The 63954-nt window shown below is 38.5% G+C and overlaps 2 protein-coding genes and 1 pseudogene across 2 annotated transcripts; 1 reads left to right on the top strand and 2 right to left on the bottom strand.

Annotated features, from left to right (window-relative positions):
- Positions 1 to 5254: 5254 nt before the first annotated feature.
- On the bottom strand, positions 5255 to 8724 carry LOC115796654 (butyrophilin subfamily 1 member A1-like). The gene is made up of 5 exons (XM_030753014.1): positions 8706 to 8724; positions 6412 to 6750; positions 5889 to 6170; positions 5456 to 5580; positions 5255 to 5314 (listed from the first exon to the last, which is right to left on the bottom strand). Exons 1-5 carry the CDS (start codon positions 8722 to 8724, stop codon positions 5255 to 5257), a joined length of 825 nt encoding a protein of 274 aa, XP_030608874.1.
- Positions 8725 to 17442: 8718 nt separating this feature from the next.
- On the top strand, positions 17443 to 23180 carry LOC115796653 (Fc receptor-like protein 5; annotated as a pseudogene).
- Positions 23181 to 24534: 1354 nt separating this feature from the next.
- Positions 24535 to 47345, bottom strand: LOC115796652 (butyrophilin-like protein 2). The gene is made up of 7 exons (XM_030753013.1): positions 47292 to 47345; positions 45756 to 45864; positions 45137 to 45478; positions 43553 to 43834; positions 29122 to 29463; positions 28106 to 28387; positions 24535 to 24572 (listed from the first exon to the last, which is right to left on the bottom strand). Exons 1-7 carry the CDS (start codon positions 47322 to 47324, stop codon positions 24535 to 24537), a joined length of 1428 nt encoding a protein of 475 aa, XP_030608873.1. The 5' UTR covers positions 47325 to 47345.
- Positions 47346 to 63954: the final 16609 nt, after the last annotated feature.

The following is a 63954-nucleotide window of genomic DNA, read 5'->3' as shown; positions in this document are numbered from 1 at the left end:
AATCGCACGTGCTTTGCCCGATCTGCCCCAAAATGGAATCATTTATGAACACACCTACACTGAATCCATAAGTGGAGAAACAATGGCGATTGCTGCAATAGCGCCCCCTACAGAAGAAACTGCAATTTTGTATGGAGGTCCACCGCATTACTTTCTTTGACTTTTCTGATCAGGAGTATCTGAAGAACATGTAAAAAAATTTTAATGCATTTCAATCAGACCTATGCCCTATTTTGCACGCTGCAGCCGTGACCACCACCCCAATGGCAAGATGACGTCACTATGGAGAAACCACAACCTTGTCACACGTATTGCGCAATCACTCACGCACTCTTTCTGCACTTTCCTTGCTATTTCCTTTCCCTTCTGTACTGGACAAGACTTAATTTAGATTTGTGGATTCAGAGCAACAAGTGCACTAGTGCCCCCTACAGATGGAACAAAAGCATTAGATGGTGGGAATCACATTTAGGTTTTCTGAAATGCATGAAAAAAGGTAGAAAACTTCGCAACAGTCAAATAGATAGATTCAACAGTGTTATCATGTCCATCCTTGCCAAGATTTTCATCTTTTGCCAGTGGGGATTACATTTGGCAGAACAGGTGGCTCTCTGACAGCTTGAAGGGGGATCTCAGGTGGCTCGCAGGTGGGTTGCAGGCTGTTTGCAGGGCAGGTTGTTCGCAGGGAAGGCAGGTCGCAGGTTGCAGGAGCAGCGGCTCTCAGGCGGCATGCAGTGGGGTTTGCGGGGCTCGCAGGTGGCTGGCTGGAGATTTGCGGAGCTCGTAGGTGGCTCGCTGGGGGTTCGCGGGGGCTCACTTGCGGCTCGCGCTGGGTTTGGCGGTCGCGCAGGCAGCGAGGGCCGTAAAACGCCGCTTGCGGCTTTAATTATTATTATTATTTTTCTTTTCCGCAAATGATCGCAAATTTGACCCCCTGAACATTTACGAAAACGCACCAATTTTTGCACAAAATTCAGGACCGGTGAAAAATTTTGTTTTTTAATATCGCCATTAAAAAACTCAAAAAACCAGTCCAACTGCGCCCCCTGTCAAAATCAAAATACATTGCGCCTATGGGAGGCCTTGCCATGTAAAGTTAGCCCAAGAGTCATGAAATTCGGATCAAACGGAGATCTTGTGAAACCCAACAAAAAAATATATTACACCAACTCCGGACAACAAACAGGAAGTCGGCCATCTTGAATTGAAGTTTGTGAAGCGCAGAGTCAGCATTTTTGCACACCTCGTACTTGAATTAACTTGTCCTAGGGCATTAAACCGACTGGCACCAAAATCGCTCAGGAACATCTTCACAAGTTGGGCATCAAAAGATGTGCGAGGTTTTATAGAATATTCAACGGTGTTGGCATGGCAACCGCGTGAATTTGGTCTTCGTTTTTGTCTCTCGCCGCAATTTTGTTTGTGCATTCGTTCGCACAATCTTTGGCCGATCAGCCTCAAAATTTAATAACTTGTTTACTGACCCGGCCTGAACCCACAATTAGGGAATCAAGTTTCTAGGTGCAATAGCGCCCCCTACAGAAGCAAACAAAAGTTTGTATGGAGGTCCACAATTTTAGTTTCACTGAAATGCATGAAAATTTGTGTCAACATTCTTGACGTCATCCTCATCAAAAAAGCCAATCACACCCATGCTCTATTTTGTAACACGTTGCCATGGCGGAGCCCGAAATGCCCCATTTTATTCTAATGGGAAAAAGCGAAAAATCCCCCATATTAAAGTTTCTGCTTACTTTGCCCGAAATGCATGAAATTTGGTATACAGATTGCTGATGTCAGCCTGATCAAAAAAGTCAATCACACCTATGTCATATTTTGGACGCTGTTCCCATGACAATGCCAAAACTGCCCCATTTTATCCCTATGGGAAAAAATGTGAAATTTCTGCGATGGAAAAATGACCCTTGCTTTCTCAAAAATGCATACACATGCCTGAAATTTGGTACACGCATTGTCCACATCTCCCTGAACATAAAACCTACAGGTGAAAATACTGTAATGTGTAAGGTGTTGCCATGGCGATGCCCAGAATATGGCATCTTTTTCTTTGAGAAAGTCAATACATCCATTGCAGTTTTTCATATGTGGCAGCAAAAAAAACCCCGCTAAAATAGGCACGGCTGGAAAAGCTGGGTTCAAATCGGCACCAGCACCTGGGCGGCGGCCGGCGAGGGCCTATTATCGCCGCTTGCGGCTTTAATTATTATTATTATTATTTTTCTTTTCCGCAAATGATCGCAAATTTGACCCCCTGAACATTTACGAAAACGCACCAATTTTTGCACAAAATTCAGGACCGGTGAAAAATTTTGTTTTTTAATATCGCCATTAAAAAACTCAAAAAACCCGTGCAACTGCGCCCCCTGTCAAAATCAAAATACATTGCGCCTATGGGAGGCCTTGCCATGTAAAGTTAGCCCAAGAGTCATGAAATTCGGATCAAACGGAGATCTTGTGAAACCCAACAAAAAAATATATTACACCAACTCTGGACAACAAACAGGAAGTCGGCCATCTTGAATTGAAGTTTGTGAAGCGCAGAGTCAGCATTTTTGCACACCTCGTACTTGAATTAACTTGTCCTAGGGCATTAAACCGACTGGCACCAAAATCGCTCAGGAACATCTTCACAAGTTGGGCATCAAAAGATGTGCGAGGTTTTATAGAATATTCAACGGTGTTGGCATGGCAACCGCGTGAATTTGGTCTTCGTTTTTGTCTCTCGCCGCAATTTTGTTTGTGCATTCGTTCGCACAATCTTTGGCCGATCAGACTCAAAATTTAATAACTTGTTTACTGACCCGGCCTGAACCCACAATTAGGGAATCAAGTTTCTAGGTGCAATAGCGCCCCCTACAGAAGCAAACAAATGTTTGTATAGAGGTCCACAATTTTAGTTTCACTGAAATGCATGAAAATTTGTGTCAACATTCTTGACGTCATCCTCATCAAAAAAGCCAATCACACCCATGCTCTATTTTGTAACACGTTGCCATGGCGGAGCCCGAAATGCCCCATTTTATTCTAATGGGAAAAAGCGAAAAATCCCCCATATTAAAGTTTCTGCTTACTTTGCCCGAAATACATGAAATTTGGTACACAGATTGCTGATGTCAGCCTGATCAAAAAAGTCAATCACACCTATGTCATATTTTGGACGCTGTTCCCATGACGATGCCAAAACTGCCCCATTTTATCCCTATGGGAAAAAATGTGAAATTTCTGCGATGGAAAAATGACCCTTGCTTTCTCAAAAATGCATACACATGCCTGAAATTTGGTACACGCATTGTCCACATCTCCCTGAACATAAAACCTACAGGTGAAAATACTGTAATGTGTAAGGCGTTGCCATGGCGATGCCCAGAATATGGCATCTTTTTCTTTGAGAAAGTCAATACATCCATTGCAGTTTTTCATATGTGACAGCAAAAAAAAAACCCCGCTAAAATAGGCACGGCTGGAAAAGCTGGGTTCAAATCGGCACCAGCACCTGGGCGGCGGCCGGCGAGGGCCTATTATCGCCGCTTGCGGCTTTAATTATTATTATTATTTTTCTTTTCCGCAAATGATCGCAAATTTGACCCCCTGAACATTTACGAAAACGCACCAATTTTTGCACAAAATTCAGGACCGGTGAAAAATTTTGTTTTTTAATATCGCCATTAAAAAACTCAAAAAACCAGTGCAACTGCGCCCCCTGTCAAAATCAAAATACATTGCGCCTATGGGAGGCCTTGCCATGTAAAGTTAGCCCAAGAGTCATGAAATTCGGATCAAACGGAGATCTTGTGAAACCCAACAAAAAAATATATTACACCAACTCCGGACAACAAACAGGAAGTCGGCCATCTTGAATTGAAGTTTGTGAAGCGCGGAGTCAGCATTTTTGCACACTTCGTACTTGAATTAACTTGTCCTAGGGCATTAAACCGACTGGCACCAAAATCGCTCAGGAACATCTTCACAAGTTGGGCATCAAAAGATGTGCGAGGTTTTATAGAATATTCAACGGTGTTGGCATGGCAACCGTGTGAATTTGGTCTTCGTTTTTGTCTCTTGCCGCAATTTTGTTTGTGCATTCGTTCGCACAATCTTTGGCCGATCAGTCTCAAAATTTAATAACTTGTTTACTGAACCGGCCTGAACCCACAATTAGGGAATCAAGTTTCTACATGCAATAGCGCCCCCTACAGAAGCAAACAAAAGTTTGTATGGAGGTCCACAATTTTAGTTTCACTGAAATGCATGAAAATTTGTGTCAACATTCTTGACGTCATCCTGATCAAAAAAGCCAATCACAACCATGCTCTATTTTCTAACACGTTGCCATGGCGGAGCCCGAAATGCCCCATTTTATTCTAATGGGAAAAAGCCAAAAATCCCCCATACTAAAGTTTCTGCTTACTTTGCCCGAAATACATGAAATTTGGTACACAGATTGCTGATGTCAGCCTGATCAAAAAAGTCAATCACACCTATGTCATATTTTGGACGCTGTTCCCATGACGATGCCAAAACTGCCCCATTTTATCCCTATGGGAAAAAATGTGAAATTTCTGCGATGGAAAAATGACCCTTGCTTTCTCAAAAATGCATACAAATGCCTGAAATTTGGTACACGCATTGTCCACATCTCCCTGAACATAAAACCTACAGGTGAAAATACTGTAATGTGTAAGGCGTTGCCATGGCGATGCCCAGAATATGGCATCTTTTTCGTTGAGTTAGATAATTCATGCATTTCAAAATTTCACACGTAGCAGCCAAAAAAACGGCTAAAACTGGCACGGCCGGAAAAGCACGGTTCAAATCGGCACCGGCGCTTGGGCGGCGGCCGGCGAGGGCCTATTATCGCCGCTTGCGGCTTTAATTCATTTTATTTTTGTAACATATTTGGTCACTCAGTAATTTTGTGTTGTCAATTCTCTTTGAATGTATATATTTTTATTTTACTACCCATGTTTTGTTTTTTTATGTACACTGTTGGCTGCTGCGTTTCTCGCTCAGAGGAGACAAGCAGCTCGTGATGAGAGTGTAGCCTGGCTGTGTACACCAAACTAATGCCCCTCGTTCCCCATTTTAAAGGGGGATTCAAATAAAAGCTGTGGTGACCAGAGCAAGTGTCCTCGTCTCATTAGCGACCGATTCAGAGCTGCTACACTCCATCCAGTGTGCAATGTGATGATTATGCTGAAATATGTTGTTATCTAGATTAATCAAATTACACAGATTAAACAGTTGACAGATACAGCAAAACACGCTGTGCTCTGGAACAGGAAGTGAGCTGATACTGCAGTGAGAGCCAACACCAAGTGACAGCGGCACCCATATGAAACAAATATATCTGAGCACTTTTATGCTGCACATTATTTCACTGTAAATCATCAACAACAACAAAAATAATTATTAAATCGCTGAGTTTTTGACTTACTGATGCTTTTCTTTTCTGCATCCAGCAAATAAAGATCACTGCAAGAATGCAAAGAACGGAAAGCACCAAGATAATGAGGAAGCTGACATAAACTGCTGATCCTGGCGGGGCCGTGAAGAAGTCATCTGAAATGATAAAGCAGAAAACATTTGGACATTTGTTGTTTGTAAAGTGACACCCCAATAACTTTACCATCAACACAAACAACAGGTGTACATGTTTTTTGTTTGTTTGTTTTTACCACTTTTTGCCAAGATGTTCTAGAAAAAATGAAAAAATAAGAGTATAAAAGATCACAGAAAGCAGCAGCACCAAATATTGTGTTGCCTTTCTAGCTGCACCTTCAGGATAAAAATTCTGAATAGATATGAGGACATGTATGGACATGCATCCCCACTATGTGACCTGAGTTTCATCATGTTTTTATTTTTACCAGAAATGTAGATGTGTGTCTCTCTGCTCTGGTTGATGATCTTCTGTTGGACTCTGCAGGTGATGTTGTTGCTGTGTCTCTTCTCCACAGTCACTCTGCTGCTGACAGTAGAGAGGTCATCAGGACCTCTGAGGGTCTCTGTAGGTCCAGCAGAGAGGAGGTTTCCCTCAGCGTCCAACCACAGCAGCTCAGGCTCTGGATACCAGCCTGCAGACTCACACTGTAATGTCACTCCAGCCTCGGCTTTCTGAATGCTCACGATGACGGGTGAGGACACAACACCTGCAGACGAAACAGAAGAAATATAACATTCCCCTTGGCAGAGTATAACGTGAATTAGTAATTAGAGTTAAGCTCCTAATAACAGATTTAGGTGCACATTCATAGATGTGCTAAACTGGTAGGGAACTACATTACTCTTATCTAATGTATCCAAATGTGTGGCAACACATTATAGACCAGTTTCTGTTTATTTAATACAGTAACCGACTTCTTTGATTGATAAATATCAGCTGTTTCTTACCAACAACAAGCTCAATTAAAGTTTCGCTTATATCTGGAACGAAGCATCTGAATCTTCCCCTATCAGAAAGTTTCACTCTCAACAGATTCAGTGAAACGTCTCCATGCTTCAGTTTGTGGATGGATAATGAAGTTCTTCCTTTGTACGATGGATTCTTTTTGCTTTCCAGTTCACCACCATCACGCCACACATAAACAAATCTGGGCTCCAACCCATGTTTTGTCCACTCCACTGTCCTGTCAGAGGCATTCATGGAGGGGTCCAAGTAACATGGCAGCATGATGTCATCGCCAACCAGCGCCACGGTAGGCTGAGATGAACCAACTAACTGAATGGAACCTGAGAAAGAAAGAAAGAAAGAAAGAAAGAAAGAAAGAAAGAAAGAAAGAAAGAAAGAAAGAAAGAAAGAAAGAAAGAAAGAATCCCTTTTAACATGCATAAAAAACGGTGTCAGATTCGTTTTAATTTTTTGGCTCAGTGACTGCAGCATCAAAGAAATAACTCAATGCTAATTGGTTAAGTTTTAAGTGGTGGAGAGCATCAGATCATGAACATTTGGTAAAATTTGTTTGTTGGGATATCAGATGTCTGCTAGCTTCTGCTTTGTAAATGAAAACAGTGAATTCAGTTTCAGTATCAACCCCTGACATTTTACATTTGCATTTACAAACACACCTGTTGCTGGTATACCTGTGTTTGCATTACCTTTAGTCGAGGAAGATGGTAGATTAGCAAACACCATCATTAAAAGTGCTAAGAAGGTGTTTAAGGCATTATCCATACTTCAGGTAACACTTTCTGGACTCTGAAAACCAAAAAAATTCAATTATATATATATATATATAAACCAAGTGGTAAAGCATTACTGAGAAGGATATTTCAGACAAACAGTTATTTAAATACTAAAAATACACAATTTAAACAAACTTGCATTATAATTATAATTTACTTCACTAACATACCAGAAACAGAAGAATTCATTCTTGTTTATACAATAAAGTTACAAGCTTGAAATAATGCTTTTAAGTTGGTCTGCATTTACCTCAGTACACCATTTGACAGTCAATAAGTACATTATAAATAACTTTTAAACATATTTAAACATTAAAAATACAGTGTGCTTTATAAATGCATGTAGAGTCACTTGTAATAAACTTCATTTGTTTCACTGTTCAAACACGAATGCTGAGTTGATCAAAAATTGGTAAAGTTTGGTTACTGCAAGCTATAACGTTTGAGTTTGAAATGCAGCACCGGCTCACTTACCTGCTGCAGTCCTAACAGAGTCCTTCTTTCACATGGACTGAGGCAGTTTTTACAGTTGGTTTACTTTTAGATAATCATGCTGTATTTGCATAACTGTTAGCACAGGAAAATGATGTCAAAGCATGGACTTAAAAAGTCAAAACATAAGCATTAAAGGAGAGACTGACTTTAGTTTTTATTACATTCAGTCAGACTAACAAATAATACAAATAATTTACAAATGCAGAATACACAATATCCAAATTTGGTGTTGAAATGACATATTGTCGTGCTTGCGCTCCTCTGGAAATGAGCTCAGACACTTGTGTGGATGAAGTGGGTGGAAAAACTTCGCAGGACAAGGAATCCTCAGTTTACAAACTTCACTGAGACTTCGGCAGGTCAGCACAGAACATTCAGCTGTTTGCATCAGTGAAGGCAGCGGGCTCTAGATCGGGCACAGAACAGCAAGTTTGCACTGTCCATGCGATGAGCCGTGAGCGCCATCTGTAGCCTCAATAACACAGGGAAAAAGTCTCGGTTGTCTATATTCAGGACCGTAGAACATTCTTAACCAATCAGCATCCTACATGCATTACACATGACACACTACACAAGGGAAAGAGGAGGGAACAAACTCCTCAACTGTGGACTGCCTTACAATATTATATATCTGAATGGATCTGTGGAGTCACACGATACTAAATGAGCTCAAAGAGTAGAATTCTTTTTTTAAGGTTTGACACCATTTAAAATCATATTTAGCAACCAAACTGTGAACTGTCCCTTTAGCAGGCGTCACAGACACACTGCACACCTTGTCCTGCAGAGGTCACTGGTTCATGTTGTATGTTAATGGCATGAATCCACTGTCAGCTATAAGGCTGCTGTCACTAATGTTCCCCATTTGTGTTGATATTAACAAAGCTTGCTTAAATTAAAATAACCTTTTCTTTTCTGTTTTTTTAATTTGCCATTCTATATAATATTTATTGTTCTTGACCAACAACCAAGCAATATGAAATTAAACATCAGGTGTAATTCTGTACCGTGGTACTCCAGAGTCATCGGGCTTTAGTTGGTTTGTAATTCTTTGCTTCATTAAAGCCCTCTGAGGGTGTTTAGGGGCAGATCAGGTATCAGTGCAGGGTCCCACTGCAGGACATGAGCAGAATGACGACACTTCTGTTGTTCAGCAGTGAGTCGAACAGGAAGACGTGGTTGTCACTCACATTAACTCTGTGTTGGTCACACAATCAGTCAGCAAGAAAACATGGAGGTTACAACTTTCTGCATTAGACTGGGTGAGTACTGCGTTTGTTTCACATCACAGTTTTCCTTTAGCTGAGGGGGAAAAGTCAGTGAGTTAAGTTTACAGAAGGAAGCATCACTAATGCTAAAAACGGTTTTATTATAACATTTAGATTATTATACAGTGGTGAAAATATTTCAGTAGATTCACTAAACTGTTGTCAAAGTAGATGATCTCTGCTGAATTTTAACATTTCCTTCATGAAATCTGCAATCTGTAGATTTAAATATCACAATGATACCCAAAAATATGGAGCAGTGTAACTTTGCCTGATTTTGCATTAAATACTGTTAAGTGTGTTTCATTTCATGTGTGTCATTCTTCCAAAAACTATTTGGTATTTTGATGATTTTGGTGCAGCGTCCTGCCTAATGCTGCATGCAAACCAAACACGAAGCATAGCATGAGCATATGCAATGTTTGATACGAATAGATGCAAGTTTGTGCAGTGACCACATTATGATTATGAGGTGAAGTTTTGCATGTGTAGATGCTGCTCAAGAGATCTGCAGTTTCCAAACCACACATTTCTATATTCATATTTTTATTGCTCGTTTATTCTTTTTTTAATCTTCGCTTTCAAGCCTGACAAACTGTGCACCGTATAACCACAACATCTACAGAGCTGTGTGAAGAGAGGCTGTGAATTTGATTTAGTAACAGTTATTTAATGACTGAGGTCATGACCTTCTTATCCACTAGAGCTGAAAATTAGAATATGTACTAATTTACATTAAAGAACAGAAGTAAAAAAAAAAAAAAGATTAAATAATATGACCATACTAATGATAGTTTTATTATTTAGTGAATTCATCCATCCTTTGGATGGTTGTTCTGGAACGGCAATTTTCGTTGTATACTTGTGTACAATGACAATAAAGTTCAATCTAATCATTAAAAAATGCTCTGGATTTGTGTAACATGAGGTGAAATGTTGGTCTGGAACACACTAACACGGGTTAAAAGCCGCCTGTAGGTGTTCAGCTGGGTTGAAATCTGGTGACTGTCAAGGCCGTAGAGTTTGGGTCACATCATTTTCTCATACCCATCAAACTATTCACCAAAATGCCCAACAAAGGGCCAGGGGTCAAGCTGAGTTTGCTTTTATTTGTCACTTATCTGTAGTCTAATGGAAACCTTTTGTTTGTTTGTTTGTTTGGTTGGTTGGTTGGTTGGTTGGTTGTTTGGTTGCTTGCTTGCTTGCTTGGTTCTTCAGTGATAAATATGTGGCTGCTGCTGGTGACACAAGTTTGGGATTGTTGTGACAGTCAAAAAGTTTGTAAGTGGAAATTTAATTCTTTTGCATCATTCAGTACCTTTGTGAATAATATTATCGGGGTTTATATATGTTTTAATGTGTTGATAGTTGACACGTTTAATGTTTCTACCTCCCTCTTTGTTCGTAGATGCAGCTTTTCCTCGTGTTCTTCCAAACACTCCTCAGCACTTTGAATACAGCGCCGTGTCTTTTGACTGTACGGAGTTTGATGTGTCTCTTGGATGGAGACTAATGAGGAAGGTGCCAACTGAAAATACAGCATGTGGGAGTAGCTGGGGAGTTTTTAATGGGTCCCTTTGCATCTTCAGAAATGTTTACATAGAAGACAGTGGAGAGTACTGGTGTGAGAACAGAGATGGAAAGAAAGGCAGCACTGTCAACATCACCATTACAGGTAGATTTACTGTACCTGTGTTCACTAACATGCATATTTATATTGTTGAACAGATTACTGCTGAATTGCTTATTTCAACTATATATTATAAGCTGAAGTAAAAGACCACACAGAGGGTGTGGTGTTCTGATGATTCTATGTAGAAGCAAGACAGCACGCTGTGTTAATGTGTTGGTAAATACTGGTTGCAGTTTGCGATTGTGTGACAAACAAATATACAGTTTTTTTTTTTTGTTTATATGTCAGCCAGAGTTATAATTATACCATATATTATCCAGCTGGTCCTGTGATCCTGGAAAGTCCTGTCCTTCCTGCAGTGGAGGGAGATGCTGTAACTCTGCGCTGCAAAAACAGGACACCTACCAAAACCTCCGCTTCCATAACCTTCTATAGAAATAGCCTCCTTATCAAGCACATCTCTACCAGCACTTTGATCATCTACAACATTTCCAAGCATCATGAAGGACTCTACAAGTGCAACATCTCAGGAGCCGGAGAATCACCTGAGAGCTGGCTGGCTGTCAGGAGCCGAGACAATACAGGTTAAAGCACATTGATGTGTCTTTTTGATCTATTTTTAGATGTGTTTCCAGTCACATAATTTTCAGGCGGTCAGAGGCCTAAACTGTAATAAAATAAGGATTAATATTCTGCCCTTACGGAATTTTGATAGATAGTTTTGTAGACCGGTATTCTTCAAAATTGAGAGGCAAAGGCTTCCAGCCATCATTGCAAAAACACACAGCAAGGTATACTGCAACATAAATATTGGTCTCTTATACTACATGACATAGTTTAAAGCCTTACTAACTCAAACCGTAGCTAACATAACCACCAGAAAAGAGTGGAAACATGCTACCTTAAACGCTAATGTACAACAGATATTCCCATAGATGTGCTATTGTGATTAGTATTGATAGTGTGGCCGTATTACAGCATCATAACAAGAGTCCAAAGATTTACTTCACATTACATATTTCCCATAAATTCAGAATATACACAGACTTACAGGCACACATTTCTCATGCTTTACAGAAAACAACTTTAGAACGATTAATATGTGCACGTCTCCCATTCTACCTCATTAACTTTCTTTTAATGTTTGACTTCAGAAACTTCGGTTAACAACCTCCCCTCCTCAGTGGGAGCTACTGCTTCTGGCTGAAGGAGAACTTTATTTGTCACATACGTATACATGCAGTGAAATTCAGTCTCTTAACCCGTCACACAACATGGAGCAGGGGGCAGCTAGAAAGCGTCCGGGGAGCAACGTGGGGGGGCCCTTGCCAAGGGACCCACAGTGATGAGATGATTCAAATCAGCATCTTCTCTGTGATGAACGGGCTTCTTCTCCTCTAGGCCACCACTCCCTGTCCCTGTTCTTATAACCTATAGGAGTGTGGCTCGTTTGGCTGTAAAAACTTCAGTTTGTAAAGAGGCCCATAAAAGCATAATGCTACAGTGCACTTGATTTCCTGATAGGTTTACAGTACCAGTCATTAGATTTAAGTCTTCTATGACAGAATTTGTTCTTTTTGTCCAAAGAAGTTCTTTTTGTTCATGGTTCTGGCTTTGTAACAGTCAATGTGCTCAGTTCACGGCTTCAAGACGTGATGTCACTGCGGCCACATTCATTTTTTATAAATAGCCTGCGTTTAGAGGTCCGATGTATAAAACAATTAGGTTGCAGAGATCATCTGACTACACAACATAATTTACTTGTAGTGCTGTAGACAGCAGGTCTGATCTGCTGTCCCCAGTGACTTCGGTCATTTTCTGTTGGCTACACCAATGTTAGGGCATCTTTGAAAAAACAAGCAAACAGACAAATTAAAAAAACAACAAAAAAAGGGACAAACATTTGACATTTTGCATGTATTAAAAAGAATGTTGTTGTCTTTACAGATAATCACATGGTGACTCCCCTTTGTTCGGATCAACTTCCGGTCCTCCTCTACCTCCTGATAAGGACCGTTGCCACAGTTCTGTGGGTGGCTCTGCTGCTTTTGGTGTTAAGAAAGCGTCAGTCTTGGAATAAATGAGAGACACAGAAAATATCCACAAGGGAATAGCAACTGTTGCCGCAATCTACAGAATTTTCAAAAGTTATATAGAAACGCTTTTTCTCCCCAGTATGTTGAATGATTCTGCACAAGGGTATTTTTTACTAAGAGTATATTAAGATGCTTGGTGATAGAGGCTTAATCTGGGTATCATCAAAGTAACATGAAAAACTGTATTTATTCATTTGTTCCAGAATATGATATAATACCATGGAGGTCTTTGGAGATTCTTTCTAAAGATAACAAATAAAATAAAATAAAATAAAAGCATGAATCTAGATTAAATAAATGAGGCATTTCCTTGCTATTTTGTAAGTTCTATTCACCTTTAAAATATATTTCTAGATAAGTATTTTATTCAAAAGCTGACCTGTTTAAAATTTTTGTCATGCACCTGTTAAAAAAAAGCATTAGCTGTCTGTTATATCTTTGTATCTTTTCATGTCATGTGTGTTAACCACTGTATGTGCCATTCTGTCACACAGTAAAATTTCTCAGGGTTAATTTCAAGCAAGATGTGCAGTGTTTCTAAACCACACCATCTCTCTCTATTCACACTTCTATTGTTGGGTTAGTCTGTGTATACTTCGGACAAACTATCTGCAGTATAACCACAATGTGTCTGAAGCTCTGTGAAAAGAGGTTCCAAGTTGATAGCTCAGTGAAAGGCTTCTGAGGCCACTTTGGTAAAAAGGTAAAAAAGGAAAGGAAAGATAAACATGTGATACACTTACTTCTCTGTGTCCATGTGTGATGCTATTTGGAGATGAACCATGCAGAAATTATTTTGGTAACACTTTAAAATAACTACACACTATTGAACATTAATGAGATATTGCGTCATAGTTAACATTTTTTATTTATTTATTAGTCCTGCTTAGGATGTCATCTATAAAAATGGATATAAATGGTTAGTCTTGCTTAATAAGGTCATATATAACATGTTTGATTATGAAATGATTATACTTTAAAAATAAGTCCAGTTGTCAAATGTCCTCACTATTAAATATTCAGCAATCAAATGTTAGTGGGATTATATCAAAGTCGAATTACTTGGGAATGACGGCAACTCAGCCATGAAGTGAAAGGCCATGTACAGAGCGGGGTCAGCAGATGCTGTGGTGCATAGTCCACAGAGGTCATCACCTTTCCAACTAGTCAAATGCTACAGACCTCCAAACTTCATGTGGCCTTCACACTAGCTCAACAACAGTGTGTAGAGAGCTTCATGGAATGGCTGAGCAGCTGCATCCAAGCCTTACATGAGCAAGTTCAAAGCAAACTGTCCAGCATGTTCTTTGAAGTGCCAAATTTCGATTCTCCATCTGGCAAACCTGATGAGTCTCGGTAAAAAAGGTAACGTTTGGTAGAGGGTGTGGGGTTTTTTTTGGGCTTCGCCCCTTAGTTCCAGGGAAATAAGCTCTTAATGCTCCAGCATACTGTGACACTTTAGACAGTTGTATGCTCTCAACTTTATGGTAACAGTTTGGGGATGGCCTGTTGTTGTTCAAGCATGACTGCACACCTGCGCATGACCCAAAGTCCATAGAAACATGGATAAGTAAGAGAAGAAGAAGAACTTGACTCCAAGCTCAGGTCCTCTAATAGAGGCCTGGGAGCTTGAGGGTCCTGCGCAGTATCTTAGCTGTTCCCAGGACTGCACTCATCAAGATCTCAGATGTTGTTCCAGGAATCTGTTGGAGCCATTCTCCCAGTTTGGTGGTCATTGGCCCAAGTGTTCAGATTACCATTTAGACCACTGTTACCTTCCACTTCCACATGCTTTCCAGCTCCTCTCTGAGCCATTGGTATTTATCAAGCTCAGCTAAGCAGAAGAAAGAGGCCGAGGACTAGTGAGTGTCAGAACCATTGGCCTAGATGAAACAATAAAGATCCATGAATACATCAGGAAGATGGCCACAAAGGATCATGTCCTTAGTGAGTACCTCAGGCAGCAGAAACCCGAGAAAGATGAGGACGACGAACAGGAACCATCATGCAAGGACAGGCCTCTGCACGACATGTACCACCGGCAGATAGAAGAAGTGGCTGACATAGAGAAATCCTACCAATGGCTGGACAAGGCTGGACTAAGATCAATAGAGGCTGGGGTCTACCACACCAGGCAAGACCCCAGGTGCAGGCTGTGCAGAGACGCCCCTGAGACAATCCAACACATAACAGGAGGGTGCAAAATGCTAGCAGGCAGGGTATACCTGGAATGCCATAACCAAGTGGCTGGCATAGTATACAGGAACATTTAAAAAAAAATATATATATATACACACCTCACCATGTTTTTGTGGCTTTTTTCAAGGTGCAATGGTTCACCAAGTCCAAAGACATGCAGTTAGCGAGGTTGGTTAATTGGTGATTCTGATTTGCCCATAGGCGTGATAAGTGGAAGAGGATGAATGGATGGGGATGTCCGATTCTAAGTGAACCAAATCCCATTTTTTCTGGTATCAGATTTAGTATTTATTTCATTTTTATTTTTGCACTATTTTCAAATGAAAAGAGATTTAAATGCTTTGCATTTTGCATTTATGCATAAAATAATATAAGCTATAAAAGACACCTCAGCTATCTAAAAATTACAAGAAACAGGGAGAACATTACCTGAAACATGTATATCAGTCTCCCTGCTCTGGTTGATATTCTTCTGTTGGACTCTTTGTATTTTTTCCATAGTCACTGAGACCATCAGGACCTCTGAGTGTTTCTGTAGCTTCAGCAGAGAGGAGGTCTCTGTCACTGTCCAAACACAACAGCTCAGGTTGTGGATGCCAGCCTGTAGACTCGCACTATAAACACCACTGCACTATGGTTATTTAAATTCCTGCTAAGGCGGGATGAGACAGAACCTGAACCTGGAAAGTGGAAGAATGACAAAAATATTAATACAATACACAGTGGACATTTTCATCTGGAGTAATAGAGATAAACAATGAATAAAAATAGTGTTAGACACCCTTCTGGTTTGGAAATATCATTTACATGAATTTTAAAAAATGTGAACAACAAGCTCCACAGTAGATTCCTTAGCTTTAGAGGGAACTTCCAGGTCAAGTCACCCCCACTCCAGACTCTCAGAGGCTGCATCTGATGGAGGCTCCAGGTGGCATGGTAAGATTACATCATCACCAACTAATGTGTTTTTTGAGATGGTTTAACACTCTGAGACTGATGTTGGTGCAAGTTACCTCTATGAGGGTTTATCAGTGCAAGTATCATAAAAGTGTGGTATAAAGCCAATTCACACAGCTTATACTTGAAGCTCAGTGAATCAGTGAGGAAACACATCTTCCATATGGACACATGAGCATGAACTCATGATGCTCTAGTCTAACAGATTGTCAGTTAGCAAATACAAATAGCATTATGTATATGCTGCCAAACAGGGATAGTTCAGAGGAACATGGAACATATTAAAAATGCTGATTCAAATACGATGATGTGTTTTTATTATTATTATTGCTAGATTTTGTTTTAGCATTAACTTGCATCCATTTAATTGTGTCAATATTTTTGTTCAAATGTAGTCACAAGCTTTCAAATAAGAACTTCATGTATCTCACAGCACCTATTTTTAAGATGAGGGTATGATAGTTAAACAACTATGTTCAATGTCTGTTTATACACATGAATGTTATTTATACAAGAACAGACATGCTGTCATTTTTAAAAACTCTTGCTGTGGTGAACTAATATATTACATTTTTAGTAGAGATGAGTTTGGGCTGAGCAACACGCACTGTGTGGCAAGTACTTCGCTTGATATTCATAGGACATTTAAACAATATCACATGAGCCACAGACACCAAATACAGCAAATGTTTTGTGTGTCAGTGACAGAAAAAAAGACCTCTGACTGCAGAAATTCCTCTGACTGTAATGTATAAGAATGTATATAGGACAGTAAGTTGTGAGAAACATAAGAGTATATAACAATCTGAAGATCTTTGGCACTTCTTCAGTTTTTTTTTTTTTTTTTTTTCAGCTTGCAATTGACTTTAACTCTGTGTCTTAATTGTCAGCTCAACGTTAACCCTGTGATCCAGTTATGGATTTAGATGGCAAAAGAATCAGAATCAGAATCAGAATCAGAAGCTTTTATTGTCATCAAACACAGGTGCTTGATGAGATTATGACAGCTGCTGCTGGTCAGTGAGTTACAAAAAGTGTTAATGGTAATAAACATATATATGTCCACCTATATACACATATATCTACACACACACACACACACACACACACACATATATATATGGTGATTATATATATATATAAATATATATATATATATATATGTGTGTGTGTGTGTGTGATCCTACTCTCTCATCCGCACATATGCATTCATATATTAACGCACTCAAAACATTTAAAAGAAAAAGCATGAGCAGGGAGCTCTATATTTATTAATTTAAATAAGTAACAGAAAAACATTTTCAAATATTCAACTTAATAAATTAGATAAAATGTATGAAAGCAAGTTGTGAACCTGAGTTTTGGAATAGTTTATATCACAACAGTAATTTTTTCACAACTGGCTTCCTAAAGATTAACACAATCAGCAGCTTTTTTAAAGGCAGTGGGTGTTTATGGTCTACAGGTTATGCTACTTGTTTTATATCTATTGTGCTACAACTGTTTGATACAGAAAGGGGAAGGTCTGTGAGATCTCCTCCTCTGTATATGACCTCTATTCAGTCTGATGTTCAGTCAGCAGGAAGTTAACATGGAAGTAACACCACTGTGCATCAGACCTCCAAGACCAACAGTGAAATAAACATATTTAAAAACATTACATAGAAAAATATATTTGGGGTCTATACTGTAGGTTTCTCATTGTTCAGTGAACCTGTTTAATTTATTTCATTTTTTACTGGTAATATTTTTACATTTTCTAGTGGATTTTACTTGTTTGAAATCCAAGGTGGGAATGTCATTAATTAAGGGTAAAGTAAAAGCCATGCAAAAACAAACTCAAATAACTTTAGACAGAAGTTAATGGTGACAAAACAATATGTCCTTTTAAGATAAATGTATCACTTTTAATTGGTTGAATTCATTTAACAAAGAAACAGTGATGCAAATGGTTTTAGAAATGTAGTTAATTTTTCCATTTGTTATAAATGAAAATGAAATTGTTGATTTTGCATAGCCATATATTTCTTTTTTTTCCAAATATTCATATGACGTATGGGTGTTTGTTCATGTAAAGTCATCTGCATCTGACACATGACTCTCTTTCATCTCAGCAGTTTGGTCTACTTTGCTGATGATCACAGCTCACATTCAGAACAGTTATTCTGCTCAAAAACCCGGTACGATGAGGTTTGATATGTTACTCTTTCATTCACTCTGTCATATGTTAGTCTTTCATTTTTACCTCTGTGCAGTCATCTGAAAAAGAAAGTGCACCCAACAGTTCAGTAGCATGTAGAACGACCTTTACCAGCAATAACTTAAAGTAGTTATTTTCTCGTGCATGCTTGTATGACTATCAGTCTCTTGGATCATTTTGGAGAAATTTTGGCCCAATCTACTGTATGATGTTTCATTTTACTGAGGTTTCTGGCATTCATGCACAATTCTCTTAAGGTCCCACCACAGCAATTCCAATTCAATTAGACTGATGACTGGACCTTGAGTAGGCCAGTGAAAAACCTTGATTCTTTTCATTTTCAGCCATTCTGCTATAGGCTTGGGATCACTGAGCTGCTATGTGACCTAATTTGTGCCACACTTTAGCTGTCAATCAGATGGCCGAACATTTGACTCTAGATTATGTTTGTATACAGAGGAGTTCATGGTCAACTCCAAGGTGCACAGGTCCTGTGGCTGCAAAACAAGCTCAGATCATCAGCCCTCCACCACTGAGTTTGACAGTTGGAATGAGGTATTTGTGCTGATATGCTGTGCTGAGTTTTCACCAGCACAGCATTGTGACCAGATATCTCCACTTTGGTCTCATCTTCCCAAAGGTCAAGGCTTCAGAAGTCCTGGAGTTTGTTCAGATGGAACATTCCAGAGTTCACATTTGTTGAAATACTCAAGACTAGCAAACTGTAAATATGTCTACTTTTACAGAGGTTGTTACAGATGCTGATGATCAGTTAATCAAGTACATCTGATGAGCAGCACCTGACTTCTACTTACCCTCTTACTGGAAACAGTAACGGTGTACTTTCATAGAGCTGCATACAGTCCTGTAAAAGACTGCTGTCTTACATGAATGTGCTTTGGTTTGAACTTGACAAATATGTGCATTTCAGTGCTACAATTCTGTATTAGAACACAATTACTAAAAGGCATTTTACAGCAAAGTATAGAAGACATTTTCTAAGAAATATATTTTTTCTGTGTATTTTCTTTTTTTTCTCTGTGACAGATGGAACTTACCTTTCTGTAAATCCAAACAGATTACAGTTCTTTGAATATGAATCCATCACATTCAACTGTGAGGGATTTACCAGAGCAGCTGAATGGAGAGTGCTAAAAAAGACTCCTTCAAAGACTACAAAATGGCAAACATCAAGAGGAACCTTGAATATTACAACCGCCTATCTGCTAGACAGAGGAGAGTATTGGTGTGAAAATGAAGAGGGAGAAAAGAGCAACACTGTCAATATCATTGTGACTGGTATGTGACGAAACAAAAGTGGGCCGTTAGTTAATCACGTTACTGAAGTTGTTTTTTTTTCTTTCACATTGTGACTAAGCACAAAGAAGACTGATATGCATTCACAAATGATGCAGAATGTTTTACATCTTTTTTTAGCACCAACTAGGGATGACTGATAGCACTTTTTTATGTCCGATACGATACAGATAGTTTACGTTTGGATATCTGCCGATACTGATACAAATCCATTCTTGTTTTAAAAACAATTGTTTTTAAATGCCTGGATGCATTTACATAAGTCAGTCTCTCACATAACAATCACTCTATCACCTGAAGCCTGCTGCTCCTATGTAAGAAGGTGGATTATGGTATGCTGCAAATTTCATTAGGGCAGCAACTATCGATTAATTTAGTAATCGAGTATTCTATCGATTATTCCATCGATTACTCGAGTAATCAGATAAGAAATACTTTTTCATATTAACAGTTCATCTGCATATTTTAACTTCTGTACTGCAGTTTTTCCCTGTGTGAAACAAACAGGTGGATGGAGCAACTACAAAGTTCTCTTTTCTTCACTTACTGGTCAGTTGGTTGATGAAGGACCTCCAGCTGTTTCCCAGTAAAGGTTTAATGGAGGTTACAGGGGGAAAAGCTTCTTTTGGACACTAGAAAAACATTTCCTTTCACTCCACCTGAGCTCACCGCCTCTATAACAGCTCCGCCTCTTTGAGCTTGTGCAGACAGACTGCACGTAAAACAGCTGACTGCTGCTGTTGTGTTATTAGTGTTTATGTTGAAAAAACTGGGGGCTGCATGAGCATAATCTTGCAATGCTTTATATTCACAAGCATTATCCTAAATACGTTTCTACTGCAAGTCTATATTTAGTCACTAATCAGGGATTAAAACATAAATAATATTTTGATAGAGATCGCTAGTGCTAATGCTTTTACAATTTTTAGAATCGGAGGGATTTTTTTTCTAATTCGTGATCCACAGTTGTTGGTGGTAATGCAGCTCTAAGCTGGTTTGGTCAACCACATTAAACCCACAAGAATAAGAAGACAACAGAGAACTGGAATGCAGCTATTGTGGGTGAAACGCTATTTAATTGATTACATTTTTAATTCCTTTCTAATATCCGATCGAGTAATTTAGGTCAGGATCAGACCGATACCAATTCTGAATTTCATATCGGTGCATCCCTAGCACCAGCTCTTTTCTGCTGTTTGGTAGCTGTTCTTCCCAACAAAGAAAGGGGTTTCTTAGCTGCAAAGCAGACAAGCACCATATTTCAGTAATGGGAAAATGATGCTTCTATTAATTTGATCTTATTAGGTTTATTGCTTCATTGTGGATAACTTTTTTTTTTTTTGTCAGATGCTGATGTGATATTGGAGAGTCCTGCTCCCCCTGTGACAGAAGAGACAAACGTCACCCTGCGCTGTAAGGAAAAGACAGCTTCCCTCAAACAAGCAGCACATTTCTTCAAAGATGACCAGCTTATCAATACTGCATATAATGGTGAGATGACCATTTATAGTGTATCCCAGTATGATGAAGGACTCTACAAGTGCAGAATCTCTGAAACTGGAGAATCACCAGAAAGCTGGCTGACTGTAAGAGGTAATCCCATTATGATTGTCCTATACATGCAGTAAAATATTAGCAAACAAATTAGAGGCACTTCTGTAGGTGATATAGCTGTTTTTACAGCCTGTCAGTTGTAGGGTTACATGTGTAATGAGCAAATGATTAATGTAATTAAAATCAAAATAATTAATTCTCTACGGAGCAAGAAATCTTATTACAGTCTTTCTGAAGGCAAAGATCACCTTAGACATATAATAAATAAAAAAAAATAAATAAAAAATAAAATAACTTTTGCAAAAATATATATTTAAACAATTTAAAAAACTGCGACGGAAATACAGGAAACCAAAAACAAAGCACATGAGTCCAAACAAAGCAAAAAGCAGCATTGCCAGGCTGGGTAACAGTCCACAGGTCAAGTAGTTCAGGAGCCAGCTGTGAGAACAACACTTCAGTGGGCTGAGATGAAGCAACTTATGACGCCAGCCACGTGGCCGGCTGCAAAGATGAAGACTCTCTGGTGGATGGCCGCATGGCCAGGGGTGGAGATGGAGGCACTCTAGTGGATGGCTGTGTGGCCAATGGAGCAGACAAAGATGCTGTCACTGGTGACATGGGACCCACTGACTCTGGCTCTGGACTTTCTGGTGCAGCTGCTCCCAGAGGCTGTATCTTAAGCCAGGCCTTACCTGCCTCAACCTGAGGGACAAATACGGGTGCAGGAGCCGCACCCACCTGAGAAACACAATTGGGTGCAGGGAGCTTAGGCACTGAGAAAGCCTCAGCGATAGTCTCTGAGGAAGCAAACATAGGTGCAAAATACACAGTTTCTAGGAAGATCTTGCTCTCCAGCTCTGCCACACAACTAGCAGTTTTAGAAAGAGCTGACTGGGAGGTGACACCTTTTTGAACACAATGTCCAGCAACACAAACAGTCTTCAGGTTTGCTGACAAAGATTCACAAATAGTTCCTTGAAAAACAAACTCAGGGTGCAGTTAACTCTCAGGCTGAGCTGGCAGGCGAGTACAGGCAGACCGTGAATCAATCGGGGTAGCAATGCCACCAGTAGTCTTTACAGATGCACGATGTCACATGCTACTATTTTTGAGTGCAGTAACACCAAACCTCACCTCTTTATTAGTATAATTCTCTGAATTAGGAACAAATCATGAAATGTAAATTGAATAGGCTGGCTCAGGGATGTGACACATAACTTCAGTATTACAAACAGGCACAGTTTTAGGAGGAACAGGTTTGATTGCATTCAAAAGAGGCAAATAACGAGCTAGCACGGAAGCACAACAGACAGCTTTGCAGGTGCAGACTTGTCACAAATATCTCTCTCTGGAGGGGCTGACTCGTTACTGGTTCTGGCAGATTTCACTGAGGCAGCAAAGAAAATAAAACACAAAATGCTGGGCAAACAGCCAAGGATCATGACAGTTGCCCCGTTCATCCTGTGATGGAAGGAGACCCTGTCACCATGCACTGTGAAAGAAAAATAACTTTCTCCAAATTTCTAGTGAATTTCCTTAAAGACACTTCAGTGAGACTGGATATAGAGGTGATCATTCCCCAAGTTTTGAAGTCTCATGGAGGACTCTAAAAGTGCAGAATCCCTGGATCCCGAGGAGAACCAGAGGAGGGTTGGGTGGCTGTTAAAGAAGTGATCCAACATAGTACATAAAACAATTAATGGAAGGGATTGATTTTTTTTTTTAATTCTTTAGCTGTTTTTCAGTATACAGCAAAATGCATTGTGTGGGTTTATCACAATAATGCTTCTTTACTGAAAATTTTATAAAATCCATCCATCCATTCACTTCTGCTTATCCTGTTCAGGGTCGCGGGGGGGCTGGAGCCTATCCCAGCTGTCATAGGGCGAGAGGCAGGGTACACCCTGTACAGGTCGCCAGCCTGTCGCAGGGCCAACACAGAGAGACAAACAACCGTTCACACTCACATTCATGCTCTCATTCACACCTATGGGCAATTTAGAGTAGCCAATTAACCTAACCCCATTTTATAAAATCATTATAACAAATAATATCATCACCTATTGCAATTCTTTAAGTTACAGCAGATTTTCTCTGCTATTGTTGCAGGAGTTCAGGCAGAGACCGGCCCCTCATCGGGTCACTCCTGTCACATTTACCTGATCTTGAGGACCATCTTCACTATTTTAATGGTGGCTCTGCTTCTGCTACTGGTGGGACTGTTTCACTGGAAGAAAATACACAATAATTTGTAATGATTCCTAACATGATTGTACAGGTCAATCACAGAGAGCTCGTGTGCACAGCAGCAGTGTTGCTAGAGGAAGAAACAAAGAGAGTGTTAGCACTGTTAGACTTTGATTTTTTTTTAATATATGCTTCTTGTTTTTCTTTCCTTCGCCCTGAATCATGTGCTGCAATGATCGAACAGGCATAAATTTATAGCAGTTTATGCAAATTCAAATGTTGAAAAACAGTTGATTGCTGTACTTGTTTGAGTTATTTGTCTGTTAGCTTAATTAACAGATCAGAACAAGGTGATTGATTAATTTATGACCTATGGAGCAGGAGACAGCTTTTATTTCCTAATTCGGAGCAGTTGTAAACAATGATGTCTTCATTTGAATGTGCAAGTAACTTCTGTAGCAACATAAAATTTTATGCTTTTTTAAATAAATAAATGTGTCATTTAGTGTAAACAAGGCAAAATGAAGCAGAGACCTTTAACCAGATAAAAATTACTTTCTATATAAAATGTATTTAAAGTTGTTTGACTGTCAGCAACTGTATATGAACGAGCTTCTGGAAATCATTTTTGGTACACTGACTGCTTTCATGTGTGGTAGCTACCAAGACATCAAATGAAGATGTGCGTACACTTTCAAACCACACCAGCACATTTCACACTGCAGTTTTTAGCTACTGTATCTATAATGATTCTGGCTTAGTTTACAGATTTCTTATATAGTATATAAACAAAACCATGTACTGAGATGGTATTTAGCTTGTGATGTGACCCTTTTAATAAATAAAACAGACAATAATAATTTTACAGTGCATTTCTTATGTCAATATTATTCTTTGATTTTGAGCATTTGCAGATCTGAGGTTATAATGAAGTGTCATGGATGGACCATCTGCATGTTAACTGATTATATGCAGAGTACATTGTTAGTATTAGTTTAACTGATGTTTTGTCTAGTATTTATAGCTTTTTTTTTTCATAGTTATAGTTGTGTTTATTGTCCAAGTTAATGAGAGCAAAATGCAGCTGACCGGAGTTTGGAAGTTATATAATTATTTAGAAAGAGGGAAAACTCAACTGAAATGTCCTTAATGGTGTTTTAATAAAGCTTACCTTAATAATATTAACTAACTGACATTGATTACTGAGAGTAATTTAGTCTGAGGGACACAAAAGTGATGTCCACATCTGTTAGTCTGGTAGGTGAAAGATTTTTAAACATTTCTTTCCTTTTGGAAACATGAGAAAAGTGATATTGAATTAAAATCATGAAATAATTAAAAAAAGAAATGTTAAAAATGATAAATTTATGTTTTTCAATTCAATTTCATTTATATAGCACCAACTCACAAAGGACAGTTGCCTCAAGGTGCATCAGGTGATGCAGCAAGATTTAAGTATTCTGGAAAAACAACAAGACCAGAGAGATGAGCACAGAAAGTGGTGGAAGCATAGAAATGGGCTTACAATTTGGATCATTTAAAAAATTGGAAACACATAGTCTGGTTTATTCCCTGGTGGGGAATATTTCTTGCCACACTTTGGGCCCCTTAGTATGAATTTAGCATCATTTAAGCCTACCTGATTACTGCTGTTGACCACCTCAAGTATTTGCCCTTTATCACCACAGTGTACCCATCTTATGATGGCTGCTTCCAGCAGGATGACTTGTCATGACACAAAACTCAAATCATCTCAAACTGGTTTCTTGAACATCATAATGAGTTCCCTGCACTCAAATGGCCTCGACAGTCACCTGATCTTAATCCAACAGAGAACCTTTGTGATGTGGTGGAACAGAAGATTCAGATGATGGATCTGCAGCGACTGTGATGCTTTGATGTCACTGCAGACCAAAATCTCAGGAATGTTTCCAGCTGCTTGTTGAATCTGTGCCGCATTAAGGCAGTTCAGAAGGGAAAAGTATTAGCGAAGCATAACTGCTAGAAATGAAGTGGTAGGTGAGTATGCAATTAATATACAAATATACCTGCAGTATAAGCGCAGTGCTGTGAAAAGTAGCTGTCTTTGCTTCTGCAGTGTCAGCTCAGTTTTGAGCTCTTAAACATGTTGTGTAGTTAAACTCCACCATCTTAGAACAACACAATAAAGCATTGCAGCAGCATTGATTATGCAGGTGAACTTTGTACCAAGAAAGAAAAAAAGAGACTGAGAGAAACGAATTATTTGCTCCTGGCTCAATGTTGCTTCAAAATGTATTAAAAGATCTTCTGCCCTCTGATATCACTGACATTTAGCTGAATTCCAGATGGACTCCAGCTAAAGTATTTTAATTCATGATTTTCTCCTTTTTTCCTCTTCCCATTTCTAAACTCCATACACTGAACTCCATAGCCCTGAAAACAATATATGTTTTTGTGTAATTCATAAGAAAACTGTAAAAAGTTCATAAAAATAACAACAAATTTTATTGAGTTAAGCTTTGTCACCACAACAACATGGCTGTGATTTGAGATTTAAGCAAACAATATGAACAACAATAAACAAGCTCAGATACATGGGCTTACAGAACTAACTAGAACATATTTTATTAAAACACACAAAAAAAACCTGTTTGTGTGTGTGTATGTACAACAGTTGTGCATTGCTGTGTATTATTGTGATATTTCCTTTTCTCAATGTGTTAATTTTTTCCAACATTCTTTGTATGTTCTTTATGTATTTTATCTGTTGTATAAAAACTGCATGAATTGAAGTATTTAAATGTTTAAAGTTTCCTGATTCAGCTCTAAATGAGTTTTCTTCTTGATCTGATTTTTCTGTTTCTGCGTCTCTGCCAGCTGCAAACTGATTTTTTCCTTCTGTTTCTCTATTTCTGTTTTCTTGTCCTTCATTTTATTAAATGCTTTCTGTGTTCTGACTCTAAGTTTTTCAGTGTTTGTTTGCAGATCTATATGTGTGTTTTTCTTCTCCATTAATTTGTTTTTGCTTCTGAAGATCATTTCTTTCAGAGCCAAGTATCCCTTTGCTCTGTCACTTTCTGTGTTCTTATCCACTGAATGAAACTCTTTGTCAACATCATCCAGATCATCATCCAACATCTCACATTGATGTCTAAATTCCTCTTTCATTTTTATCAGTTCCCTCTGCTGTTCCATCAGCATATTAATCAGCTCCTCCACGTCTTTCAGCTCTTCATCTTTCTGCTGTAGTTCTTCAGATTTCTCACGTTCTGTAATGAGCAGCTCTTTCTCTTTCTCTTCAGCTTCATGCTCAGTGCGCCACTTTGTCTCTGTTTAAATACATAAATGGTTGTATTGAAATTAGCAGAAAAAAGTGTGACACTGCTTAATTAAAAATGGCATATTCTAATATTTTCTCAAAAAGGACTATAGACAGATTATTTTAAAAACAAATAATAAAAAAAAAACACTAGAACAAATCTGATTGTTTTCTTCACTACAGAGTCCAGTCCATGAGTCCAGGATCAGAGGATTTTTTGAATGAGTCCCACTGTGTCAGGATAGGCAGACTGGAAAAGGCACCAACGCTCATTCAAACTGGAATATCTTTGATTTAACATCTTCATTGAAACATCTTTGAAATCAGATTTCCTCAAGTGGCACATTCAAACTTTGCACCTCTTTCTCTTTTCTTTTTTGTTTTCTTTTTCAGTTGTTAGCAGAGTGAGTATAGATGTAGCGACACAAAGATCACTGTGGTTACCTTTGGAGTTGTTTTGTCTCCATTTCCACACAGCGATGGCTGATGTACAAGTAAAAATGAGACACATTGCCAAAATGATGCTGACACGGACAGCAGAAGAAGGTGGAACTGCAACACAATCACCTAAAATTAAAAGGACAAGAGATTGAAATTTATACACAAACATGTTTACAAAACTGCTCAGACACCATTTAAAATGTAAACAAAACAGAAAATCATTTATAACCTATAAAAAAACCCCAGCAAAAAATATGTCAAAAGTTGAATCTGACAATTTTGATTAATCAATCTATTTAATTATATTTTCACACAGTCGTTATAAATTTGATGCCAGCAACAATTCTGTAACTGAAAGTGAAAAAATCATTTGCTGCTGTTTTGAAATGAAATTTTTTCCCATTCTTTGCTAATAAAGGATTTCAGCTGCTCAAAATTTTAGGATCTCCTTTGTTTTAGGTTCATGAAGCTCTAAATGTTTTCAGTGGGACGGCTGATAACTCAGTGTGTTAACCAGACTTTTAAACTGCTGGCACACTGTTTGAATACATGCAGAATGTACTTTGGTATTGTCTAGCTGAAATAAGAAGGACATTCCCTGACAAAGACATCATCTGCACTGCAGCATATGTTGCTCCAAACTCAGCATACATCAGTTAGCATCGATGGGGCTTTCAAGCTACCCAAAAAATTTGCAGTAATCTGCCCTCATACCATGATGGATGCTAGGCAATGGGATTTTGGGATCTTGCGCTGCACGTTAAAGTTTTATTTTATATTTTTGGAGTAATGAACTGTGTTCATTAACAATTTCACAAATGTTCCTGGGCTCAAAAATTATTTCCACTGACTATTTTTAATGTGCTGCTGCCTGAGGGTTTTAAGATCACAATTAGTCACTATTTCACAGACTGGAACCCCCCCCCCCCCCCCCCCCCCCCCCCTCAGTTCAGAGGGACTCACTGGGTGCTTTTCGTTAATACCAAACATGGTTACTAATTAACTTTATTAGCTCTTAAATTTTCCAGTCATTTGTTTTTATCATTACACAGGTTTTCCAGTGCTGTTGCCCCTGTCCACTTCAATATCTTTTTTTTAGCACAATTTTAAATTAATTTACCGTATCAAATTCTAAAGTTCTAAATTCTCCAGTTTTAACATTTCATAATTGCCTGTTCTCTGTATTTAAACAATTTTTAAAAATTCATATTTTATTTACAATTGCACTGTAATTTTAGAGACAAAAGTTACCTGAAACATGTATGTGTGTCTCTCTGCTCTGGTTGATGTTCTTCTGTTGGACTCTGCAGGTCAAGTTGTTGTTATGTCTCTTCTCCACAGTCACTCTGCTGCTGACAGTATAGAGGTCATCAGGACCTCTGAGGGTCTCTGTATGTCCAGCAGAGAGGAGGTTTCCCTCAGTGTCCAACCACAGCAGCTCAGGCTCTGGATACCAGCCTGCAGACTCACACTGTAACACCACTGCACTGCTGTTTATGTTGATCCCTGCTACTGTTGGTGAGGAGAGAGAACCTCCAGATGGCAAAAAAAAAGGAAGTGTTAATGCATTCTTAGTCAGCATTGTGTTTTAGGTCATTTTGTTAACGTGATCGTTTTTGTGATGGAAGACACCTAAACACTTTAATTAAAAAATGATAACATTTCATCTATTAAAAAATCAGAAGTTATCACACATGCATGTGGGGACTCAGATTATCAGGAAGAGACAGGCCTGTGAGTGAGCTCTGCCTGTGTTCATCTCTAACCATAACATTTTTGTACTGCCACTATCTACATGCAAACTGAGTCTGTGTGCTCTGAGTTTGGCCTTCATCATTGGTCTTGTTCAAGCTGGTTTTTCATGACTCAGATTCCTCTCATCAGTGATAGAGCCATAAAGCACATCTTCTCCCCTGATGTATTAATTAATCATACAGAGCAAGTCCAGATTAAGAACAGAACATGGTCACGCTGGTGATGTTTTAATTGTACGTACTCTGGCTGAATATGTTCGGTACAACAATGCATCCGGAAAAAACTGCCAGACATAACAGGCATAAAAGATCATTTAAATGAATTTCATATTGACAGTGATCCTTCCCTCTAAGTGTACAACTGGATCTAATCCATGACAGCAATATGCAAAAAGCATAAGAGAGGCATTGTATCACCCTATTGTGGGGATCAGGGGTTAAAGTTTTCCTTTGATTTGTCATCCAACCGTATCTTACAGTGAATTCAAAATATGCATAAATATGCCCACTTACCAACAATAAGCTCAACAACAGATTCTTGGGGTTCTGAGGGAAAGTAGCATCTGTATCTGCCGTTATCAGAGTGTTTTACTCTCGAGAGTTTCAGTGAAAGGTCTCCCTGCTTCAGCTTCTCCGTGGACAGTGATGTTCTTCCTTTGTAAGATGGGTTTTGATTAACCAGAAGGTTTTGACCCTCATACCACACATGGACAAATCTGGGATCTAGGTCAAGTCTCCCCCACTCCAGACTCTTAGAAACAGCATCTGATGGAGGTTCCAGGTGGCATGGCAAGATAATGTCCTCACCCACTGATGTGATTATTGTTTGAGATGGAGTAACTGTCTGACTCTGACCTGGAAAGACAGGATAAATTTAACATCATACAGTCAGATTTAATATCTACTGATTGTGTTTTTTTTCCAGTCTTTATGCCATCACAAAATTCAGCTCATCATCTGCATCCTGTTATATTTCATTTATATTGTGGTGGTATACACAGACAAAATGATCACATATCTCCAGACCTCCAGTCACTTTATATCGAGTGTGTGATGGTTGTGTAAAAGTTACCTGTCCTAATGTCCATCAGAAGGAGTAAAATTACAGTGTGATGAAAAACCAAAGAACAGAACTGAGGTTCAAAGATCTGTTGAGCCATCCTGGAGGGCTGGAAACAGAGAATAAAGGCCCAAAATGTGAATTACTTGAAAGCAATTAAAGACTGAAATAAGGTAAGACTCATACCACTTACCACCACTGACAGAAGAGAATAACATTTATCATCTTATTATAATGCATTATTCTAAATGTAAAATTTAGCCTGTGCCATGAAACATAACACCCACTCAAATATTGATGCAGTAGAAAATCTAAGAAAAGATTTATTTGTCTCAACTTAATGAATATTTTTAGACAGGGTTTATTTACTTTCAAATGTATTAAAACAGTTATGTCAGCCATTTTATAATGAGCTGGATAAAAGAATACACTTCAAACCTGATTATAGAGGGTAAGTTAATCTTAAATATTAAATTACTAAAATATTATGTTGCTATCTTCAACAGTAAGTATGTTGTCAAAGATTGGTTCAAAATTCAGAGTTATGATTTTATTCTGCATGCACTTCCTGTAATCTGTCAGAAGACACAGCTGCCCGTTACCACGATGGTGTCTATACTGAAGCGTAAATTGAGTCAATGAGTCAAATTAAATTAAGCCGTTCTCATTACAACTGTGTTATCTTTTGCAGATTTGCTAATTATTGCCCTGAAGTGAGCAACAAGTTACAAAAACCCCAGATTTTTCCACATAGCAGACACTGCTCAATGTGGAAAACACACGGAAAACACGGAAAACACAACTCTTCACTGTACTGTAGTTAAGTAAGGCATTTACTCACAGCTTTATTTACTATACCACAGCTTTCAACTGTCAGACTGCTTTAGCATAGTTTACTTTCCAGAACTATAGTGCCTCAACACTGACATTTGACTCATTAGTGACCAATTGTTAGCAGTATTTGTGTCCATACTAAGCGAGAGCATCCCACAGACTTAGCATCCTACTGTGTTCCTTATTCTGCTGTTACTGCCACATGTAATGTAAAATCAGCATGGAAGCATTAATTATCTAAATTGGAGAGTTTCCTTACTGTGTTGTTTCTAGTGTGGGGGGGGGGGGGGGGGGGGCATTTTGTAATATTTATATTTACACTTCATCACAAAGTCCAGCACAGGCTGACACAATATATTAACAGCAAAAACAAAGGTAGATTAAAATGAAGAAGAAGAAAATCTTTTAGATTCTGACTTCAAATACAAACTGCTTCCAAAATAAGGAAAAAAAAAAAAAAAAACTTACTGCTCGACAGTTGCTTTTCCTCTCATGGTCCTGGGCTGTTGGCCCAGGGTTTTTGTGTTTTTTGGTGTGGTTCTCTTTCATTGTGTTCCTTAGTTTGCTCATTTGGATTCTTGGTTTGTGTTCCCTGTTCTATTAGTTATCTTTGTTTATATTGAAGCCCTGTTCCCTAGGTGGTACTCCAGTGTCTGTCTTGTCCCTTTGGTCTCATGTGTCGTTGTTTTTGTTTTTTCCCAGTGCTGTATGTCAAGTCCGCATTCCTGTCTCCATCAAGTTGTTTCCTGTTTTATTTTGACAGTCTTCTGTTCCCTGTGTTTTGTGTTCAAGATTGCTTCCCCTTTGTCATTAGTGTCATTTTGCTCACCTGTGTTTCCAGCTGTTTCCATTCCCCTCATTATTCCTTTTGTATTTAAACCCTGAGTTTTTCCTCATTCACTGTTGTTAGTTTCCTGCTGTGTGCTTAGTTGCTGGTTCTTGTTTATGTCTTGTTCAAGTCAAGTCTAGTTTTGATCCTATGTAGTTTGTTCCACTACCTCCAGCCCTGCCTTTTGTTCTACATCTGCCAATGAAGCTTACATTTTAAATTAAGATTTTTGCCTTCGGTGTTTTGCATTGGGATCCTCTACCTCGCCTGCCACAGTGATACGTGACATTTACAATAGCCAAAAGATGAAAAACCAACATGTGGTTCTATTTATAATGAAAACTTAGCAAACAAATACACAAACGTTGACCAGTAGTTTTAAACAATAGAACTAGTATAGAATTTACATTTATTAAATCAGAACTACAACAAAAGAATTTCCATTGAAATAAAAACATATTTAATAAACGTCATGCACATACCAGCTTATTCTCTGAGTGAGTTTGCGCCAACGTTCAACACTGTGCACAAAATCCTTGGCTGTGTTGAATGTGAAAAAGGGAAGTGTGTACTTTGACCCCCCCCCCGTGTGCGCTCTTTGGTGCAACCATCTACTCCTACTGTAACTGTGTATTTGTGTATTTGTTACACAGCCATCATAAATTGCAGGCTTTTAATGGATAACTGGATTTTACAGCTTCCTGATCACAGGTCATACAGCAGCAGTTGGTTGATACGTGACAGCATTTACACTGATTCTCATAAGAAGGATCATGAAAAATATAATAAAACTCCCCTAACATTAAAGCTTCCTTATACATCCCCACTTTCCAGATAAACAGGAAATCAACTTGTGACGCTGTTGTTATAGCCCTTTTGTGGATAAAAATGAAGTTTCCATTAAAAAACTAGATAAATAAACATCATTTTTATTCACAGGTTCATGTTATTTTACATTCAACATGTTAATTCCACCCCCACCCGCCCAGTAATTTGTAATTAATTGTGCTTTCTTTATTGATGTTTCAATAAATTTTATTTTTGTTTTTTTTTACAATAAAGGAACTTCAATAAATAAAAAAAAAGAATTCTGATCCTTGTAACTGGAGAAAATTTTCTTTATTTTTATAATAAATTTCCTGTTTTATCACAATTTGCTTTTATTTTTCTCATCTTTGTTTCTTTGATTTTTCATGCACTGTAGATCATTGTTAAATAATGTATGCATATTTGAGTTTTGTTACAAATATTCTTATATATATTTAAATGTGCACATATGTGTAAACATGCATTGTTAATGTTATTTTAACACAAATCATGATTCCTTATCATAAACATCCATATGGGTGGCTGTAGCTCAGTAGGTAGAGCAGGTCACCTACTGATCGGAAGGTCAGTGGTTCAATTCCTGGCTACTGCTGGCTGCATGCCAATGTATCCTTGGGCAAGATACTTAACCCCAAGTTGCTCTCTGACCGTTCTGTCGGAGTATGAATGTGAGTGAATGTTACATAATTAAAGCACTTAGCTTAATTAATTAATCATGGAAGTGCTTGTATGAATGGGTAAATGTAAAAACGTGTTGTGTAAGTGCTTTGAGTGCTCATATCTGAGTAGAAAAGCGCTATATAAGAACTAGTCCATATCTTGCCAGTGAGTGAAATCTTAAACAAACAAACAAAACCCTGTAAAAGTAAACTATCCATCCATCCATTTTCTTCCTCTTATCCGGGGCCGGGTATTGTCCACCTGACAATACTCTCAGTTGAAGTCAGCAGCACTTCACCTGCACTATAGACCTTGTGAGCAGAGCACCACTTTCCCCTCCTGAGCCACCTGACAGTTTGCCAGAATCACTTTGATGCACTCCAAAATAAACCATGTCTTCAAAATCTTTGATAGATCTTTGAATGACAGCTTGTGTATAATGGTTACACAGATTCAACATCTAGCAAAACAGCAGTAATCGACACACTTACATGAATGAGATGAGCAAGCTACATTTGTGCTTGATAGCAGATGTTTTTGGCAGGTTGATGGATCTTAATGGAAAAACTAATGGGAATAAAATTTGCCTCTATTTCATCTTACCCCTAGCATCTGTCAGATAAGCCCTCTGCATGTTCTCCTTCACTACATCATTGAATCTTTCTGCAGTCTCCCTCACTTTCTCATCTGCCTGGCAGCTCAACAACTCACCCCTGACATTTGTCTCCAGTCGCTCCACCCTGCCTGCACTCTCTTCTTCACCTCTCTTATACACTTCCTGTTGCTTTGGATGCTTCAGCCCAAATATTTAAGAAGAAGAAGAATGCCTTTATTGTCATTATACAGAATGTACAATGAGATTGGAGGGCCACTCCTGTTCAGTGCCATGACGTAGGAAGTCATACTTCCTAAAATATAAAATAGAACCTCTAAAAATATACAGAAAATAAAACAAAATGTATAAAAAAATACAGAAAATAGAACAGAATGCATATACTATATAATGATGAAGATGGTGAGTATTACACTCATCTGCCTTCACTATATTCCCTGCTTGTTCATCTTTCCACCTCTCTCCCTCTCATTCACACACATATTCTGTCTTTCTTCTACTGACTTCCATTTCGCTTATCTTCAGAACATACTTTCACCTTGCCAGACTCTCTTCCACCTGCTCCCTACTCTCCCCAGAAATCATACTGTCATCTGCAAGCATCATAGTCCATAGAGACTCCTGCCTGACCTCATTTTTCCATCACAAACAAAAAGAGGCTCAGAGCAGATCCCTGATGTAATCCAACCTCCATTTTGAACCATCTGTCACTCCCACCACATACCTCATCACTGTCTTGCTGTCCGTGTACATGTCCTCTGTTGTGGCCGTTTACCATTTAAATCACAAGTTCTATCAGTTTAAGTTTTTCAAAATATGTAAGTTAATTTGGAACCTAAAATACCTTTTCTATTTGGACCCTCCCATGTATTTAAGGAACTGGGAACACACCGGTGGGGCGTGGTGGTAGTCTTTGGTCAAATGTCCGGTGTGTCGACGGGAGGCTAAGTCATTTTTTAAACCACTTTTAGCACTTGTAAGGTCAGATTAAGTTAATTTTGTTGCATTAAGTCATAAGTAATTTTTTGTCTATATTTTCTGGAAATAAACGACATTTATGTAATCAAACAAGCAAGTCTGAAGTCCGTAAAAGAGCAAACCGCCTGTTGCCACAAAAGGCCTTCTAATTTTGGTTTTGAAGTTTAGAAGGCCGTGACATCCTCCATCACCATCATATACACTTATGTCACTCCTGACTTCCTCATGTAGTATCACAGTTCCTCTTTCAGCATCCTGTCATATGCTTTCTCTAATTCTACAAAGACACAGTTTAGTTTCTTCTGAGCTTTTCTGTACCGCTCCATCAACATTCAAACCAAACATCAGGTAGTGCTCTTTCTCAGCTTGAAGTCATACCGCTGCTGGCTGATCCTCTCTTCTTAACCTAGTTTCAACAGCTCTTCCCCATATCTTCATTTTATGGCTCATCAGCTTCATCCCTCTTTGATCACTGCAGCTCTGCACATCACCCTTGTTCTTGAAAATTTGCACCAGTACACATATTCTCCATTCCTCAGACATCCTCTCTCTCCAAGCTCATATTAAACCATTTCCTCTCTCCTAGACATCTCCATACCTCCAGAGGGATGTCATCTGGACCAACCGCCTTTCCACTCTTCATCCTCTTCATCACTAACTTTCCTCCATCGGCTCTCCTCTTTTTTCTCCATTTATCAGCTCCTCAATATACTCTTTCCATCTTCTCAGCACACTGCCTTCATTCATTAGTAAATTTCCATATCTATCCTTAATCTAAGGTTTGAAGGTTGTCTAATGTTTAATCCCATGAAACTGCCAGGGATAATATTTAATCTGAGACCGGTATAAACCCAGACGTGTTGCAATAACAGTACACTTTTCAAGGCTCCTTTCATTTTCACCAACTCTTCTTCAGGACTGACCTTTAGACATAATAACACCACATAAATTAACACACTAGCAATAGCATATATTAGCTTACAACTTCTTCTAATAAAACTGTAGATGTTTGTCTACCACCTGCTGGACAAGATAAAAAAAAAACATAATTGAGTTGTATGTGGTAGAACTGGGAGGAGCCGTACAAAGAATAACACATTTGGCAACATTGTTTAATATTCTACAAAACTGTCAACAACTTTTGATGGCCCACATGCCTAAATGAGTTTGATCAGTTTTCATCTCACTGGGCTGAATGCCCTAAGAGGAGTTTGTTAAAATATCCAGCCTGTAAATACCAAAAAATGGACACAAATTCAAAATGGTCAACTTACTGTTGGGTTTTGGGTATGGCTCCAAGAGACTTGTTTTTTTTTTTTTTTTGCACATATCAGGAAGTTACATGAATGTGCTAAATTCCAGATATACTGATGAAACCTACCTCTGGGGATGATCTTTTGATACTTTCTAGGGGCCGCTGTGGAGCCATTTTACCATATTTATTGACTAGTGTGATACAACCTGAAAGCGTTCATCATGATGGAGGGTGTGCAAAATTTAATGACTTTTTGAGCTCTTCGAGCCCCTCAAAAAAAACTTCCTATTTCATGCCTGCACGGGGCACCGTTAATTGAAAATACAATTTTTGCACTGAATCATCTTCAAGGTGTCAAGTTTATTCAGATAACCTTTGAGGCAAATGGGGTAAAACTGAGAGAAGTAGTACATCAAAGTATAAAACATGACATTTTCTCTTGTTGCTAGGAGGCACTCTAACTATTGCAGACTATATACATATCCATGTGTTCAAGGCTGGACTCTTATCCAACCACTGAAGTTTGATGCAAATTGGAGTTTTAGTTAGAGCATTTTCAGGCTTCATGGTGAAACATCGAAATTTGCCATGCCACCTGGGTCATGCACTTTGACAAAAACTCACAGTTTTGAAAGTAACGTGGCACCAACTTAAGGGTTTCCTGAACAAATTTGAAATGGCTCTGCTCAACCACATTAAAGCTGTTCCTCAAGTCTAAAACCTTTCATTTCCTGTTGCCAATAGGTGGCACTACAACTATCATTTTTTTTTTTTATATGAAGCCTGTCATGTCTGGCAGTGTTTGCAAGCAGAATTGTGATCTGAATGCACTGTTGTGCCAAACATATTTATTCTTCCAAGATAAGCTCTATAGAGTCTCTATAAGCTTTTCTTGTTAATGTTTGTGTTTTTATTTTTATTTATTTGTGTACATATACATGTAATTCCAGTTGACAGGCTAAGGAAAAAAAGAAAAAAAGAAAAAAAAAAGGAGGGAGAGAAAGGGGAGAAGACAGAAAAAGAGGACAGAGCACCACTAAACTAACCAAACCAATTTAAATGCTGCAACTACAAAAGAAAGGAAAAAAAGACAACATACCAAAAAAACAGAACAAGCAATACCTTGAAATATAACTATGCAGAAAAGGCACAACTAAATGAAGCATGGTTGTATAAGAACAACAATTTTGTTATGCTGTGATTGCGTTAGTGTCTGTGTCTATGTCATGAAATGCTACAACTATCATTAAATATGGCCATACTGTTGTGTTCAAGGGTGGACCCTTATCACATCTGAGAAGTTTATGCCAGATTGGATAATGTAAATGTGAAAAACAGTTAATTAAAATTTGATGGTGAATGTTTGAAATTTGCCACAGTGCCACAGCCATGCCCTTGAATGAAAACTCACCAGTTTCACAATTTTGAGTCACCCAGGTCTGTAATTTAGACTGACCAAATATGAAGTTGAAATATGAACAACTCTGGATTTGTGCTGCAAAATTCAGATGGTATTGTCAGAATTTTGGGTGAACAATATGAAAGCATTGACCAACCCTGCAATTTATCAACCAGTCGAGTCACTGGTGTAATGTTGTGTCAGAATATTTTTTTGGCACTTTGGGCAAATTAGTTTGAATTTAGTATCATTTAGATGTCAGTCTGATTGTTGTTGCTGACCATGTCCACCTCGAGTATTTTCCGTTTAAGACCACAGTGTACCCATCTTCAGATGTCTGCTTCCAGTAGGACAACTCACCTTGTCGCAAAACTCAAATGACCTTAAAGTGGTTTATTTAATATGACAATTAGTTCACTGTGTTCAAATGGCCTCCACATTCACAGATCTGAATCTAATAGAGCCTCTTTGGGATGCGGTGCAACAGAAGATGCATGGATCTGCAACAACTGTGTGATGCTGTGATGTCAATATCGACCAAAATCTTTGAGGGATGTTTCCAGCACCGTGTTGAAGCTAGTTCTGAAAGCAGTTGTGGAGGCAAAAAGGGGTACAACCCAGGAATAACTGCTAGCAATGAGTGTGAGTATATATATATATATATATATATATATATATATATATATATATGTATGTAATAAATATACAAATATACATCCAGTATAACCTCGATGTATCTACAGCTCTGTCAAAAGCAGCTGTGGCTTTATTTCTCCAATGGTAACTCAGTTTTGAGCTCTTAAAAGTTGTGTAGTTAACCACATCATCTTAGAATAACATGACAGAAGTAAATCATTGCAGCTGCTTTGCTTATGCAAATGAAATTCGTGAGAGACTTGCCCCTGATTCAGTGTTGCTTAAAAATGTATTAAGAGAAACTCTAAATTGCAGATGAACACCTAAATTATTTTGATTTATGAATGTCTCTTTTGTCTTCCCATGTCCGATATCCATTCATACCCTGATATCCATACCACTGAAAATGATATATGATTTGGTATACAGGGTTTATACAGGAATCCTAGAGTTAAATTTACTACCTTTTACTGCCTATTTTTACTACCTCTAAAATATTTTTACTACCAGGACGAAATCGAGCAGCAGTCTTTTTTGAGGTAGCAGTGGATTCACAGCACTAAGCCATGTAAGATGATCGCCCATCTCTCACCAAAGACAAAACTTTGTCCCACTTACTTGAAGGTGTAACTGTGACTTTGTCTTGACTAAGACCTCATACACATTAATATTTCAAACACATTTCAAAAAGTGGCGCAGTAGGTAGGCGCCTGTCTTGCAGCCGGTGGGCTGCCGGTCTGAGCCCCTGTCCCTGTGCTGCGTTGTGTCCTTGGGCAAGACACTTAAACCACATTGCCTAACAGTAGTGCCGGTCTCTGGCTGCATGACTGCAGATGCTCGTCTCTGGATGAGTGATCTGGAACAATCATTTCGTTGTGTGCCTTGTGCATACAATGACAATGAGTTGAATCTATCTATATAGATTTGTTTTTTTAAGAATATAAACAAAATGCAATGAAATTCAAGTTTCACAAGCCAATTATTTTCCAATACAATATTTGAATACTGGTTTGCTGCTGAGGTGTGACAGCAATACTTGTGCTTGTAGCTGACCTTGAGGTTGCAGTTGCAGTGCTTTGTGTAGCACCAAAAAAAAATAGGGATCTGCTCAACACGCGCACCAATCCGCTGCTGGTGAATGGTGGATGCTCGGTGTGATTTGATCGCGTCACACCGTTTCAGGTCAAATTTACATTTTTTCTGCACACTTTACAAAACGCCTCTCGAGCATTCCCCCATGACTGGCTTAACCCTCTGGGGTCCGGGGTATATTTGGCCATTTTTGACTATTTTTGTTTTTAGCTTCATAGTTGACCTTAGAAACTGTTTACCTTGCATTGTTTGGTATAATTTTTTTTTCAGCATGCCCTCATGTGTGTGACTGTATAGTTATTCTTTCATTTTGACATACTGTATTAAGACATTGGACTTACAATCACATAAAAATATAAAATCAGAGTAGAAAAAAGTTAAAAATCACAAACATGCTTAACGAATTATTTTTACAATTAAAATGCAAATATAAGTTGTAAATTTGCAAAACTTGTGTAAAAATATAATAAATAAAGTTAAATACAACTATTCACATTAAAATGCAGGAAAGGCCTCAGGTGTTTTTGTGTACAACTATTGGCAGAGCAATCAGGACTCACATTAAGATGCTAGACAAATTATTTATGCCAGCTCAAAAAACAGTTTCTGTCCTCCACAAGACTGAGGGGCCCATCACAGGGAAAACTTGAGAGTAATGTTGTCTCTTTTACCACTTTTTCACCTGCTCCGCAGCAGTCAAATGCACCCAAATGCATTGTGTTACCGCATAATTTTCTCATTGGTTGATTTTTCCACCAATAGGAAAGGGGTTGTCGGGAGTTATTTTGTTTTGTTGTTTTTATTAGCAAGCACTTCCTGTTAGCGAAACTCACAATTTCGCCGTTTATTTCTGCACAAAACGCGCATCGAAGGTGAGGACAATATACAGGAAAAAGCATGGCATAAATTTTTGGGCATAACTCTGGTTTTACTTGGCCTATCAACGTCATTTAAAAACTGGTACATAGTTTGAAGTCTGCACTTTCGATTCATGGCAGCAGCTACGTCATCTAAAATTGGCCATGTCATTTTGACACGCCAGCGCGTCCATGCACTCTGGAGGGTTAAGCCAGTCTTTGCCGGGTCATCGAGCCAAAGTTGTGAGAACTACATTTTCCCATGACAAGGCGCAAAATGACTCCCCGCATGCGCACAGCAGATCGGACAGTGGAACCGCTCGTCTATCAACGTCAGCTCAGGTCCTGCTGAGTAGTTATATTTCTATCCACGGGTTTCTGGAAGAGCACACGTAGGCTGCCATGACAGTCTGCTACTTCCGCTGTACGGTTTTATACTTCCGGTTACCCAAAGTTAGAGCCAGAGTTAATGACAAAATTCGGTTACTTTGTGCTGTAACAGGCGGCTTTATTAGTTGGAACATGAGCTCGGATTCAACTTGTGCTGTTGTCGGTTGTCACTACATCAGTCTGTACATTTTTTCAAATTATTTTATTGTGTAAATTTGTTCTTTTTCCCCCAAATTATACTACCCAGTTGCACATCCTATTACTGTATTTTTTCCTTATGTTTTAAGTTTTCCTTTAATGTACAGCCTCTTATTTTTTTACGTTATTGTATTTATAGTGTGACACTACAGCATACAGCCTACACAAAGCTTAAACAATGCGTGCCTTCATGTAAACACGTAGCAGTTAGCAAGATGACAGCTGCGTGTCTCCTCGATCACAGCTTTCGGCCAGTCCAGTGTTTCTGTTTCAGTGATCTGAACACTCTGATATCCAGATCAGTGATGTACCTTCCACAGAATAGCTGCAGCATCACTACATGATTTCCCTAATCAGGAACAGCTGACTGTCTCCACCGCTCCACTTTCCCTTAGCGTGACCCATGCTAAGCGCTTAGCTTGGCCAATGCTCTGGCTCGGCTCTACAGCTGCTTTAAGGAAAACAACGTTGCCTTGTTTGTTCAGCATTACTTTATTGATTTTATTGCTTTGAAGGTAATCTGCTGCTCTTATAATTACGTGATTCCTCACCATCAACTTCTTTGGAAAAAACAAGGTAACTGATAATGTCGATGTAGCGACTTCAGGCCATAATTTCATGTCATTTACACAAGTGACGGGTGAGGCCCTGTTACCTCGCTGCTTTTTAAAACATCACTGCAATGTATCTACCTCCAATATGGTACCATTTAGGCCAGGTAAAAGAAACTGCAGTGTCAAAATGTTTAAATGAACAGCAAGTGTGTAAGCCCGCAACCGTAAACAACAGCGGAAGTAAACTACCGGCTTCTGCTGTGAATTATGGGTAATGGCGCGAAGTCAGGAATACTGTGGATACAGATCTTATAGTTAAACGAACTTGAAACAAAAAGTTTGCATCAATGGAAAAGTCAAAATATATTGAAAGGTGATAAAAAATTTACTACCAAGTCAAATTCTGTTTACTACCTTTTGCGAGCCTTAATTTGACCTCATTTAATTTACTACCTTTTACTACCCCGCGGAAACCCTGGTATAACTTATGAGAAAACTGCAAAAAAATAAGCTTTGTGACTACAACAGCATGACTCTGATTTAAGATTTAAGCAAACAATATGAAGAAAGTAAACAAGATGATAACAGTTTTAATTTCAAATATCTTGAAAACCTCATACCCAAAAGTACATGGCCTTCTTCTTAAGGAACCCTACCCAAATAACAAATATAAGAACAAATAAACTGTAAAAAACAAACTGTATATATAACTGTATACATATAAACACACACACACACACACACACATATATATATATATGTTTATATATATATATATATATATATGTGTGTGTGTGTGTACTGTAATAGTTGCAGCTTGCTGTGTTTTATTGTGTTATTTTCATTCTTTCCAACATTCTTTGTTATGGGTTTTATCTGCTGCATAAAAACAGCATTGATTAAAAATATATAAGTATTTAAATGTTTAAAGTTTCCTGGTTCTGCTCTAAATTAGTTTTCTCCTGAATCTTGTCTTTCTGTTTCTGCATCTCTGCCAGCAAACTGAGTTTTTCTTTCTGTTTCTCTACTTCTGTTTTCTTGTCCTTCATTTTCTCAAATTCTTTCTGTGTTCTGAACAGAAGTTTTTCAGTGTTTGCTTGCAGCTCTGCATGTGTGGCTTTCTTATCTATTAATTTGTTTTTGCTTCTGATGATCATTTCTTTCAGAGCCAAGTATCCCTTTGCTCTGTCACTTTCTGTGTTCTTATCCACTGACTGAAGCTCTTTGTCAACGTCCTCCAGCTCATCACCCATCATCTCACATTGATGCCTGAGTTCCTCTTTCATTTTCTGCAGTTCATTCTCCTGTTCAGACAGCATATTAAACATCTCCTCCACGTCTTTCAGCTCTTCATCTTTCTGCTGTAGTTCTTCAGATTTCTCACGTTCTGTAATGAGCAGCTCTTTCTCTTTCTCTTCAGCTTCATGCTCAGTGCGCCACTTTGTCTCTGTTTAAATACATAAATGGTTGTATTGAAATTAGCAGAAAAAAGTGTGACACTGCTTAATTAAAAACTGCACATTCTAATATTTTCTCAAAAAGGATTATACACAGATTTGTTTAAAAACAAATGAACAAAAAAAAAACACTTGTAGAAATCTGATTTTTTTTTTCTTTTTTCTTCACTGCAGACTCCAGTCCGTGAGTCTAGGATCAGAGGACTTTTTGAAAAAGCACCAGTGCTCATTCAAACTTGAATATCTTTGATTTAACATCTTAATTGAAACATCTTTGAAATCAGATTTTCTCAAGTGCACATTCAAACTTTACATTTCTTTCTCTTTTCTCTTTTTTTTTCTTTTCAATTGTTAGCAGAGTGAATATAGATGTGGTGACACTTTGCACAAAGATCACTGTGGATACCTTTGGATTTGTTTTGTCTCCATTTCCACACAGCGATGGCTGATGTACAAGTAAAAATGAGAAACATTGCCAAAATGATGCTGACACGGACAGCAGAAGAAGGTGGAACTGCAACACAATCACCTAAAATTAAAAGGACAAGAGATTTAAATTTATACACAAACATGTTTCCAAAACTGCTCAGACATGATTTAAAATGTAAACAAAACAGAAAAAATTATAACCTATATAAAAAACCACAGCAAATTTTTACAGTTCAGTGATCTTGAATAAGCTCAGACCCAGAAAAGACAACAAGATTTTTGGATATTGTGTTACATGTTAAAGTTTTATTTTGGATTTTGTGAGCAATGAACTGTGTTCACTGACAAAGGTTTTGACCAGTGTTTCTAGGCCCAAGAATGATTTCCTCTGACTAGTTTTAATGCACTACTGCCCGAGGGCCTTAAAATGATATCGAGTTAATATTTCTCACTCAGACTCGACCCCTACCCAAATCCCCCTCCCAGTTCAGTTCAGAGGGACTCACCTTTTCTTTGATACCAAACTTGTTACTAATAAACTTCATCAGCTCTGAGATGTTCCACTGGTTTTGTTTTATCATAACTCAAGTTTTCCAATATTGTTGTCCCATTCCATTTTTAGACATCTTTTTTTATTATTTTGTAATAAATTTACTGTAAAAATTTTACATTTTTAAAGGAATTTACTGTACCAAATTATAACGTTCTAAACTCTCTCATTATCACATTTCATAAGTGTCTTTTTACTGTATTTAATAATATAAAAAAAATTGATTCCTATTTGAATTTACATTTTGCTATGTATCACAACTTTTTTAAAATGGAGTTTAAAAAAAAACTCAGTAGAAATATTTACTTTTAGAGGCAAAAGTTACCTGAAACATGTATGTGTGTCTCTCTGCTCTGGTTGAGCTTCCTTTGCTGGACTCTGCAGGTGATGTTGTTGCTGTGTCTCTTCTCCACAGTCACTCTGCTGCTGACAGTATAGAGGTCATCAGGACCTCTGAGGGTCTCTGTAGGTCCAGCAGAGAGGAGGTTTCTGTCACTGTCCAACCACAGCAGCTCAGGCTCTGGATACCAGCCTGCAGACTCACACTGTAATGCCACTGCACTGCGGTTTATGTTGATCCCTGCTATTGTTGGTGAGGAGAGAGAACCTGTAGATGGCAAAAACAGGAAGTGTTAATGTATTCTTACCCAGCACAGTGTTTTTGGTCAGTTATATCAGCAGTTTGGATAAAAGTTTGATAAAAGTTAAACATCTTCTTTAAAGCTGACCAATAATTAATTTCCTCCAGTTAATAAAATAATAACATATTCTGTGAACCAAGCACAAAGCAGCCTGAGAACAGTCACGTGTTCTTACAATTAATAACTTTACTTTTTTTTGCATTTTTGGCCACAGCGGCTTTTTATTGGCAGTGGAGAGAGACAGGAAATGGGGGGAAGATATAGGGGAAGACACGGAGGCAAATTGGCGACGAGCCGGGACTCGAACCCGCGCCGCCCACACCACAATGGGGCATATGTATGTGGTTAATACATATTGTAACGTTGTAAACACACTTCCACAGTCGGCGATGTTCACAACAAAGGTCGTCTTTATTAACAGAAAAACGGCTGCTGTAGGCCACAGCCACGCCAACCACAACTACAACAGCGGAACAGCAACACACACACACAGGCAAGCTCTCGGTCTTTTTCTCTCTCTCCATGCTGCCTTCACGAACCTCCCGAACAGTCCGAAATCCCACAACATCAACACGCTCTCTAACTAAGAGAATCGCTACAATATTAATAAATTTACTTTTGCCAAAAGTTTATTTCCAGCAAGGAAAATAAACACTTGGCCCCCTGTTACTCTGACATGTAAATAACTGTCATGGAAACTTAGTTACTGTCAATTTCAAAGATCATAGTGTACACAGTTTTATTGAGATGGAGAAGGAAAACTATAAAATAAATTACCCAGTGTCCATTTCTGCTGACAAGAGGTAAAATTAAAATTTACCATATAAGGCATTAAATTTAATAAAAGTGTGATAAACTAAAGGAAAACCCAGAATAGAGCTTTATCAAGTCAACGTATTACAAGAACTGCTTCAAACTGTCTTGACATGGAGGAATGGATACCTTCCAAAGCACATATTGTTATTTGGTGTTTTGATGGCGTCATGAGAGCACTGTCTAACTCACTGATCAAATTTCTCAAAGCTCAAAGTGTTTATTTTGGTCTCGGTATAGAAATTAGTCATTACGAGATAAAGGTTTAAAACAACTTTATACTGACAGTGATCGTTTCCTCTAAGTGTACAGCTGGATCCAAACCATGACAGCATAACAGAGGTGTTGTATCACCCTACTCTAGTGACCAGGGGTTAACATTTTTTTTCCTTTGATTTGTCATCCAACCGTATCTTAAAGTGTAATGCAAAATATGCATAAATATGCCCACTTACCAACAATAAGCTCAACAACAGATTCTTTGCGCCCTGAAGGAAAGTAGCATCTGTATCTGCCGTTATCAGAGTGTTTTACTCTCGAGAGTTTCAGTGAAAGGTCTCCCTGCTTCAGCTTCTCCGTGGACAGTGATGTTCTTCCTTTGTAAGATGGGTTTTGATTAACCAGAAGGTTTTGACCATCATACCACACATGGACAAATCTGGGATCCAGGTCAAGTCTCCCCCACTCCAGACTCTTAGAAACAGCATCTGATGTAGGTTCCAGGTGGCATGGCAAGATAATGTCCTCACCGACTGATGTGATTACTGTTTGAGATGGAGTAACTGTCTGACTCTGACCTGGAAAGACAGGAAAAATTTAACATCTTGCAGTCAGATTTAATATCTTCTGATTGTGTTTTTTTCCAGTCTTTATGCCATCACAAAACTCTGACTCTGAGCCTCAGTTCAAGGAACTGATACATAAATATTAACTGTTATGTAAATACAGCTCATCATCTGCATAATGACTGTTCTATTTCATTTTTATTGTGGTGTATACACAGACAAAATGATCACATATCTCCAGACCTCCAGTAACAATATATCGAGTGTGTGATGGTTGTGTAAAAGTTACCTGTCCTAATGTCCATCAGAAGGAGTAAAATTACAGTGTGATGAAAAACCAAAGAACAGAACTGAGATTTAAAGATCCTTTGACCACAGTGGTGAACCATCCTGGAGGGCTGGAAACAGAGAATAAAGGCCCAAAATGTGAATTACTTGAAACAAATTAAAGACTGTAATAAAGTAAAAGCATAAATTATCACCATAGACAGAAACAGAATTACTGAAATAGTACGGTGCTATCTTCAAAAGTGGCTTCAAAACTGGTTGGAAATTCAGTGAGTTAAAATGACTTTACACTTTCTGGATAATCATATATCAGAAAACACAGATTTCTGTTACAACTATGGTGTCTGTACTGACGTGTAAATTCAATCACTTGATTATGAGTCAAATTAAGTTATGCTATTCTGGTTACAACTCTTTTATCCTTTGCAGATTCAGTAATTGTTGCCCTGAAGTCTGCAACAACTTACAACATAAAACTGATTATTTCATACAGCAGACACTGCTCAATGTGTCATACTCAGAAAAACACAACTTTCCACTGTACTGTATTTAACTAACATACATGAAAATATAGTTACTCACAACTTTCTGTGCTATAACACAATTTGCAACTGTCAAACTGCTTTAGCATAACTTAACTTGGACAAAATGTGTTTTTCCAACTTTGATACTACAGACCTTCCTTTTGGCAATCCTTTTGTTTTGATGTTTTCCTTTTTGTTTTGTTGGGTTTGTTGGGAGTGGTATTTTGTGATATTCATATCTACAATTGATCATGAACTCAAACGCAGCCTGGTGATACATTAACAGCAAAGGATTCTGACCATTTAGACCAGGGGTATTAACTACATTTTTCTATGGGCCAAATTGTTATTTGGCTATGTGCCAGTGGGCCACACATTTCTTGGGACTCTTACTCTTGTGCATACTTATCGGTCCAGTTGTCATTAAATTTTCTATTTTCGCTGTCCACCTTAAGACTCTTCTCTTTTGAACGCAACATGTTTTCATCAGAAACTGCTGTCTAGCCATCCGCCAAAAGTGTAAACGGCAGTGCTGCATGTCATAAAATGCCGTTCTTCTTCTTCTTTTTCTTCTTGAGTGTCATGGCAGTTGGTAATCTATGGTGCGTTACTGCCACCACCTGTAAAGAGTGTGAACTACATGCCGTGCTTACAGTTTAGTAACAGCTTCTTTTAAAATTTTTATTTAATAATAGAAGTAAATGGGCAGTGGACCGGTCAAAAATGACTGATGGGCCGGTTCTGGCCCTTGGGCCGCCAGTTGAATACCCCTGATTTAGACCAAACCGCTTCCAAATTACAAAAAACAAAATGTACTGCTTGACAGCTGCTTTTACGATGACCAAAAGAAGAAAAAAAATCTATCTATAATGAAAACTTAGGAAATGAATACACATAAATTGACAGCAAGTATTAAACAATAGAACTACTATAGAATTTACATTTATTAAATTAGAACTACAACAAAAGAATTTTGATTAAAATAGAAACATATTTAATAAACATGCACATACCAGTTTATTCTCTGAGTGAGTCTGCACCAACATTCAACACTGTGTACAAAATCCTTGGCTTTTTGGATCTGAAAACAGGAAGTGTGTACTTTGACCCCCCCCATCCCCACCCCTCCCCCAAGCATCTACACTCCTAAGGTGTGTATGTGTTACACAGCTATCATAAATCCCAGGCTTTTAATGGATAACTGGATTTTACAGTTTCTTGATCACAGATCATACAGCAGCAGTTGGTGGATACGTGACAGTATTAATACTGATTCTCGGTAAGAAGGATCATGGGAAATGTGATGAAACTCCACTAACATTAAAGCTTCCTTACACATGCACACTTTCTGATTTTAAAAACTTTGCTGTTATTAACAGTATTATATCTATGCTACCTGTAGTCACTGTGTTTCAATGTAAATAAACAGGAAATCACATATTTATTCTCTCTGTTAAACTCCATATACAAAGATTAAATAAAAAGATGAAAGAGAATTTTTATTGATATAAATGAATCACATAAACACATTTAATGCCTGGCAGTCTATCATTAAAAGATAATTCAGCACAAAAAATATGGTCAAAATCCAGTTTGCATTTAGATCAGCAAAATTTACACACACATAATTTGATTTCTTTCATTTTTTTACTAATAACACAACAATTTAAGATCCCGGGAGCCAACTAATTTGTAAGGCCTAATTCAGATACATCAAATTAGCCAGAGACTGAACAGCCTTCTGATCAATCTGATCAGTCATTATTTCAGTTTTGTTACAAATTTTCTCATACATTTTTAAATGTGCACATACGTGTCATTTTAAACATGCATTGTTTTAACATAATACATGATTCCTTATCATAAACACATCCATACTTTGCCAGAGAGTGAAATCTTAAAAAAAGAGTTAAAAAAAAAAGGTTTCTATGCGTGCACAGATTCAACATCTAACAAAACAACAGTAACTGACACACTTAGATGAATGAGATGAGCAAGCTACTATTTTCATATTTGATATCAGATGTTTTTGGCAGGTTGATGCTCTTAAAGGAAAAACTAATAGGAATCAAATCTGCCTCTATTTCGCCTTATCACTAGCATCTGTCAGATGATCCCTCTGCATGTCCTCCTTCACCACATCCATGAATCTTCTCTGTGGTCTCCCTCTCTTTCCCTCCAGCCTGGCAGCTCAACCACTCACCCCTGACACTCATCTCACCCACTCCACCCTGCCTGCACTCTCTTCTTCACCTCTCTTGTGCATAATCATCTGACTTCACTATACTCCTTTCTCTACTCCTCGCTTGTTCATCTTTCCACCTCTCTCCCTCTCATTCACACACATATTCTGTCTTTCTTCTACTGACTTCCATTTCTCTTATCTTCAGCACAAACGTCCATCTCTTCCAGCTCTCTTCCACCTGCTCCCTACTCTCCCCACAGATCAGAATGTCATCTGCAAGCATCATAGTCCATGAGGTCAGACTCCTGCCTGACCTCATCTGTCCACCACAAACAAAAAGGGGCTCAGAGCAGATCCCTGATGTAATCCCACCTCCAGCTTGAAGCATCTGTCATTCCCACCACATACCTCTCCACTGTCTTACTGTCCTTATACAGGTCCTGCACCACCATCATATAGACTTAAGCCACTCCTGACTTCCTCATGTAGTATCACAGTTCCTCTTTCAGCATCCTGTCAAATGCTTTCTCTAGATCTACAAAGAGACATTTCAGTTCCTTCTGAGCTTTTCTGTACTGCTCCATCAACACTCAAACCAAACATCAGATGTCTTCTTATTCTAGTTTCAACGGCTCTTCCCCATATCTTCATTTTATGGCTCATCAGCTTTATCCCTCAGTAATGACTGCAGCTCTGCACATCAGCCTTGTTTTTAAAATTTGCATATTTCATTCTCTTTGTAGTTGCCATCACTCCCTCCTATTTGCTGCAGTTGATGATTCACCATCTGTCCTCCATCCATTCTCCTATTTTTTCTCCATTTATCAGCTCCTCAATGTACTGCTTCCATCTTCTCAGCACGCTGCCTTCATTCATAGTACATTTCCATCTCTATCCTTAATCCCCTTTCACCTCAACCTTAACCTGCTGCACATCCTTTCAACCTCAGTGTCTAAAAAATTGTAAGTCCTTTATTTATTCTTAATAAGCTAAAATCAATAATAAAGTGAATCATAATGTATCTCCATTCAGTAGATCCTTATCTGCAGCTCATGTATAATTGTTTTTATTTAGTGTAGTGAAATTATTTCTTTCTCACTGCTCTGTGTGAAGATGAGCTATTTCAATTCAACTTTCTATCTCCTCCAGCTGCTAGTTAATCACCTCCAAACGGTGTTCTACTTTTGTCTTCATTTCTGTCATTCTGCTCATTATGTCCTCAGTTTGCTGCAGCTGTTTCTCCATGCTCAGCTGGAGATTCTCCAGTTCTTTCTTGCTCTTCTCCAGTTTACGCTGAGCAGCTAATAGACTTTGTTTCTCCTCCAAGTATTGTTCTGTTTTATCTGTCTCTTTTTCTCTCTCACTCTTTGAGATTTCATTCTCTACTACTTGAACCTTCTCCTTGTTCTCTGCCAGCTCTTGATTTATGTTCTCCAACAGTCTGAATTCTTCCTTTTGCTGGCGAAGTCCTTTCTTCAGTTCCAACACTTGAGTGATGAGCACTGACAGCTCATCGAGTTCTTTGCTGATCTTCTCAGCTTGTTTCTGCAGCCGGGCCTTCTTTTCATGAGCATCCTGCTGTTTTGCTGAAAAAATGCATCGCACTAAAGAAGGAACAGAAGAAAAGTTGCATTAAGAAAGATTTAACATTAAATTAAAACTAACTGTAGATCAAAATTTTTAATAACAATAAAACATGCACTTTGAATTATGGATGTGCAAATTAATACACAGAAACCTTTCTTAACACCTCAGTACGATGTGAATAAGTCTAATAAAGTTTCTAAATGGCACTAAAGAACTGAAAATCATATTTCACACTTACTGATTGTTGACTTTTTGTATTTCCAGAAAATAAATGCACCTCCGAGACACACAAGGCCACAAGTGAAGCCACTGACAACACCAACAGTGATACCATCAGGATAAGGCCTCATCTTTCCGATCTGTGGGGGGGTTCCATGTGAAAATCTTTATGCGTGACAGTTTGATATTTTTTTTCTCTGTATCCTGTCACAATAGATGTGCCACAGGACTGCAGACAAAGAGCCCTAATTCAAATAGAAGTCTTCAGTTGCATCTTAATTGTTCAACTTGGAAGTTAGTGCAGTGCCACACACACAGGAAACATCAAAGAAAAGGAAAAAATGACAGTTTCAATGTTTCCAGACCTACAGTAACTGTAGTGAATGCAAAGCAGTCATTCTACATGATAAAGTTTGTTTAGACGTTACCTGTCTCAGTGTCTGACAACAGCAACAGGATCACAGTGTCCTGGAACCAAAGGAAATTAAGGTGAGTTTTAAGATCAATAGATCAGGTTGGAGCATTCTGTAGTGCTGGAAAAAGAATATAATGTCCCAAAATATTAATTACTTGAAAGTAATTGTGAGGAAGTAAAAGAATAAGCAAGGAAAAATATCAAATTATACCACCTCGGACAGGTGAGAATAACTTATAACAATGCATATATATATAGATTCTGACATGGCAACCAAAACAATGCTGCAGACTAAGCAATTAAAATACATATTAAGTATTAATACAGTGTTAATGAAGTCACTTAATTTGCGCATTATGTCAAGGCTCAGTTACAACAAGCCTTCTCTCATGATTAATATCACACAATGATTTTTATGGAGTAAGAACAAAGAATGTACTTTTTACCGGAGTTAAAAGTCAATCATAAATATTGCATCATTAAAATATGTTACAATCTGCAGATATTAAATGCCAAAAGGTGCATACCAGTCGTTTCTCTGAGTGACCTGGACCTGCACTCAACAAAATATAGCTGAAGTCTTTGGCTGCGCAGTGTTAAACATAAAAAAATGGTATGCGTACTTTGACCCAATCTCTTCTTTTGGCGCGAACATTACGCGCCACACTGCTACAGAGAATGTGTAAGAAGATGTATCTATTATGAAATCGCAGGCTTTTAATATTTAACTTTAATAAATCACTAAATAAAAGCTTCATAATTTCAGTAGTCATGCAGTGGTTGGTTGAAAGGCTGGAAGGACACTCAGCATGTACACTGACTCTGCATAAAACACAAAAGGAAAAATTTGACGACTCCTCACACTTTCCATCGAGGCTGAAAGCATTGCTTTTATTGAGGGTGTGTTACTTGTAATTAATAAAGACATTTATTGTTCATGTTTACCAGAATGGTTTAATTTTGTTTCTCTTAAACTCTATATAGACACATAAACACAGATTAAAAAAATAACATAATTTTTAATTGATCAGAAAAAAAAAAATATATAAATGTTTTTAAATGACTATAAGATGATCTTAAAAAGGTAATCAAAACACAGAATATGTAGTCATTCATAAAAGTACAAAACCAAGTTTTAATTATATCAGCAAAAAAAATCTCTTTTTAAAATTTGTTACACAGTTGAGTTAATAAAGTAATTTTTTGATCCCTCTTTACAACATTGAGTTCTCAGGACAAATCTACTCAGACAAAAATCTGACCCCTTTTGATTGAAACAGACTCTTTTTTATTTTTGGTGAAATTCTTTCTCATTGTAAGACATCCTGTTTGTTTTTCATTTTTATGTGCTGGTGATTTATAGCTTATGTATCCTACAAATAATTTATGGAAACTTCCTCTAATTAATGTTTATGTTGATGTAATTTGTGTTTATTAACATATTTGTTTTTTCTTTTACATATCACATATAACTTAGTGAACGTGATTTTAAAGATGTGGGTTTCCTGTTGTGACGTGGCAGATTTGAACTTAAACAGCTGATAGCTTTTGGTGCCTAAACCTACCAGTTTATTTTTATGATTCTTTTTCTTTTTTTCAATGGATTTATTTAGGCATAAACAACCATCCAGCCATCCATTTTCTTCTGCTCATCCAAAACAGGGTCACGAGGGGCTGGAGCCTAAATCAAACAACCATTTTAATACATGTTCCACCATCAGATGCTCAATTTACTGATAAGGGGTTTCATAGACAGGTGTGGCCTGTTCTCTCGTTATTTTATGACAGTAAAGTGGGCATAATTTTGAAGATGATTCATAGGGCTCAGCGGTATTTTGAGTTTTTAAGAAATAACGCTATATTTTCATGCACGATATAAGATGAGACAATATTGTTTATATCGATATAGTCTATGTCGCGTCACGATCATACTTGTAGATCCACCACTTCACCTTTTTCTTCTCCCAGTTTGTCTCTGCTCAACTTCACACTTCCCCGCCTCTCACCCTCACCACTTCACCCCTAAAACATGCAGGAAGCGACTGCACGGCAGTGTTGCCAACTTTTTTTCCCAAAAAGCGACAAGCGACAAATTTAGCGACCATTTCCAGTGATGTCGGCGGCTTTTGGAGTTTGAAAACCTGAAATCATCTGCTGTCACCATGTTTTGTGTACATATATCCTTCATACTGCGTCTGTTCATACGGTTTGGCATCACCCAGACTCTCAGGAGTACCTGGCTGCAGGAAAGAGGGCACCGCCATACCTCAACTCCATAGCGGAAGTTTGTTCGTACCATCAGTCACGTGACCTTAATAGCGGAAGTTGTTCTTTTTTGTGAGTTTGTGATGCAGCCAGCGGATACGCAGAGCTGCATTGCGTGGGTGGGCCCAATACTGTTTTGTTATTTGCACAGAGTAGTAGATGTACAGGAGTACACATGGGAGGAAGCACTTTGGTGAAGTCTGCTTCACTGCAGACTGACTTTGTAAAGAATCAGTCAGCCTTTTGCTATTTTTGTTCTGTATCTTTTCTGTTTACATTTTAATAGCACAGCTGTGAGTCTTTGTTAAGGAGAAAAAAGCATTAATTTATTTAAAGAGCATTATTATTTCAATATGCCAATAGTTTCTTTTTGAGCAATTTCTCATGTACATCTACAGCTGAATGTTAATAAAAGTGCTCCTGTGACATTTGGTACATGTAGCTTTGACTCAGAAGTGCCTTTTTGTTTATACCTTTGGGAAGAAAAAATATCGAGATATATATCGTATATCGCCATTCAGCTAAAAAATATCAAGATATCATTTTTGATCTATATTGCCCAGCCTTAGTGATTCATTCAAAGTGTTTAATTTGTATTTTATGGCACTGTAATAGTGGCCCAAAGAAATGCTAGTTAGAAAGGCCGTCATTAGGCTGATGAAATCAAAAATAAATTTTTAAAAAACTGTAAAAAAATATTAAAAGTGGAAACTAATAACTAAAAATGGTGACCAACACCAAAAAGCTTGAAGGACCACAGAAAATAACTAAAGTGCAAGATGACAGAATTATTTCTGTGGTTAGAAAGCACAACATCAACAACAGGATCACTCTCGAGGAAATAACTGTTGAGGTCTACAAAGAGTCGTCTTCATGAATGTAAATACAGATGGTTTACAAGAAGGTACAAACCGCTGGTTACACTCAAGAAGAGGAAGGCCCAAGAATTTCTCTAGGTAAACAAATGGTCAGAGGACAAAACTGAAGGCAGAGAGACCCACAGGCGAGCAGCAACTGAAAGCAGCTGCAGCAAAGACCCGGCAGAGCATCTCACAGTGAGTTCATAAGTTCTAGATTTCAGTCATTAACAGCAAAAAATCATTCAATTATCTTAAGCAATCATTATGTTTACACTTGTTAGTTTGTCCAATGACCTTTGAGCCATGGAAAATTTACTGTAATGAACTGTATATAAGACTGACTGCAAGTCAATTTTTTGTTAAACCCTTCTAATTAAAGACAAAAATCTGCACTTCACTCACATATTGGTTGTTCGATTTAAAATCTGCTGTGGTGGTTTGCACCAGAAAAAAATGTCTTTATCTGATTATGGACTTGAATCAAGTTACAAGTTTCAGTTTTTAGTAAAATGATCAGCAAAGTTATTTCTTTCTCACTACTCAGTGTGAAGATGAGCCGTATCACTTTGACTTTCTATCTCCTCCAGCTGCAAGTTAATCACCTCCAAACATCCTTCCACTTTTCTCTTCCTTTCTGTCATTCTGCTCATTATATCCTCAGTTTGCTGCAGCTTTTTCTCCATGCTCAGCTGGAGATTCTCCAGTTCTTTCTTTCTCTTCTCCAGTTTACGCTGAGCGGTTAATAGACTTTGTTTCTCCTCCAAGTATTGTTCTGTTTTATCTGTCTCTTTTTCTCTCTCACTCTTTGAGATTTCATTCTCTACTACTTGAACCTTCTCCTTGTTCTCTGCCAGCTCTTGATTTATCTCCTCCAGCAGCTTGAATTCTTCCTTTTGCTGGTGAAGTCCCTTCTTTAGCTCCAACATCTGAGTGATGAGCACTGACAACCCATTGAGTTCTTCGTGGGTCTTCTCAGCTTGTTTCTGCAGCCGGGCTTTCTTTTCATGAGTATCCTTCATTTTTGCTGAGAAAATGCATCGCACTAAACAGGGAACAGAAGAAAAGTTGCATTAAGAAAGATTTGACCTTAAATTGAAGATGAATACAGATTGAAACTCTTGAGAACAAAAACGTTTAAATTGTGATGTATAATTAATACAGAGAAACATTTCCAAACATCTTTGCATTATTAATAATTATTTTACAGTCTCAGAATGGCAGCAGAAAACTGAACATTGTATTTTTTACTTACTGATTGAAGACTTTTTGCATTTCCAGAAAATAAATACTCCTCCGATGAACACAAGGCCATCAGCTAAGCCACTAACCACGCCTATAATTATACAGTAGTCGTAGGAACACTGTGAACTGACAAAAGCTGAAATGATAAAATACAAAGATATTAGTATTTTAGTGTTATCATTATGCTTTTTGTAGCACATTATAGACTGTTATTCCAATAATTATCCCTGTATTCACCATTTAACATTTTTGTACTGAATTTAATATATACAAGAACAGATTAAACAAAATATATACTAAAGGTACAATAATAAATTGTATGAGCTGAAAGGCCAACACAGGTTATGTACCATTCTCAGTGTGTGCGCGCTCTGTCTCAGTTTGATCCTCGGCATCACTTTTGGAATTTACAGACTTTGATCCTGAGGAAAGAAATATCATCATGCAGCAAGGTTATTTATAAATGCAAGATTTTAGGGTATTGCAAAATGTGGCAATAAGATGGTATTGTTTCCTTTTAAGATATCTTATTGTTTTAGCATCAGTTCTGGCTACAGCATATCCAAGCTTTCATAGGGCAAGAGGGAGGGTGTCATGTACTGCTGTGGCAGGCAAGGAAAAATCAAGCTATTTAATGACTATCAAAATAAAACAGGAAACAACTACACGGCGACAGGAATGCGGACTAAGATTAAGACACAAGAAGTTAACACAAGGGCAGAGGAAAACCATAAAGCACAGAGACAAGACTGTCACAATAAATCAGGAACAACGGGAAACAATGACCAGGCTAAACTTAAAACTAAAACACACCGAGACTCTAAATGATAGGAAAACTAATAAAGATAATCATAGAAACAAAACTTAACCTAAGGACACAAAACACTGGGCCACCAGCCCAGGATCATGACAGAGGGTACACCCTGTACGGGAAACCATTCACACCTATGGGCAGTTTAGAATCACCAGTTAACCTAACCCCAGTTACTGCATGTCTTTGGACTGTGGGTGTACCCTGAGAAAACCCACACAGACACAGGGAGAACATGTAAACTCCAAACAGAAAGGCCTGAGCCAAGGTGGATTTGAACCTAGGACCTGCTTGCTGTGAGACAGCAGTGCTAACCACCAGACCACCCCAAATGAGAAGCATATTTTTTCAAAAATTGCAGGATTAAAACAAAAATTATGTAGTTACTGTTAGTTTGGCAGATGTATTTTTGTTTTTTGTTTTTATGATTTCAATCACTTCGGGGACGTTTCAGAAGCAGAAAAAAGTAGTCTGGATTTTTGTTGCTGTTGTTGTTTGTTTTGCTTTTGTTTTAAATCGTCAAGCTTTTCTATGCTGGTTCTCTAGCCAACAGCATAACAGATTCTACAAGGGAAAACAAGCCTACAAAAATATCTACTTTGCAAGTTAATAGCCCTTTTAGTATCTCTGCACCATCTTTAAACCACAGGAAGATATGAGTATAAAATCACAACTTTTTTTGCATGCCAATATTAGTGTTACAAAGAATTTAATACCAGTTGATGAAAACTTTTAAATGTCCCATAAGATCTTTATATATTACAGTACCTGAATACAACAGGAAACAAAGAAAAAGCAAGCAAAATATAGAGGTCTTCATCGTTGGGCTCTGAAAAGAAAAGTAAAATTGATCTAGTATTAGTGAGATCATAAAAATGTTTTTACATAAAGAAAAATCTAAAATGATTTTCTTAGCAGAGAAATTGTTCTGTGTAATTATTTAATGTCGCTTCATTAGAGTGTTTAATGCGTTATATGTGTATAAACAATTACTATGTACCTCTGCCAGTAATTAAATACTAATGCAAAAATAAATAAACAAATAAAGATGTTTTGAAAAACGGAACTCAGCAATTGAGAACTATAATAAACAGGAAATTTATGAAATCGTACATACCGTGGATTGCGGCAGAAAGTCAGCTCACCTCAGGCGAGAGTAAGTTGCCTGGTCAAAGTCTCTTTTATCATTTTGCAATCTCTCTTAATTGCTATCATCTCAGTGCCAAATACATACCCACCCTGTCACTGAAGCCCAAAACTTTCACCTCAGATTCAAACTGAACAACTGCTGTCAGATAATTCAAAGATAAAAAAAGAAATACGCTGAGAATAAAAAGGGAAAAAAAAGGAAAAGAAAGGAAAAAGTAGGGGTTTGAAGGTTGTCTAATATTTAATCTCATCAAACTGCCTGGGATAATATTTAATCTGAGACTGGTATGAACCAGACCAGACAATAACAGCACACTGTTCAAGCTTTCGCTTTCACTCTTTATCAGAACTGACCTTTGACATAATAAATTAACAAACCAGTGATAACATTTATTAGCTTGCAACTTGTTTTAATAAAACTGTAGATATGTGTCATTACATATTTAATCCTTCATATGACAATGACACTTAACATTTTAAAATTCCCTTTTATTTGACAACCAACCATCACATATGATTTTTAAGAAAGAAGGAAAATGAAAATGAAAAAAAAAAAAACCCCGGATTCCTGACTTTATTTATCAAGCTTTATGCAAAGTGCTGTAAACCAAATGAGTAAAAATATTAAGATGAAAAAAAGAGAAGCAATTATTTAAAAATAAATACAAACTGTAGTACGTCAAAACAGGAAAGATCAATGTCTCATGCTGGGTTGAAGGCCAGAGAGTATGAATGAGTTTTAAGATGAGTTTTAAAAATAGACAGTTTAGGCGATTGTCTAACGTGCAAAGGCATTTCATTCCACAACTTAGGGGCAACAATGGAAAAAGCTCGGTCCCCTCTGAGCTTCCAGTTAGATCTCTGTATACGTAAGAGCATCTGATCAGATGACCTGAGATCTCGGACAGGAGTGTAGGGACAAAGCCGTTCAGAAAGGTAAGGTGGAGCAAGGCCATTTAAGGATTTAAAAACAAATACAAGGACCATAAAATGGATTCCAAAGTGCACGGGCAGCCAGTGGAGTGAAGCCAGGACAGGTGTAATATGCTGTCTTTTACGTGTTCCAGTCTAAAGACTTAAGTAAATCAGATTTGTTGCAAAGGGTGGCACAACCTGTTATTGGGTTTATGAGGAAAAACGTTTGTTGGTAGGATTCTTTTTTTTTTGGCTTAATAAATGGCATAATTCAAGAACTGGATTTTGTATTTTCTTAGATTAACTTTGTCTAATATTACATGTGTTTGATCACCCAAAATATTTTTCACACCACTGTAGAACTCAAAACATAAAAAATAAATAAATGCAACTTAGTCTGTGCATTTAAAATAGTGGAATAAGTGAGAATAAGTCCCACTTAGCTTAGAATGGTGAGATTCTAATGTAAATGGTTTATTTTTAGGTTACTTAAGTACATTGTAGGTGCTTGTGCTTACAAGTTCAGCACCCACTGAATGATGTGTTTCTTTTGATGGTCACTACTGCAGTGTTTTGCTTTACACAGCAGCAATGAGCAAAATATTGAATTTCAGAGTGGTGCTGTTGTCACCCTTTAAGTTGTTTTACATCTCAAGATTTGTGGGAGTTTCCCAATGAGTGTATGTGTGTTTTGTTGACATGGAGAAGGCAGTCGACCACATCCCTGTAAATAGACATTGAACAGAGCTATTTGAGGTGGTTGGGGCATCTGACTAAGTCTCCTCCTGGGTGAGGTGTTTTGGGCATATCCTACTGGGATGAGACTCAGGACATGCTGGACTGATTATATTTCTCTGCTGGCTTGGGAACAGCTCACCTGGTCTGAGCTGGAGGAGATGGCCAGGGAAAGTGAGGTCTGTAGAAAATGGATGGATGGATGTTTCAGGATTACAACAGACTCAAGGGCCGCTTGAAATCTGTCAAAAAAAAAAAAAAAAAAAAAAAGAAATCTGTCACCACGCTTATTTCAATAGATTTGGGTCAAATGTGATCCAGAACAGCATCAGTGTACAACAATTTGCATTGTATAACATAAAAATTCAGTTACAGTAACTTGGACCCCACAAACAGACAAGACCACATAGGTGTGTGACTAGACCTCAATAAATCCATAAAACCAGAATCTGTTTGGCATTCTATTTATGTCATCAGAATTACATTGATCTGAACAATACCAAAATACACCAATCGAGCATAACATTACAACCACCTGCCTAATATTGCGTTTTCCCCCTTTTGCTGCCAAAACAGCTCTGATCCATTAAGGCACAGACTCCATTGGACCCCTGAGGGTGTGCTGTGGTACCTGGTACCAAGATATTAGCAACATATCCTTTAAGTCTTGTAAGTTGTGAGGTGGAGCCTCCATGGATTGGACTTGTTTCTGCAGAAGTGAAGAAACCATACAGTCACACAACACATCAGCACGGATTCCATGTTGGCTCAGTTTTACCAGTGTCTGCCAAGAGAGGATGCGCCACACTGCCAGCTCCTGTATTTCCTCCCTGTAGGCTGTTTCATCACCCCCCTCCTCCATGACCAGGCCAATCATTGTGGGGTTATCGATAAACTTGATGATAGTGTTCGAGGGATGGATGGGGGCACAATCGCACATGTAGAGGTCACACATGAGGGGGCTCAATACACAGCCCTGGGGGTGAGTGCTGAGTGTCGGTGGAACAGCATAGCTTAGCAACCTGTGGTCTGTTGGTCAGGAAGTCGTTCAACTAATGGTGTTGAATGCCAAGCTGTAATTGCCAAACAACATCCTGACATAGGTTTTCGAGTGTTCCAGGGCTGTGTGGAGAGCAGTAGCGATGGTATTCTACATGGACCAGTTTGCCCTGTAGGCAAACTAGTGTGGGTTTAAGAAAATTATACATGATTCAAGACATTTTTTTACAAATAAAAAACTGAAAAGTGCGGTGTGCAAAAGTATTGAGCCCCCCTGAGTCAATACTTTGTGGAACCACCTTTTGCTGCAATTACAGCTGCAAGTCTTTTAGGGTATGTCTCCACCAGCTTTGCATATCTAGTGACTGAAATTTTTGCCCATTCTTCTTTGCAAAACAGCTCAAGCTCAGTCAGATTAGATGGAGAGCCTTTGTGAACAGCAGTTTTCAGATGTTGCCACAAATTCTCGATTGGGTTAAACAGAAACATTCCCACGGGAATATAAAAGGAGACAGATCAGATTACCTGCCTGTGTGTGTGTGTGTGTGCGTGTGTGTGTGTGTGTGTGTGTGTGTATCACTTTAAGAGCTCAAGAAGATGTCTGAGTAAAATGTTCTGTGATTGGTTCATGCAATTTCTAGCTGCCAGTAGCAGTTGCTTTTGTGAGGAGTACATGTTTAGCAATTAATGAGGAGTAAGTCATGGTAGGAACTGTTGGAATAGTTTCTGAAGTGTTGGTCAAAGAAGCTGAGAGTTTGTAAATGAGGAAAAGTAACTTTCTTTGTATTTGTAAACACTCACATAGAAGAAACGTTATTTAATCTATACATTTTGTATTCATCACAGATAATGGTCATTGCCTCTTTATTATAAATGTTTGTAAAGTATGATAATTGTGCATATATATTGCTTAGTAATTTAACAGGATTTTCTATATCTGAGCAGTGAATGTATGTGCGGTCACTGTTCAGAATACAGCAGGAATCCTCAAATCCAGGCCTTAAGGTCCGGTGTCCTGCAGCTTTTAGATGTGTCCCTGCTCCAACACACCTGAATCAAATGGCTGAATTACCTCCTCAGTATTCAGTGAAGTTCTCCAGAGTCCTGCTAATGACTTCTATATTTGACTCAGGTGTGTTGGATCAGGGACACATCTAAAAGCTGCAGGACACCGGACCTTAAGGCCTGGATTTGAGAATCCCTGGATTAGAGGATAATGTGGTTGTGATAGTATTTATGGTCACTCACTGCCCTCTGTTGGAGGAAACTGAAATTACTGTTACAATGTGTGTCAGCTAAGAGTTTCTCTTTGATTTATTCTGTGTATTTCTTGTAGACCTCACTCAGCTTTAGTAAAGGACAATTTGACCCTTAAATGTCTCCCCTCATCCTTGACCGGATGTCCATGGTAGTTGTAAACATTTAAGAACTGGAATTATACACAAAACTCCATTTTCCTCTGTACTCCTCCTTTTCAGCCTGGTTCATGTTGGACTGGACCCAGTCTAAAGTGTTCCCACCTCTGGCTGGACATTGCACATACTTTATAAATCTAAGGAACATGGTTTACTTTAGACAGGTTTTGTTAAAGTCCCCAGCAAAAACAATGGCTCCTTCTTGTTGGACCTGCATTTACTTGGTGAGGACTGACAGGGCTATGCTAATGTTAGCATCACGTGGGTTGTAAACTGCTATAACCACCACAGTGAGCTCTCTGGGCAGATAGAAGACTGAGACTGAGATGGTCTATAGATCCAGACAATAGTGAGTGGAAATGATCCTGATGTACACCGGCCATGTGTAGATGCAAAGTCCCCCTTCTCCGCTCATACGGGTATGTGTGTTGTGATCATAGTGATGCAGGCTGTTAGCTGATCAGCAGCACTGGGGATGAGTAGGTGTATCCAGGATTCTGTGATAATATTCACGCAGCAGTCCCAAATCTTGTTGTTACTGAGCAGCAACAGTAGTTCCAGTTCATTTGTTTTCTGGACAAAGGATTTGGCATTTATCAGGATGATGTTTGGAACTGGTGGCTCGTGTGGCTGTCATGCTAACCTTGCTGGAAGGCTACACTGCACCTCGCTTCAGTTTACAATGCCTCCACCATCTTCCAGGTCCAAAAAAGCTTTGAAACAGGGAGCCAAGAGCCACAGCATCCGTACATGCCACCATTGTGTTATATAGAATGTGATATCCCATCCATCCAGCCATTCACTTCAGCTTATCCTGTTCAGGGTTGCTGGGGGGCTGAAGCATATCCCAGCTGACATAAGGCGAGAGGCAGGGTATGCCCTGTACAGATTACCAGCCTGTCACAGGGCCAACGCAGAGGGACAGATAACATCCACACCTATGGGTAATTTAGAGTTTCCAATTGACCTAACCCCAGTAACCCTTTGGACTGTGGGAGGAAACTGGAGTAACCCCACACAGACACGGGGAGAACATGCAAACTCCACACAGAGAGCGGGAGGGGCCTGGGCCAAAGTGGAATCAAACCCAGGCCTTCCAGATGGTATTCAAACTGTGAGGCAGCAGTGCTAACCACTGCACTGCAGAATGTAATATGTCCAAAAAAAAAAAAAAAAGTGTGATATGTCAAAAAATATATGATTGCAAAGTGCATTCAGTTATTTATATTTATTTATTAAAAAAAAAAACAGATAGAAAAAGCCTAATGAAAATCATCAAAATCAGAATTAAAAAAGAAAACAACCAACTTTTTTTGTGGCTTGAAAAATAGTGGACCCATGTTTAATCTCATGCTCCATCCGTCCATTTTTTAGAATAGAATAGAATAGAATAGAATGCCTTTATTGTCATTATACAGGATGTACAATGAGATTGGAGGACCACTCCTGTTCAGTGCCATGTAACAGAAAATCAAACTCTCTAAAATTAAAATATTATGAAAATATTATAATCTAGTATGATCAATATAATCAAGAGATATACAGAAATAAACAATGTGTAAAATATACAAAAAATAGCATGTATAAGAATATATACATACATTGGTGCATCTGTACATTGTAAGAAAAGTAAATATGTGTATACATATAATAATGAAGATGATGAATATTGCACTTGGTGAATGAATATTGCACTAGTGAATGAATACTGGATATTACACAATATAGGAATGTCAGATATTGTTCAGTATGAATAATATAATATTGCACAGTTACAGTGGGTGAGTGTGTGAGTTCAGGGTGGTGATTGCTCTGGCGAAGAAACTGTTCTTGAGTCTGTTTGTTCTGGCTTTGATGCACCTGTAGCGCCTGCCAGAGGGCAGCAGGTCAAACAGGTCAAAGCCAGGGTGTGAGCTGTCCTTGATGATGTTCCTGGCTCTGCTGATGCAGCGGGAGGTGTAGATGTCCATCAGGGAGGGGAGAGGGCAGCCAACGATTCTTTGTGCTGTCTTGACTACCCTCTGAAGCCTGACCCTGTCTGCCTCAGTGCAGCTGCCGTACCATACTGTGATACAGTACGTCAGCAGGCTCTCAATGGATGAGCGGTAGAAGGTCAGCAGCAGGTTTGAGTCCAAGTTGTTCTTCCTGAGGACCCTCAGGAAGTGAAGTCGCTGCTGAGCCTTCTTGATAACAGCTGTGATGTTATCTGACCAAGAGAGATCAGCAGAGATGAGGACACCAAGAAACCTGAAGGTGTGGACCCTCTCCACATGCTCGCCGTTGATGTAGAGGGGAGCTGGGTCAGTCCTGTGCTTCCTGAAGTCGATGATGATCTCTTTGGTTTTCATGGTGTTCAGTACCAGGTTGTTCTCTGAACACCAGGCTGTCAACTTCAAGACCTCCTCTCTGTAAGCTGCCTCATCTCCCTTCGAGATGAGTCCGACCACTGTGGTGTCGTCAGCAAATTTGACGATGAGGTTGTTATTGTGGGCCGGACTGCAGTCATGGGTGTAGAGGCAGTACAGGAGGGGGCTCAGCACACAGCCCTGTGGGGAGCCAGTGCTCAGTGTGCGGGTGGAGGAGAGATGGGGGCCAAGTCTCACAGTCTGGGGCCGGTTGGTTAAGAAGTCCTTGATCCAGGAACATGTGAGAGGGGGGAGGCCCAGGGTGTGCAGTTTGGTGGTGAGAATGTCCGGGATGATTGTGTTGAACGCTGAGCTGTAATCCACAAAGAGCATGCGAGCGTAGCTCTGCTGCTGCTCCAAGTGGCTTAACACAGAGTGGAGAGCTACAGCGATGGCGTCCTCTGTGGATCTGTTTGCTCGATATGCAAACTGATGGGTGTCGAAAGTGGGGGGCAGGTGGTCTTTGATGTGCTG

This window comes from Archocentrus centrarchus, chromosome 18, assembly GCF_007364275.1.
Source record: "Archocentrus centrarchus isolate MPI-CPG fArcCen1 chromosome 18, fArcCen1, whole genome shotgun sequence".
In the NCBI taxonomy this organism is placed as follows: domain Eukaryota; kingdom Metazoa; phylum Chordata; class Actinopteri; order Cichliformes; family Cichlidae; genus Archocentrus; species Archocentrus centrarchus.
This window is presented reverse-complemented; position numbering and strand designations above follow the sequence as displayed.

What these genes read in the sequence shown, in the direction of transcription:
- LOC115796652 (XM_030753013.1), bottom strand. Translation starts at nt 47,324, where the DNA reads ATGTTGGTGCAGACTCACTCAGAGAATAAACTG. An exon ending in CTCACTCAGAGAATAAACTG is followed by an intron (nt 45,865 to 47,291) that starts GTATGTGCATGT and finishes CTCTGTTTCCAG; the next exon opens with CCCTCCAGGATGGTTCACCA. An exon ending in TGTTGTTGAGCTTATTGTTG is followed by an intron (nt 43,835 to 45,136) that starts GTAAGTGGGCAT and finishes TGCCATCTACAG; the next exon opens with GTTCTCTCTCCTCACCAACA.
- LOC115796654 (XM_030753014.1), bottom strand. An exon ending in TTTAATTGAGCTTGTTGTTG is followed by an intron (nt 6,171 to 6,411) that starts GTAAGAAACAGC and finishes TTTCGTCTGCAG; the next exon opens with GTGTTGTGTCCTCACCCGTC. An exon ending in GACACACATCTACATTTCTG is followed by an intron (nt 5,581 to 5,888) that starts GTAAAAATAAAA and finishes TTATCATTTCAG; the next exon opens with ATGACTTCTTCACGGCCCCG.